This window comes from Ananas comosus, linkage group 17 (assembly GCF_001540865.1).
Source record: "Ananas comosus cultivar F153 linkage group 17, ASM154086v1, whole genome shotgun sequence".
In the NCBI taxonomy this organism is placed as follows: domain Eukaryota; kingdom Viridiplantae; phylum Streptophyta; class Magnoliopsida; order Poales; family Bromeliaceae; genus Ananas; species Ananas comosus.
In genome coordinates this window covers 4,256,711-4,315,985 of record NC_033637.1, presented here as the reverse complement: position 1 = coordinate 4,315,985, position 59,275 = coordinate 4,256,711, and the positions used below count along the sequence as shown (strand labels likewise).

The 59,275-nt window shown below is 36.5% G+C and overlaps 6 protein-coding genes and 1 pseudogene across 9 annotated transcripts; 2 read left to right on the top strand and 5 right to left on the bottom strand.

The window, feature by feature from the left end:
- LOC109722799 (ARMADILLO BTB ARABIDOPSIS PROTEIN 1) lies at nucleotides 3,120-5,200 on the bottom strand. The gene has a single exon (XM_020250946.1). The coding sequence runs from the start codon at nucleotides 5,095-5,097 to the stop codon at nucleotides 3,397-3,399; it is 1,701 nt and encodes a 566-aa protein (XP_020106535.1). The 5' UTR covers nucleotides 5,098-5,200; the 3' UTR covers nucleotides 3,120-3,396.
- On the top strand, nucleotides 17,634-20,733 carry LOC109723582 (translocon-associated protein subunit beta). The gene is made up of 6 exons (XM_020252016.1): nucleotides 17,634-17,914; nucleotides 18,905-19,003; nucleotides 19,098-19,206; nucleotides 19,955-20,026; nucleotides 20,182-20,187; nucleotides 20,281-20,733. The coding sequence occupies exons 1-6, from the start codon at nucleotides 17,709-17,711 to the stop codon at nucleotides 20,398-20,400; spliced, it is 612 nt and encodes a 203-aa protein (XP_020107605.1). The 5' UTR covers nucleotides 17,634-17,708; the 3' UTR covers nucleotides 20,401-20,733.
- Nucleotides 21,923-29,187, top strand: LOC109723100 (DNA excision repair protein CSB). 3 transcript variants are annotated; one of them, XM_020251314.1, is made up of 7 exons: nucleotides 21,923-22,011; nucleotides 22,692-22,853; nucleotides 23,313-23,870; nucleotides 24,108-24,513; nucleotides 24,986-26,469; nucleotides 27,384-27,842; nucleotides 28,222-29,187. In XM_020251314.1, exons 2-7 carry the CDS (start codon nucleotides 22,761-22,763, stop codon nucleotides 28,897-28,899), a joined length of 3,678 nt encoding a protein of 1,225 aa, XP_020106903.1. In that variant the 5' UTR covers nucleotides 21,923-22,011; nucleotides 22,692-22,760; the 3' UTR covers nucleotides 28,900-29,187. The 3 variants fall into 3 exon arrangements, with proteins under 3 accessions (XP_020106903.1, XP_020106905.1, XP_020106904.1); XM_020251316.1 differs by lacking the exon at nucleotides 21,923-22,011 and adding an exon at nucleotides 22,020-22,183; XM_020251315.1 differs by lacking the exon at nucleotides 21,923-22,011 and having other exon boundaries at nucleotides 22,193-22,853.
- On the bottom strand, nucleotides 29,513-32,294 carry LOC109723609 (annotated as a pseudogene).
- LOC109722694 lies at nucleotides 39,024-43,409 on the bottom strand. 2 transcript variants are annotated; one of them, XM_020250805.1, is made up of 8 exons: nucleotides 42,589-43,409; nucleotides 41,021-41,086; nucleotides 40,846-40,929; nucleotides 40,640-40,762; nucleotides 40,451-40,500; nucleotides 40,337-40,386; nucleotides 40,174-40,256; nucleotides 39,024-39,458 (listed from the first exon to the last, which is right to left on the bottom strand). In XM_020250805.1, the coding sequence occupies exons 1-8, from the start codon at nucleotides 43,207-43,209 to the stop codon at nucleotides 39,234-39,236; spliced, it is 1,302 nt and encodes a 433-aa protein (XP_020106394.1). In that variant the 5' UTR covers nucleotides 43,210-43,409; the 3' UTR covers nucleotides 39,024-39,233. The 2 variants fall into 2 exon arrangements, with proteins under 2 accessions (XP_020106394.1, XP_020106395.1); XM_020250806.1 differs by lacking the exon at nucleotides 40,846-40,929.
- LOC109722695 (GEM-like protein 5) lies at nucleotides 43,536-48,930 on the bottom strand. The gene is made up of 3 exons (XM_020250807.1): nucleotides 48,487-48,930; nucleotides 45,030-45,304; nucleotides 43,536-43,998 (listed from the first exon to the last, which is right to left on the bottom strand). The coding sequence occupies exons 1-3, from the start codon at nucleotides 48,830-48,832 to the stop codon at nucleotides 43,780-43,782; spliced, it is 840 nt and encodes a 279-aa protein (XP_020106396.1). The 5' UTR covers nucleotides 48,833-48,930; the 3' UTR covers nucleotides 43,536-43,779.
- On the bottom strand, nucleotides 53,190-56,629 carry LOC109722968 (transport inhibitor response 1-like protein Os04g0395600). Its single transcript, XM_020251143.1, has 4 exons — nucleotides 56,506-56,629; nucleotides 55,487-55,947; nucleotides 54,484-54,979; nucleotides 53,190-54,214 (listed from the first exon to the last, which is right to left on the bottom strand). The coding sequence occupies exons 2-4, from the start codon at nucleotides 55,936-55,938 to the stop codon at nucleotides 53,435-53,437; spliced, it is 1,728 nt and encodes a 575-aa protein (XP_020106732.1). The 5' UTR covers nucleotides 55,939-55,947; nucleotides 56,506-56,629; the 3' UTR covers nucleotides 53,190-53,434.

Below are 59,275 nucleotides of genomic sequence, written 5' to 3'. Positions count from 1 at the left end.
TATATATATATATATATATATAGTTTCTACACAAATATTTAAGCAGGCTTACATTATTATAAGAGTATAATACAACATTTTAAATATTTATTATTTTAAATATTTATGAGTAGGTTTACCGTGACTGTTCGATGACTCGCGCCCATCAAAATCAACTTTGGAGAAGAGAAGATCCACCCACTGGTCCGCGTAGACCTAAAGGGGTTTATTAGATTTCGTTTGGAATTACGGAAAGATTGCGTTACGTGCGGTGAGAAAGTACATTAAAAAAATATTTTGTTTGTTTCCGTATCTAATATTGCGTTCCGTATATCGCGATGAGTCGGTTACAATATATTCTCCATTCTATCTGATAGCGTTAGATAGGTCTCAATGTCAAACTAAGCCTTAGAGTTTATTTGGTTCTACTGTAGAGTGTATATTTTAAGTATTTTACTAAAAATTGTTCAGTAGATATTAAAAGAAGCACTATAGTGAAAACTCCTCAGCGACTATCAGGATCTTAACGAGGAGAACCAAATTAGAAGTTCTATAATTGAACTTAGATATTCTTGTTCATATCAAGAGTTATATGTAAACATTTGACCACTAAACCACCATCCATCCATAAACTATCATACACCATTTGAGGTAGATTTTAAGCTGCATCATCTACATCAACTACTTTTTATAATTGGAACCTAAACTTTTAGCCCACATAATTACCACCACATAAACAATATCAACCTCTCATGCATCTAGAAGAGCACAAAAGATAATTAAATGGCAAGTCACTTAGATATTTCTCTCAATTTTAAGGAATAAAATTTAACAGGACTAAAATTGCAAGAGTCACTACCATCTGGGTATTAAAACTTTTTATTGGGTCATTTGGAGGATAATATGCAAGTTATAAGTGCATGATTGCTGAGCAATTAAAAATACAACTGGGCATATGTTTACAAGACATAGAAGAGTACAAAACAAGATTGGGAATCAACAAGTAGACTACAAGTTCTAGTCAAAACTAAAAACTTCAGGTTAAGAAAATCCAAAATGACTAGAATGCAACTCTTCACCTACCTAGAAGTTGTAGGACAGAAAGGCATCAGTTATGAAGATTGAAAATTGTTATCCAACTTTGAAGTGTTTCGAGGAATCTCCTCGTATTAGCAAAGCAAACGACAATTATGCTTTTGTTTTCTGGAGTATAATGTTCAGTATCCTATAATATTTGACAGCAAAGTTTTGTGCAGTTTCTATTTGGAATCATGTAGTTCGTGAATTGATAAGTGGTAACATCCATTAGGTGGTCCACAAACCGTTGACAAATTATAATTTAGGCTCTTAGAAGATGGAGATTTTAAACAATGAATGCAGACAACATGACACTGCAAGATATTAAGCAACTACTCGTACATTATACAAACATATTGAAAAAAATCCACCAATAGTAAAACTTCTGTGGTGCTTCACACATGCCATAGTTATTACACAACATCACAGATCCAATGAGAAGGGAATATAACAAATGCTTAGTACTCCACACCAACCAGAGTGCACAATGCAGTTTCCAAATAATGTAAAGGTTTTTAAAATACAATCAATGATTCAGATTCATCATATCAAATGCTCTTAAGATGTACAGTTTGAAGTAACTTTTTAGACGCAGTCAACTCAAGAGGAGAAAGAGATCAACAAGCAGTACAAGAACAGCACATCCTTCCAATTAATGGGTACAGCAAAGCAACCCACATGCTAAGCTTAATAAAAGTACAAAAGTTTATTATATAATTCATGGAGAGAGAGAGAGAGAGAGAGAGAGAGATGTTGCTATCATATAAAGAGTGCACGTGCAACAGAAATGGTATATATCGCAAAGATCAATACGCATCTACATAAATTTCAGCTATAACATCAAGTTATCATGAAGTCAATTATGCATCAGAAACCTATTTCCTTAACACATACAAGGTCCAATGATTTAGTGACATAATTGCAATTAAGCTATATGCCAAGTTTATTGAGACTAGAAACATCGGCTCTATGGTTGATCTCAACACGTAGCTCTGGGCTACATTAGGATCTTTTCACTGAATAAAAATGATGGTCCACTCGAAGCTGCTTTTAAGGTGTTTAGCCACAGCTACGCTGCGGATCTCTTCGGCATCACTGTAACCAGCGGTTAAATTAATGTTTCTGCTCTCACTGATCTTGACTTACGGTCAAATTCCCATTTACGTAATTACAAATGCCCCTTTAGTTGTTTTAAGGAAATCACAGCATGTGTTTTGGTTATCGATTGGACCTCACCTAATGCTAAAAAATAGGCTATAATCAGCATTGCTCTACTAAAAGCCAACTTTGACAAGGACAGCAAAATTTGAAATATCAGATAATAATAGGACTTAAAAGAAGACTACAAATGTGGAACTATTGGTGCTACTAACTTTGTTAAAAGGTCTTTCGATGCCTTGTTGACTCTTTCCTGGTCCCAGATAGGGCAAGCGAAGAGATTCCGCACATTTATACTTTCGATCACAAAATAATATTGGATTGAATTCTCTGTTTAGAACTGGAGAATATTGCCAGGAACTACATAAATAATTAACACAAAAAGAAGATAAAACCACTAAATTTTTCACATGAAGTATGTTCTGTGGGGGAATAGAAGTTGAATAATAGCAGTTCAGAAGGTGCAAGATAAGTTCCCTTTTTTTGGTGAAGGCATACCTACCAAACCTACTACTTCATTATAATTAATAATTAATAAACTCATATCCCCACACCCCAAAAGAAAAGAAAAGAAAAAGAAAAAGAAACACCCTTTTTCTTCCTTTTCCCAAGTAACCACCTGTAGATAAAATTCACTGTTTGATAGCTAGCAGTGAGCCCATCAAATTTGCAGGAGGTGGTTGTTCTAGAGAACCAAATTTACAACCAGTAGATAGATATCTAAGAATTTACCATTTCACTAATAATGACACCTAAAGAAGAACAAGAACAAATAAAGGGTAATGGCCAATAATCAGTCAATCACTCAAAATTCCTGTAGTGCTATCATGAGAGCATAGATTATTAAAAAAAGCTAACAAAATATATAGGAGAATTATATGTAGCAATCAACACCAAAAACTGTATATATGAAAGACAATTCAGAAGCTCACTCATTTTATTGTGTGTCAATAAAGTGGGAAAAAAAAACATCTCATACACAGCTTCTCCCTCATCTCTCTACATACACACACACACACACACACACACACACAATCTAAGCATTTTAGCTTAAGAAAACATGAAAAATCACAGCATTTACATGCACCAATCTAGATATTATTACTAATAATGTAGTAGGGGGTGGTTAAAATACATACAGATCAAGAAGAAACCCCATCTGATTCCAAAATTCTCTATTATTCAAGCTCTCGGAAACACCCCCAGGATCTTCCCCCTCCCCAAAATCTCTATAAGCTTCTTTGCCCCCTCCACCTCCGTCGCTAGAAGCCCTCGCAGGAACCCGCAAGCCCCCAAAGCCACCATTTGCTTCCTCGCCTTCCTCGACTGTGAAACCGATAGCAACACGGAAATGGCGTGCTTCTTCTCCACATTCGTCACCAAAGGATCGAGCAACTGAACCACATTCACAATCCCCTTCTCATCCTTCTTAAATAGCCTCCGATAAGCCGTGAATGCAATGAGAGAGCCCAAAGCCTTCAAAGCTGCCTCCTTTTCTTCTCCTCCTCCCTTGGATTCCAACATTCTAATTAGCAGAGGCACGGCCTCAATCATCTCCTTCCTCGCCCTCTCAACGGCACATAATTCGGCGATTGCTTTTGCCGACTCCCCTCTTACACTGGATTTGGCACTATCTAATGATGATACAATGTATGGAATGAATCCGGCGGAAGAGATGATCTCCGCGATGTACCTGAAAGACGCCAGATTCCGCAGCAATCCGATTGCCGATTCGAGGTTCTGATCAAGTCCTCTGTCGTTTTCGAGATAGTTCCTGAGGCACTCTAAAGCGCCTTCTTTGAAAACGGTGATCTTTAGGCTCTGTTCTTCGTCTCCGGCGGTTAAATTATGGAGGCAAGCGACGGCATTCTCTTGCGCGAGAGGCGTCCCGGAGGAGAAAACTCTAATGAGTACGGGGATGCTGTTTTCTTCTAGAAAGTTCTGGTGGAGTTCAGGGATCACGGAGAGGTTGAGGAGGACCCCGGCGGCGGCGGCCTGCGCGGAGGGGGTCCCGGCGCCGCAGATCTCGAGGAGGGCGGCGATCCCGCCTCGGGAGCCGATCGCCATGGCGCCGTCGCGGGCTAGGGTTAGGGTTTGCAGGGCGATGCAGGCCCCCTCCCTGGCGGCGCCGCCGCCGCCGTCGGACTCGAGGACGCGGACGAGGTGCGCGAGGAGGGCGGGGGCCTCCGCCGCCAGGGCGTGGCGGCAGCTCTCCACGGCAGAAACCCTAGCGATCGCCGCCGCGGCCCGCTCCCGCGCCTCGGCGCCCCCGGCGCCGGAGTCGAGGAGGCGGACCAGCGCGGCCACGGCCCCCTCCGCTACGGCGATCGCCACGTTCCTCTCGTCCTCGGCTAGGAGCGCGGCGAGGGAGCCCAGCGCAGCGATCCGCGCCGCGGAGCTCCCGATCTGCAGGCGGGTGACGAGGCCCCTCACCTCCACCCGCACGGGCTCGCCGAGGGAGGAGGCCCCCGCCGCCGCCTCGGCCGGCGCGGCGAGGGCGCCGGAGCTGAGGAGGAGGTCGGCGTCGGCGGCGAGCTGCTTGAGGGCGTCGGAGGCGGCGGCCAGGTCGCTCTGCGTGCGGAGCTTCCCCGCGGGGGGGTCGGGGGAGCGGCACTGCTCCGCGATGGCCAGGGCTAGGGCCAGGGTTTCCCGGAGGGACCGGAGGAGCTCGGAGGCGAGGGGGTTCGCGGCGAGGTTGGAGAGGTCGCCGACGGCGGAGGAGAGGCGGGAGGCGGCTGCGGCGACGGCGCACCACCGGCCTCGGAAGCATCGCGCGGCGGCGGCGGCGGAAGATACGGCGGAGAGGAGGCGGCGGAGCTCCTCGTCGTCGCCGTCGTCGGCGGCGGCGGCGAGGTCGGGGTCGGGTTCGCCGGGTAATTTCATGGCGCGACGAGGGGCAAAATGGGAAAAGTAAGAATCGCGGGGAACGGGGAACGTTGTAATTAAGAGAGAGAGAGAGAGAGAGAGAGAGAGCTTCTCTTGTACACTGGAGGGAACCGCGCGGGGTATTAAAAGAGCGAGGGAAAATGGCCTGGCTTTACACGCACCCCAAAATGTGACTCGATAAACGGACTCCGCGAGGAAACAGGTGAGTCCCACTGAACCGTTGACTCCCAACAGTTGATTTTGAGTCAAATTTGTGCGTGTAGTTATTTATGACAGGTTGGTGGTATGAAAGTGGAAATATTAAAGAGACGACCACGAAAAGGAGGAAAAGGATGGCGATTGTTATTTTTTTTATTCCTTTTCCCAAATATAATAAATAAATAAATGAGTCAACAGATCTTAATTTTCTAATATTTTTTTTGGCTAAATTATATAAAATAATCTTGTCAAATCTCGATTTTTCACTTTCTCTTCGTGTCATTTAAAAATTTATACTTTTTTTTCTTGTAAAATGAAAAATGTCCACTGCAGTTAATAATCCGTTCGTCCCCTGCCGTTAATAATCCGTTAGGGATCCGTTTATAAAATATTATTATATATTTTTTATGCTAAAAATGTCATCAGTCTTTTCTCTTGTGAACGCAAAATGGTGAGGAACAAAATGGTCATTTTATCATCACAATTCATACCGTACCCTCTCGTGAACATTTTTTATTTTATAAGAAGGCAAAGTGTAGGTTTTTAAATAACAGAGGAAAAAAAAAATGGATTTTGATAGAAAATTTTCTGTAATTTAGTTTTTTTTTTTTTCTTGCTTCCTTAAAAATATAAAAAGATTGTGAACGATTTTTTTTTTTTGTAGAACGGATGTGATTGTGTTTTCAAAATAATAAACATAGCATGATATTTATTTCATTTATTTTAAAAAATATAAAATAATTAAATTTTAAATTTTGAAATCTTAGATACTTGTTGCTATCAGATATTCCTGTAAGTTAAACCAATAATATTGAAATCTAGTTAATTTTGATGTCTTTATTATCTCACAAAATTTAAAGCAAAAATTTAAATTATCAAAGTAATTATTAATGGCAGAATGCAAAAATTCTGAGTTTCCACACAAAAACTACTTGATGCTATTAGGGATGTCAATAGATTAAGATATTCGAAATTTTATCATAATCTGAGTCTGAATAGAGCGGATTTATTCGATGTTAGATGGATATAATTTCGTGAAAAATAAAAACTCGACGGATATGAATTCAGATATGGATTTTGACTGTACGCGATCTGAACCTGAACGGCTGAATCCGATCCAAACCCGAATTTATTTTATATTACATATAATATGTATATAAAAGTTGATGTTGTATTTCAATTTGTATTTTATAAATTTAGATTTATTGTAATATATTTTGAAATATTGAAAAGAGAAATAGTTGTTTTCGTGTTCGGATTCCGATTCAGGTTTCGGATTTTTTGTTGGATTCACGTTCGGATATTGATTTTTAAAATCTGTCGAGTTCGGGTTCGATTTTGAGTTCGAATTTTTTGTTGGATTCATGTTTGGATATTGATTTTTAAAATCTGTCGGGTTCGGGTTCGGTTTTGAGTTCGGATTTTGAATTTGGAGTTGGGTTCGGGTTCAAATTTTTTAAAATTCGCTCCGAATCCGGCCCGATCTTGACAGTGTATGTAATATATCAATTTGTTTTAGTGATTTAATTTGTTCTTAATCCTAGATTTCAAATTTATTTGAATCCTCGGCAAAATACAGATGACTAATCAAGGCATTTTTATATAGGAGGATAAATAAGACATGAGCTAAAGTGGAATAAAAATTTATAGAGGATTAATTTTATACAGCTCCCTGTAAACATATTAAATAGCAAATATATTCCTACAAAGTTTAACTTTCATATTTATCCTTAGAAAAATCCAATGATATTTATATTTGACTCTATTTATTTCTTAATAGAAGATAAGTGAATGATATTTTTACTATTACAAATATGTTCATTCAAAAGTCCCAAATGTTAAAATTATGCAAAAATATTCTTTTAAAAATTTTCAATATTCATCTTCTTCCTTTCTACCGTTACAAATAACATAAAAGAAATAAAAAAATCAATTTACCTTATTCACTAATCAGGGCTAAATATTTTACCTATGGTTAAGTATATATTTCTAACGATTTCTAACAATATGGGTAAATTTAAAAATGTTATGACTTTTACAGAAATAAATATAAAAAGTTGAACTTTGTAGGAATATATATCTATTATTCGATATGTTTACAGGGACTGTATGCAATTAATCTAAATTTATAATTGAACTACATTCTAATGAAGTATTTGTTAATAATATTTAAAATAGCCTGTAGAAGCTGTGACCACGCAATAATACACTTTATTAAGTAACATTTAATTTAAAGTACTTATTTAATCCTTTCTCATGGACACAAGTGTACAAATGGTGACAAGAGCATGGGGCCATGAATAAAGATAAATCACATACAAATTTCCATAATTAAGTGTACTTTTTTAATCTTTGATTAGCTAACGATGCATGAATATATGCAAAATTAATGCAAATGCATGATCACGCATGTCCCACATGTTATCAAAGTTTTGATTGATGAGATTGTTTCTTTCGATGTATCACTGGAGTAAATTGTCATTAACTTCTTATTAAAAAGATTTTTGGAGTACCAGAGATTAGAAAAGAAAGAAAAGGTTATAACTTGTTTGTAAATAATTCTAAGAGCTTTCGATAGCAACTTGTCGCAAAAGTATTGTAACTTATTTGGCTGAAGCTTTCGTAAAACTAGTATTTAGCTCGATTACAGCAAAAATATTTAAGGCTTATTATTCTGAATTTTAGCCTTAATAAAAAAATAGCTAAATTACATAAAATTTTTCTATCAAAATTTGATTTTTCATTTTTTCCTCGTGTCATTTAAAAACCTACACTTTGCTCCATTGTGAAATAAAAAATATTCACAGAGGGTGCGGTGTGAAATGTGATGACAAAATAACTATTTTGTCCCTCACTATTTTCGTGTTCTCCTTCATCTTGCTCATCCGCCGTCTCGATCGGCTGCGGTTTGCGCCTCGATTGACCGCGATTCCTCTCCATTTTCTTCTCCACCTGCTTCCCTTCTCCTCCTGCACCATCGTCGCCCCTCCATTTCGGCGACAGTAGAGAGGAAATCGAGGTGGGCGCGGATGGAAAGGTGGGCAAGGGCAACGAGGGCGGAGGCGAGGCGGCGGAGGAGGGCGAGAGGGTGTTTGTGGACGCGGACGGGGATGTGGGCGAGGGCAAGGGCGAGGGCGAGACAGTAAAGGAAGGCGAAGCACAGTAGAGAGGACGGAGGATATTTTTGGCATAAAAAATATTTTATAACGGAATCCTAACGAATCACTAACGTTAGGAGATGAAGTGAATATTTTTCATTTACAATGAGGCAAAGTGTAGGTTTTTAAATAGCTGGGAGGGAAAGTAAAAAAATCGAGTTTTGATAGAAAGAATTTTTGTAATTTAGCATAAAAAAATTAACATTTTGTATAGTAATAACTTAACAGATAATTCTTCGAATAACAAAACAACTAGAAAAGCTATAACGTTAATTACTTTTCAGATCCAGAAGCTCATTTTGACTAATTGCTCCACCTAGAGATAAAACTAGTGACTAAAAGTGAAACCAAGTGTTGTTTAATTTGTTTCGCATTATTGGATAAACTAATATGAACAATTGAAAGCAACCACTTAACTGACCCTGTCCATTTCACATTTATTTATCTATCAATGAACAATGGTCCTATTTAGCCAAGGTACTTATATGATGGTACAATTAAATTTGGCCAAATTGGCTCAAGAGGTCCCCTACATAATTGGTGATGTGTATCTTCTTAATTTGACTTGTCGCGCATTGTCACTAAAGAGTGCTGCTACAAAAACCCCCAAGTGTATCCTCGAATATTGTTGATGATGACATGACAATATTATTATTACACTTTAATTATTAATTGCTAAACTGTAAATACTATTATTAAACTCTACACACCATTATTACACCCTAAATTTTAGGCTTCGTTTGGGATTGCGGAGAGATTGCATTATGTACGGTGAGAAAGTACGATGAGAAAATATCATATTTGTTTCCATACGTAATATTACGTTCGATTAGTCGGTTACGATATATTTTTGTGGCTCCAACATATTCCTACATGCTTTTAATCCAACTCCATTTTATCTAATAGCAGTAGATAGGCCTCAATACCAAACTAAGCATTAAACCCTAGCCCCTCCATGTGGACATTTAATAGGGGCAATTGCTTATATACCCCTAAAAAATTTCCGACTTTCTGATCTACCTCTCTTAGAAGGCTAATATTGAAAATACCCTTTTTACGTTTCAACCTATTTCTAATATGACCCTAAGGGCGCGTTTGGTTCACGCTATTTTTTAAAGATTCCTAGTAATCCAATGGGAATAAAAAAATATGACAGTGTTTGGCTAAATGCACTAAGTAATCTAGTTGGTAATATTGGATTCACTTGGGAATATGATTCATCCCAAAGTACTAATCTCATTCTCTTGAGGGAGGGTAGGTATCCTCATATTAATGGATTGAAATAATCATAATATATCTAATCTTTTTTTTTCTTCCTATCCGCCGGCTAATTGATATTATTTTTCTTTACACTCTAACCTTATATCTCTCTCTAAATTTATTTTTCTCTCTAAAATTCAACTTTTTTTTCTCTCTCTAAACTAAGCTTTCTCTCTCTCTCTCTTTCTAAAATTTCAACTCTCTCACTCCCTCTAATTTCGACTATATTTTTCTTTCTATTTTTTTAATTATGCTCATTCTCTCTAACTTATATTCTCTCTCCCTTTTTTCTAAAAAGATGTTGAAACTTTTGGTAACATTATCTAAAATTAATTAAATAAATAAATTAATGAATTGTATATTTTTTGCAATATTAAATTACATGGCTAATTAATATTACCGTGCGAACCAAACACAGGAATTCTATATTCTTAGTAATAGGATGAATAGGAATAAGATTCTCGGATATTTTTTATTCCTAGTAATCTTTCATAATGTGAACCAAACGCACCCTAAAGTTAAAATCTTTTAATTAATTCTGTTATCTCTGTAAAATTACTATTTTGTCTTTTCAAATATACCCTTCCACCATCACTGACTTTCTTATTTGCTCTTAAAGTTAGGGGCACAAAAAAATATTTTGACTTTTGATCTTTTCCAACATACCTCTCTACCGTCACCAACATTTCTTATTTGTCCTTAAATTAAGGGCAAAATTGGTATTTTAATTTTTTTTTAACTGTGGTAGATGTTTAACTCACGTTTAACTCAAATTAACTTAATAGGAGATAACTGCGGGGTATTTTGATTTTTGCAATAACGGTGGAATATATGAGGGATATTTTAGAAAGAAAAAAAAAGTATAGGTAAATCGAATATTTTCAAACGTATGAGGAGTATATATGCAATTATCCCTATTTAATACATCAACAATATCCAAAAGTGGGATATCCCATGTATTTCTCGTCGTAGAAAGATACACTTTTGATAGATGTTTTACCAACTAGTTTAGTGTGTATAATTAGATGGTGATAAGTCTCCAGCTACACATTTTGATACACAATAATTAAAAAATAAATATATTTATCTTTGCAGGAATAGAGGAAAATAATGGCTTTTTGGTTTTGATATGTCTTTATTATTTTTAGTGCTTATATGTAATAAGTTTAAGCAAAAAAAAAAAAGAAGTTAATTTGTATTATTACATTTTAATATTTAATAAATCTCTAACTAATATAATCATGATTTTAAATTAGTTATAGGATAGTAACAGAACATATAAAAAACGGAATGGATGATAAAAATGAAACCTTTACAAATTAAACAGTTTATTAGTGTACCTGTTGAATATCAAATATTAAAAATATTATTCTTTCACACTATCTTTTAGTTTATGCATTTTTTCTTTTCTTTTCATTTTTTTTTGTTGAGAGATAGGTAGCAAACTACCCGCTTCGTCTATTTCATTTAGAAATAAACTTAGCTGGAAATGTGAATCAACTAGGATTCGAACTTGAGACCTCGAATACCAACCACCAAGTTCTTTGCCACTTGCTCTAGGGACAGTCGGTGTTTATACATTTTTTCAACATCTTAAAAGGCAACTTGTAGTATCTTCTAGCTTTGTTCTCTCCCAACAGGGTTCTTGAGCTATAAATCAAAGAGTACCCTTTCCTTTTCACTAAAAAGAGGGTGTTTAGTTTTTCATAAAAGTGTAAAAAAATATTTTCTATAAATTTTATTTTTGAATAAAAATAGACTTTTCAATACAAGTAGAAAAATAATTTTTTAGAAAACTATATTTTTTGGAAACCAAACAGATAAAATTTTTGCAGTCAGAAAATTATTTTCTAAAATTTTTTTATTTTTTATTTTTTTTGAAAAACCAAACACCCCATAATGCACCACTCATCAATTATTCAATAATTATCACAACCAATTAGATGTGGCCAGATATATAATCATACATAGTAGAATTTCTGTGACAGATACATCAGCCTAATTATTATGTTCTTTGCAAAAAGTCAGTAGCAACATTATTTTTTTTGTACCTCAATATTGAGCATATGATCATATGAGCATTGAGAGTTGTCTTTTCCCTGGTTGATTCTATTATTAGGAAAAATATTATGTTAAAATATTATTTTTTATATTTATGTTTTTTTTTTTAGGAATTAGGAGTATCATATTTGCTTTCCATTTTTTAAAATAAAATTTTGTACATCAAAAGATGTAGGAATAGACAGCGGATTAGAAGCATTTATTATATGACAGCAAAAAAATAAAAATTAGAAAATAAATTTTTAGTTCTGCTTCCAATTTTTTAAAAAAATAAATTATCATCTATCATTTAGCCGGATGTATTATTATAAGCTAACCAACTATTACAATAAAAAAGAGCCTATCTTCTAACACATTAAAATATATAGAATTAGTGTTTAAAAAATGGCAGTTATAGCAAACGAGGCCTTAGTTTGAAATTTTTAACATTTTAATTATTCTGTAGTAAAATTAGAATAATCAAATTAAAACTTTCGCTTTTAAGCACAGAACTATAGCCTCGTTTGGTATTATTATCTTTTTTATTTATTCAACACTAATAAAACTTAATATACCAGTGATAGGATTTATCTTTATTGTGATGATTGATTAGTTTGCGAGTCATCTAAAGTGATAGATAAAATAAAAAGGAAAGAAAACTCGGAAGCAAAAAATACTGCTTTCAAATATTTATTTTCTATTGCCAAATAAATACGTAGAATGTAATTCATCATTTCCTGCTATATTATTTCATTTAGAAATTCAATTAATTAAGAAAACAAAAAACAACAATGAGGCATACATATATATATATATATATATATATATATATAACGCTCTTTTTGTTATCAAGTTTTTAACCCTTAGATGAAAAATTGTAGGTCATAATGATATTAGTCGGTTAGAGTTGAGTGGTCCCTCTAGGGTTGAGTGGTCCCCACTGGGTTATAGTATTTAATCCAATGGTTAGAAATAATGAAAAGAGTTGATCCAAAGACTAAAAAACTGGTAGCAACAATAGAATTTTGCTACTAATAGTAGCCTAGTCCAACTCTCTCTCTCTCTCTCTCTCTCTCATATATAATATATATATATATATATATATATATATATATATATATATATATTAGAGCTAAGCTGGTATACTATCAGTAGCACGGAGGCCTCCGTGCTACCAAGTTGTTTTCAATGATGCGACTTCCAAATCGACGATCGACTCCGTTAAACTTAATCTACACTATTAAAAGTATTTGAAAACTAAATTTCATAATTTTTCGTATTATTTACCTATCAAACGAGTAGTGTAAAAATGAACGGCTGAAAATAAAAATCTCATAAAAAATGATGATAAAGACTTGAATTTAAGATCAGAGGTACTGATCTTACTCTAAATAGTGAAAAGAATTTTCTATAAAAATTTCATCAGATTTGGATTGATTTACACCGTTAAATTTACAAACGCATCACATCTACTATTAAAATTGTCAATTTTGAGACCTTTTGATCACTAGCCAAATGATGTCGAAAAATTATGAAATTTAATTTCAAATACTTTTAATAGTGTAGATCAAGTCTAATGAACTGATCGTCGATTTGAAGCCGCATCATTGAAAACAACTTGGTAGCACGGAGGCCTCCGTGCTACCGAGATATGTATACCAGCCTAGCTCATCTCTCTCTCTCGTCTCTCTCTCTCTCTCTCTCTCTCTCTCTCTCTCTATATATAATATATATATATATATATATATAGTTGAACTGGGCTACTATTAGTAGCAAAATCTCATTGTTGCTACCAGTTTTTTAGCCTTTGGATCAACTCTTTTCATTATTTCTAACTATTGGATTAAATACTATAACCCAGTGGGGACCACTCAACCCTAGTGGGACCACTCAACTCTAACCGACTAACATCATCCTGACCCTACAATTTTTCATCCAAGGGTTAAAAACTTGATAGCAAAAAGAGCGTTTTACTATTAATAGTATTCCAGCCGAATTCTATATATATATATATAGGCTGGTATACTATTGGTAGCACGGAAACCTCCGTGCTACTAAGTTATTTTCAATGATGTAGCTTCCAAATCGACGATCGACTTTGTTAGAGTTGATCTACACTATTGAAAGTATTTGGAAACTAAATTTTATAATGTTTCAACGTCATTTACCTATCAAACGAGTAGTCTAAAAATGAACGGCTAAAAATAAAAATATCATAAAAAATGATGATACAAGACTTGAATTTAAGATTAGAGGTACTGATCTTACTCTTAGTAAAAAAAATTTTCTATAAAAATTTCATCAGATTTAGATTAGTTTACACTGTTAAATTCACAAACGCATCATAGCGATCATTAAAATTGTCAATTTTGAGACCTTTTGATCACTAGCCAAATGATGTCGAAAAATTATGAAATTTAGTTTCCAAATACTTTTAGTAATATATTTGAGCTAGAATATTGTCGATAGCAAATGGGCCCCATTGTCACCTATTTGTTTTCGATGATAGAGCCTCCAAATCGACGAATGGTATCATTGAGCAAGATCTATACCACTTGAAGTGCTTAGAAATTAAATTTCAAATCTTTTCAACATCATTTGCCTAATAATCAAAGGGTTCTAAAATTTATAATTTTAATGGTCAATATAAGGCGTTTTCTCGTTTAATGGCGTAAAAATATCCAAATCAATTGAATTTTTGTTAAAAATTCTTTAAACTATTTAAAACAAGATCTATACTTTTGATCTTGATTACAAGACTCCTATCATCATTTTTTAAAGAATATTCATTTTCAGCCGTTTATTTTTGTGTCTACTAGATGGATAAGAGAACAATATCGAAATGTATGAAATTTGATTTCTAAACATTTCAAGTGGTATAGATCATATTCAACGGTACTGATTGTCAATTTGAAGGCTCCATCATCGAAAGCAAATGGGTGGCAATGGAGCCCATTTGCTATCGATAGTATTCTAGCTCATCTCTCTCTATATATATATATTTGCTTTAATGTACATCTCTCTCTCTCTATATATATATATATTTGCTTCAACTACATTAGAAGCTTTTGTTTATTTATTTATTTGGTCAAACACTCAATCTACTAAACACTCAATCATCCAGTACTAAAGATTGCTGTTATTGAAAGCCAAATAGAAGCTGGATCAAATATGCCTAAAATGCTAATAACAGGAAAGAAAAAATATGGGTGATAGACTCACATGAAACAGCTCATCTATGCCCTTTTTTCATAATGTCCAGAGGAAGATGATTAATATTCAACTGCCAGATCTGCTACTCAATCAAGTGTGTTGGCCTTTTTAGGGCAGGGGGAAGTATATAGAGAAATGCTTTAATTAAGGTTCCTCACTTAGGCACGTTTGGTTAGATGTAATTACAAATATAGTATAGTTGAAAATATAGCAGTTGTAATTACATGCATTCTATTTAGTTGGATGTAGTAGAAAGCGTTGCGATTATAAATAATTTGTTTAGTTGCATGCAGTTGAGAAATAATTTTTAAAAGTTTATCATTTTATATGTATAATGATGAGATTATCTCTAATGCAAGAAAGAAAAATATTTTTTATTTAAAAAGTAATTAAGGAGATAAGCATATTTTTTGTTTAAAGTTATTTTCTTCAACTGCTGCAGTGAAAACTGCGGCCAATTTAGGCGTAGTTTCAACTGCTATAGTTGGACCTCCTTTTGCAGTTTCTATTACAACACTTGAAGTTAAATACGTCAAACCAAACATTGAATTTGTATTTACATGCAGTTATAACTGCAGTGCAGTTGTAACTACATGTAACCAAACGGCCCTTACATGCATCCAAAAATATGATTAATGTGTTGACACCCTACATTTACAGGGTTTAAGGTTTATAATGTAGTATTTAATCATGATATTTAGAATTTTATCATAGCATTTAAAATTTAATAGGCTTTTCTTGCATTTAGACCCTCCATGTTTTATTTTTTATTTTTATAAAGTGCCATAACAAATTTATATTTGTATATATAGCTTTTTTCTTACCATGTGAGTGTCTAAGTGGTATTTTTAAGTTAAAACTCGGTGATTCAATCACTATGTTTAAATACTATAATTAAATCATCATGTTTCTTTATATATATATATAGAGTGAGGCTACTATGCTTCTGGAAGCACGGAGCCTTCTGTGCTTCCAGGTCGTTTCCCATGTTGCGACTTTCGAATCGTCGATCGACTCCGTTAAACTTGATCTAGAGTATTTGAAGTATCTAAAAAATAAATTTTGCAACTTTATATAGTATAAAAAATTTTCTATCAAAATTTCACGTGATTTGGATTTTTCTACACCGTTAAACTTGCAAACGGCTCACCACGGCCATTAAAATTATTAATTTTGAGTCCCTTCGATCACTAGGCAAATGATATCAAAAAATTATAAAATTTATTTTCCAAGTACTTCAAATACTCTAGATCAATTTAACGGAGTCGATCGACGATTCGAAAGTTGCAACATCGAAAACGACCTGGAAGCACGGAAGACTCCGTGCTTCCAGAAGCGTAGTAGCCTTCCTCTATATATATATATATACTTTTATAAGTATTGGCTCCCTTATACTCATAAGTTTTCGGCCCTTAGATTTATTCTATTGATCATTTTCTCCCGTTAGATCATACTATTTAACCAACTACCCACTCAACTCTAGAAGACCACTATCATTCTAAGTGGAGACCATCATCATCCTAACCACACATCCCATCAATCAATGATTAAAAATTTATAAGTATAAGTGGGTCTATACTCATAAGAGTATAGTAGCCCCAGCTTATATATATATATATATATATATTTTTAAGTTAAAAAAAGAAAATAGAGTGTGGATATAAAAACGTGATCGTTGGGGTTTTATATTCAATAGATTCAAAGGAATAATGGTCTCCGTATATCGTCCTATCACATGGAGATTTCCTATGTCAATATTTGTCCTTTATGTGAAACACACGTACACACACAGGGACGTAAACCAGAACGTGGATTTGAGGTGGGCCAAAAATACATAATATGTTTATTTTTAAAAAATTATTATAAAGTTTTGTAAGAAAAAATTTGGAAAGAAAAAATTTTTCGTAGGCCACAAATTTTGTTAGGAAAAAAAAACTTAATTTGGCCACTCTAAAAGCTAAAATTTTCAATGTTTTAATCTTCATGGGATAATTTTTAAAATGTTAATAGGTTCAAGGATACATGACAAATTTATCTTAAAAAAGATCATTATAAAGTTTTGTAAGGAAATTTTTTCGTAGGCCACAAATTTTGTAAGTTAAAATTTTAATTTGGCCCTTCTAAAGACTAAAATTTGTAATATTTTAATTTCAATGGGCCTAATTAATTTGAGACCTATATGTAATTTTTAAAATTTTAGAAGGTTCAAGAATTAACACATAATATATTTATCTTAAAAAAAATATAATTTGCGTAAAATTTTACACCGGAAGAATTATTAAATAATTTAGATCAAACAAACCGAAAGATATGTACAAAAATTAAAATTTTGAAAAATTGAATGGTTTATAGCAGTCAAAATGGTATATAATTCAAATACGTTCTATACATTTTCATGTGGGCTTAAATAAATACCACAATATTATTAGGCCCAAATAGATGTTAAAGCCCAAAGATATTGTGTCCAGGCCCACTTATATGGGCTTTTAAATACCTTTTCTCCAAGAGCAAGCCCATTAGCAGCCCAAAACCACGTTCGTCATGGTTTTTCCCTGCGCCGAGTTTACCACATCATTTATAGACCATCCAATCGTATGCCGCATAGACGTGGTGGACCGCGTCCACGCGAAGTTTCTTCTCGAAACACATGGTCCACTTCTTTTCTTGTACCCTTCGCTCACGGGGTCGACGCGATCCAGAGAGAGAGAGAGAGAGAGAGCTCCTCTGAAACCCTAATCCATGGCGATCCGCGGATCCCGATCCCGATCCCTCATCTCCCTCCCCCTCCTCCTCCTCGTCGTCCTCAACCTTATCTTCGGCTCCCCCGCGATCGCGAGCTCCGACGCGCCCTTCGTGGTGGCGCACAAGAAGGTCAGCCTCACCCGCCTCAAGTCCGGGGCCGAGCGCGTCTCCGTCTCGATCGATCTCTACAACCAGGGATCTGCGTACGCTTCTTAACCTAATCGCAGCCCTAGTATTTTGTTTGCTTTCTCGATTCGATCGATCGATACATCCGGTTATGATCTGTTCCATTTCTGAATCTGATCGGCCTCTGTACATGTGCTATATGTGAGAATTGTGATTTACTCTGTGTTGGGGAACACCTCGTTTTTTTTTTTGAATTCGATTTGTTCCATTTTGCCTTTGTATAAATTGTAAAAGCACGAGTTTTTAGATGCCCTTTTTTTGGGGTGTATATTTTGGAGTTTGCTTATGATGCTCATATAGTCTTTATGTCATTTGATTTGATTTGATTTGTTCTATGGATCTTTTGTTAATCGCAAGCTGAAAGGATTTCAATTTGTGAATCGTTTCTTAAGATAACGGGTGCAATACCTATAGAATATAATTTCTGGCTATGATGCACTGATACTTGATTTTATTTGTTGTGTTTGTATCAGATTAGTATGAGATATCATTACGCCCTATGCATGTTGAATGCTTCATAGGAGTATCTGACATTTTGAAATTTAGATAAGAAACATGGATACTCAAGGGATATTTAAAGGATCTGCAAAGGCTATATGATTCGGGTTGGGCTTAATTTTTAAGTGTTCAGTTCCAAAAACTTGTTGAATACTCATTTATGCATTTGGACGACACTTGCATCATGGATTCATGATTGATAAGTTACAATAATTTTCAAACTTTTACAGGTTAGTGATTCTATTGCTTTAGGTTTTATACTCTTTTGTGTAAATTGATATTTATTTACAAATAATATGTTGTAATGCATTTGTACCTCATATACTTCTCATAAGATAGGGCAATATTATTACTGTAGCTGACTTTGCTTGGCACTGATTGATAGGCGTTATCTGCTTTTTGTCAAGTAAACTATTTATTAGGGACATTTTCATTGAGTTTTCCCTTTAAAAATAAATCGTAGTGGTTTCTTTGTAATTGCTTATTTACGAAATTTGCAACAATTCCAGGACTGCTTATGATGTGAGCCTGAATGATGATAGTTGGTCTAACGATGTATTTGATCTTGTCACTGGTACTACCTCAAAAACTTGGGAAAAGCTTGATGCGTGAGTCCGTTGCATGTCTTATCATCTCGTGCTTTTATTCAATTGGTTTCCTGTCATATAATCTGTTGACAAATTTACTTTTTGTTACCCCTAGTGGTGCAACTGCTTCTCACTCCTTTGTGTTAGAGTCCAAGGTGAAGGGTGTCTTCCATGGTGCCCCTGCTGTCATCAAGTTCCGTATTCCGACAAAAGCTGCACTACAGGTTTACCTTTTCACTCTCTCTTTGTTTGTAAATAGAAAACAGATATCCAATGTGACAGTGTAGAGTTGGGGCTTAAATTTAGGGATACTTGCTGGAATTTAGCATATTAGGAATTTCTCACTGACAGAGTAGACCCTAATTAGCATATTAAGAATTTCTCACTAACAGAGTAGACCCTAATCTTACCTAATTTTTGCAATTTCTTCCCTAAACTCATCTATTGTTCATAATCCTGGTGTCTTTTAGGGATTGTGCATTTCTCTCGCTCATCATTATGTTAATTACCTATTTTATACTGTCTTAAGTTTAGACTCTATTGCCTTTTAAATGATTGGTGAAGCATCACTTTAATTAGATTTGACCATGTGGAGAGCACATCCTAAAAAAGGCGAGAATTTGAGAAACCTAGTGAGGATGCTGCAAAAATTTGTTAGCGTTGAGCATTTGGTTAAGTCAAAAAAAGTTTCCAGGATGAAATCACAATTTGTCTAAATTTAGGCACTACCCATGCGTCTGTTGCCAAATCTTAGTTTAGCACTAAAAGTCATATATTAGTAATTTTGGCCTGTAATGAATAGATCAAGACTACATGTTTGATGTAAAGCGTGAAACTAGTTTCCTGAGGCTCTTTTCCCACGGACTGGGACATTCCTTTCTAATTTTCTACTTTTTATTTTACCTTTATCATGGAAGCTAAGTTATTCTGAAAGCTACGTTCTGTTTAACATTACTTATTTTTCTGATGTAGGAGGCCTACTCTAGTCCTATTCTTCCTTTGGATATTCTTGCAGAGAGGCCCCCTGAGAAGAAGTTTGAATGGGTGAGACACTTTGACACTACCTTTTTTGTTTATTTATTATTACATTTTAGTACTAAAAATTTATGTTTCTCATGTGGATTCTAATGTTTGTGGTTCTAATTTCTGAAACATTCACCTTCTGGATTACTCGTGCTTCGCGTCCAAAACTTCTACAGGCTAAGGTAAAGTCTTTAACTAACATACCGATTTCACATGTTGAAGTCATGTAATCTGATCCGATCAAGCTAACAAAAATAGTGTGAATCACCTTGCAGAGGCTACTAGCAAAGTACGGATCATTGGTCTCTGTTCTCTCGTTGGTCGCACTCTTCATCTACGTGCTCGTGAGCCCGTCCAAATCGAGTGCTGCAAAAGGAAGCAAGAAGAGACGTTGATTCAAAATCGCCCGGGCTTTTTTTTTCTTCTAATTACTTCTCTCCCTTCGATTAGTTTTCGTTGGACTGATCTTCTAGAACTCATAGTCAGAGGTTTTAATTTGCTTCAGCATAGTTATCCGAGAGCAGAGAGGAACTTTAATCTCTAAAATTGAGCTTGTTTCTCATGAAGTTGATACAATTCTGTTTGTTGAGCTACATCACTGTTAGAATTTTGTTTAGTTGGTATATGTTTCTATTCCCTGCTACTTAGGGAGAAATGTAGATGCTGATCGGATATATTTGTACTTTATCTCTCTCTATTGGATGGCAACTTTTGCGATTTTCAATTTATCGGAGGGGTTATATGTAGGTCTTGATTTGTTTGTCTGGGGGCAAATACAATTTTCGAAATATCCAGGGGATTTTCTGTAATGTTGTACTTCTTTAAATAGGAATCAAATATGCTCAATTTAGAAGGTCATTAGCTCCTTAGTTTTTGCAAAAATGAGAATCTTTTGTATGATGCTCTACTCATCAAACATGTTTCTTTAACATTAGGAATTTTAAGATTATCTTTTTTTGAAAAATATCATTGTATTATGAAGTTATCATCTTATGGTTGATTAAATTCTTTACTATCTGGGCAAGATGTAATAAAATTAATTTAGAATGGCATAATTGTTGCAAAAATGTCTTTTTCTTTTTTAAATAGAAGCCTAAATATAAATAATTTTGAGTGCAAACAACAGATGGTGTAATTGGTGTTTGGTATTTGGAGCCATTAAAATTTAAGGAAAAATTTCAAATATCACCCGTACGGGTTTCGCACTTTTTTATTTTAGTATCTTATAATTTAAAGTATATTATTTTTGTACTCTTTGATTTTATTTTATTTTTTTTATTATTCGCTCCACTAATTTTTTTTCTGAAATCATTGCCAAAGATAAAATTAAAAAATATTAAAGTAAATATTCGATAAATTATAGATAGGATATTAAAATTTTTGTATATAATTTAACAAAAAATTAACAGAGAGATGATGAAAAAAAAAATTATAGAAAACTAAATTAATATATTTTAAATCACAAGACCCTAAAATAAAAAATATATATATATTTTAGATCACAAGACACTAAAATAAAAGAACACGGAATCATGTGATGGTATTTAAAGTCCACCTAAACTTTGCTCGTGCTGAGGACGCACCTTAACTACCCTAACGATGCGAGGGTGCGATTCGCATCTCTCGAAACATGGATGATGACGTGTCGCGTTATAAGCCGCACATCACGATCGGAAGCTCTACTGGTTTGATTTAGGTGAAGTTTCTATGGACGTGATGCACCACGTCACGTCAACTGCTTTTAAATTTAAAATTATTTTTAAGAGGGGCGCAGGGTGGAATGAGAGTAGATTACTGGGTGGTTTACGACTGATTTGGTGCACCCGGTTCAATAAAAATGAGACCCGGTCCTTGACCGGTTCACCAAACCCATCCTCCCTTTTAATATAGACCGACTCTGAGTCGACCGGGGGGAGAGAGAGAGAGAGGGACAGAGGCGGGAGGGGACGATGCCCCTTCTTCGTGGCGCGAGGGTTTCCCGCACGATTCACTCCCCTCTTCCTCTGGTTCGATCTCTCACCAATCCCTTTCCAATTTCTTTCCACCCTAATTCTCCATTATCCCTTTTCTTGGTGATCGAAACCCGTATCTAAAACGATGAGCTCTTCAATCCGCTTGTAGTTTCTCCCGCAATCGTCTGGTTATTGCGCTAATTTTGTAAAGGATTGCATAATGGCGGTGATTATAGCTTTTAATTTGGTTTTTTGTTGGTATTGTGTGAAATCGATTATGCGATTTTACCTAATTGTGATTTGGTGGCAATGCAATGTGATTGCATGTTTGAGTTGATAGATGCAGTCGTTTTGGTAGTAGTAAGAATCAGTAGCATCCAAATTTTTTCTAGAATAAGCAGAGTGTAATTTACAGAGGAAAGGAATCAAAGATGAAATTATGATGTTTGTGTATCAAAGTATAGTAGAATTAATGGTGAGATTTAATTTTCATCAACTGTAAGGTTAGTATTACAGCGGACGAAGGACAAGTTTAAGTAAAGTTGGATACAGACTAGAATAGTCGCCAATGATGATGAAGAAGAATTAGGAACTGAATTCTTCCGAAAGAACTTTCCTGGGAACCAAATTTTGTTTGTGTGTAACACTTGCTCATCGTGCTAAGACACTCTTAACTTGTATTTTAAATGATGCTTTTTTACTGCTTATTGGGTTTATGTGTATTTCTTCATCAGTGTAAATGACGGCCTCTTCTGGTTGCTGCTCGGGCTAACGTGAGATAATTTATTTCTAACGTGGGCACGATGGAGGAAGACGATGAAGACCGCCTTTTTTTAAGTAGTCTCGGAATAACATCTGCGAATCCAGAAGACATTGAACGAAAAATATTGTCAGAGGTAGCATTCTTATCCTTGTTTACAGATGAATTTTTTTTTGTTCTTTCTTTCTCTATTTTGGCCAATGGCCTTGTATTCTTATGATAGTAGTTTTTGTCAGGAATACTCTGTGTTGTACTTAAGTTTTTTCTTTTAATGCAACAGAGGGGGAGATATGGGTTTGATTACATCTGTTATCAATAACAACTCCATTCTGAATGTACAAGATTGACATGAAAAGACTCTGTACTATATGTTTACTTGACAATTTTCAGTGCAAGTCTCCGGGAGAAATGTAGATCTCTTTCTTCCCCTCAATATCAATTAAATGTAATCTACTCAAAAGATTTAAGCCGTGAGAATTGACTTATGTTGTTACCTTCTGATTTTAGCAATTTGTCATCAGTATTTAAATATTGCTGAAGTTTTGGCAATTTACGTACAACATTTCTTGAACAAAAAATCTTTGGTGTCATGCAGGCAAAAAGTGACACTAAATATGCGAGTGATTCTGGAGGGAGCTCAAAGGAACAAGAACAAGATGCAAGAAAAGAAGTGGATGAATCATCTACAGCCCAAATCAAACTGTATAACAAATTAAGGGCTGTGGAGCTTGAAATTGATGCTGTAGCTTCTACTGTTGAAAAAGCTAAATTTGTTGTGGACAAAGGAAATGAGGATAATGATTGTGCTGATACAGGGGTTGACTCAAAGAGGAAAAATATTGATAATTCTGCTCAAGTTACCAACGGTGGATTAACTCTTCAGGAGGCACTTGCAGCTGATCGTTTAAAAAGCCTTAAGAGAACAAAGGCTCAGATTCAAAGAGAAATTGGTGAGGATGTTTTGGCCTGTGGCATTGGGCACGACGAATTACTTGCAAAATTGGTTGAAGAGAAACCAAAGCAAAAGAAGAAATCAAAAGTACCGGAGAGCTCTGATAAGAATCCGAAACGGCGGTTCAAAACTGTTGCATATGATGAAGATTCTGATTTTGATGCAACGTTGGATGCTGCCTCTTTTGGGTTTATTGAAACAGTGAGTAATGTGCTAAGGAGCTTCTCTGTCTTTTACTAGTTTGTCTTCATCTCAGCATATCTTTTATCTTTGGGCCTGTTAGGCATTGTTGGTGCTTTTGCCGACAGGCCATAGTGGCACTTTGTTCTTTTCTTTTACCCAGAAATTCCAACAGTATGAAGTTATATCTTTATTTGCATGATATCAAAATATAAATAAGTATAGCCTCTGTACTGATCTTCCAATATCATTTTGCAGAAGAGGGATGAAATGATTAGGAAGGGTATATTAACACCATTTCATAAGCTTAAAGGCTTTGAGCGTCGTGTTCAACAACCTGGAACGTCAAATCAGCAAAATGCTCGTGAGGAAGACCCATCGGAAACCCTAGCATCAGCCAGCATTGCAAAAGTTGCACAATTGATGTCACAAATTGCACAAGCTCGTCCTACGACCAAATTGCTCGACCCAGAGGCTCTACCCAGACTTGATGCACCGACTCATCCTTTTCAGAGGCTTAAAGAACCTCTCAAACGGCCAGTTTCTCCAGGTTCGAAGGAATCAGAGAAGAAAAAACGAAAGCTTCGACGGACAAAGAGGCCCTTGCCCGACAAGAAATGGAGGAAAGCTGGTTTGAGAAAGGAAAAAGTCTCGGATGGGAGCGGTAAGCTTCCTTTGGTGCAATTGAGATATTATTACATGTATCTAGTCACACCATTCAACGACCATCCCCTATAGTTCAATTATCGAGGACCCTCAATCTAAACTGTTGGATGTGATTTACAGCTTTCAGAAGGCCTAGATGTAACAAGTCATAAATTGTTGAAACATAGTATTTAAGCATTAAATAATCTAAAAAATCAATGGTGTAGAAAGAGCCATTGCTCGTTAGAAAAAAACAGATCTTCAGAGATTATGCTTTTTGATATATAAAGGACTCTCCTACGTTGTAGAACACATCAATGGGTTACATTTAGATTTTGAGGTCTCCAAAATTGAGATTTTGTGTCCAGTCCATGTCGGAGTTGGTCCAGACAATAATTTCTTCCTGCATCTGTACAAACCTCGTAGGTGACCGGTCAGCATTTTGCCATACTAAAGAAGGTGCTTATTACATTTGTTTTCTTCTTTTCCAGATGGGGATTTGGGCGAAGATACAGTTGCTTCAGATCATGAGGAAGAAACTCGAGAAATATCAGAGAATACAGAAAATGAAGGCCCAACTTGCGTGACCCTTGAGGGAGGTCTGAAAATTCCCGAAGTTATTTACTCAAAACTCTTTGATTATCAAAAAGTGGGAGTACAGTGGCTTTGGGAATTACACTGCCAAAGGGCTGGTGGGATTATTGGAGACGAAATGGGTCTGGGTAAGACCGTACAGGTGCTTTCTTTTCTTGGCGCTCTACACTTCAGTAAAATGTACAAACCTAGTATTGTAGTTTGCCCTGTTACCCTTCTTCGGCAGTGGCAAAGAGAAGCCCAAAAATGGTATCCAGACTTTGATGTTGAAATACTGCATGACTCTGCAAATGGTGTACGTAAACAAAAAGTAGCAAAATCCGATGAAAGTGGTTCTGATAGTGAAGCTTTTGTCAACAGTGATACAGAACAACCGCGCTCTTTGAAATCGAGAAAAAAATGGGATGATTTAATAGCCCATGTTGTGGATTCAGATTCAGGGCTGCTCCTTACCACTTACGAGCAACTTCGCTTGTTAGGGGAGAAGTTACTTGATATGGAATGGGGATATGCTATCTTAGATGAGGGTCACAGGATAAGAAACCCTAATGCAGAGGTAACCCTAGTGTGCAAACAGTTACAGACCGTCCATCGAATTATCATGACGGGGGCGCCAATTCAGAATAAACTGAGCGAGCTATGGTCTCTCTTTGATTTTGTTTTTCCTGGAAAATTAGGAGTTTTACCGATTTTTGAGGCGGAATTCGCTGTTCCTATTACAGTTGGTGGCTATGCAAATGCAACACCTTTGCAAGTCTCCACAGCTTATAGATGTGCAGTTGTGTTAAGAGATTTGATCATGCCATACCTTTTAAGGCGAATGAAAGCAGACGTTAATGCACAACTTCCCAAGAAAACAGAGCACGTGCTTTTCTGTAGCCTGACTTCAGAGCAACGGTCGGTTTACAGGGCTTTTCTCGCTAGTTCTGAGGTGGAACAGATATTCGATGGGAATAGAAATTCTCTTTACGGGATTGATGTACTCAGAAAAATTTGTAATCACCCTGATTTATTAGAGAGGGAGCATTCAAATCAGCATCCTGATTATGGGAATATTGCAAGGAGTGGGAAGATGAAAGTTGTGGACCAAGTTCTTAGGGTTTGGAAGGAGCAAGGGCATCGCGTACTACTTTTTGCCCAGACCCAACAAATGCTTGATATAATTGAAAACTTCTTGATTGCTAATGAGTACAGTTATCGGAGAATGGATGGGCTTACACCAGCAAAGCAGCGCATGGCGCTTATTGATGAGTTCAATAACTCGGAAGAAGTTTTTATTTTTATTTTGACTACTAAAGTTGGTGGATTGGGTACGAACTTGACTGGAGCTAACAGGGTTATTATTTATGATCCCGACTGGAACCCTTCAACTGACATGCAGGTTATAATACTTGCTTCGGTCTTATTTTGCCTATTGATAATGCCTACTGTGTAAACTAAAGTGTATCTAGCCTTTGTTTTTATGTTTCTTTGGAGTTTCTTAGTTTCTTGCTTATATGCTGTCTGCCGCTATCTATAACGGATAATCAGGTGTAGTCAGTCCTAGGAGGCATTCCTCATTATATATTTTCCCGATGGTTTGACAGAGTGTAGAAGCAACAAGCTGTGGTTTAACCTTGTTTAGAATGATAAATAAACTAGGATTGGCTAGTTCACATTTTTGAAGACTTGCCTCACAATAAGTTAGTTGTGGGTGAGTTGTATTAGGTGTTGTTTTGGTAATTATTCTAGGGATGTGCATCTTTGAACTGACTTTATATTTTTCAAATTTGCAACAACTGGTAAGTGCGGTTCTTTTCGTTTTCTAGCTGTATATGATCCAGACTAGGGATGCTGACTAGATGAATTTTGTTTCCATGCTTGCAAAAAAGTTAAATGGCAACTGGTACAGTCAAGAAAAAAATTTGGGTACTCAGCCCATTGATATTGTTGTTCAAGAAAATCTCCACTCTTTTCTAGCCATTTTATTCAGCATGCCAAAACCGTAAAGCCTTCTCGACTCCTAAACTCTAGGTGAATCTTTTCCTTTTTTTTACTTTCAATGAGTTATTTTTGTCTAAGAAGTTACTGATTTCTTCGTTGAACTGCATCATGTTTACCTTCTTGGTGGATTTATGTGATTTTCACTTTCAGAGTGCTCAATTTTAGGTTCTTCAGTTTTTTATTGCTTTAACACCTGACTTCCACCTATGTTGTTTCCACATTCATCAATTTGTAGTCATCAATTTTTGAAGTCTGTAAAATGCATTCATCTATATTTCTATGTCACACCTGATTAAGATGTGTGTGGAACAGGCAAGAGAGCGAGCATGGCGGATTGGGCAGACGCGAGATGTAACAGTTTACCGACTGATAACTCGCGGAACAATAGAGGAGAAAGTCTACCATCGGCAAATATACAAGCATTTCCTCACGAACAAGATATTGAAGAATCCTCAACAGAGAAGGTTCTTTAAAGCCAGAGACATGCGCAATCTCTTCACCTTCCGGGAGGATAACGAGGGCTGTTCTACTGAGACATCAAATATTTTTAGCCAGTTGGCTGAAGAGGTCGACGTTGGGCTTTCCCACGAGAAGAAACAGAAAGAAAGCTCTTCACCTTTAGATCGCCGAGCAGCTAAAGAAACAACAAGCGAGGTTGGAAGAGCTTCTACATCCGGTAATAAAGGGAAAGTGCCGGTGGATCAGAACAGTAATGGGATAAATGAAGAAACAGATATATTGAAGAGCCTTTTTGATGCACAAGGGATTCATGTAAGTGTTAATGTGGTTGAGACCTTTTCCAATGCACTTGTTCTTTTTTCTTTTTCGGGAGAAATTTAAATACTTGTGGTATTAGCATGATTTCACTTTAATATCTTGTGATTCAGAGCATCACACTTAACCGTCAGTCGGTTGCTCTTCTGGTTGCATATTACAGATTGCCGTATAATACCATATAAATTGAGCATGTTCAATCAAATATTTATTTACCGTGAAGTTTCGGAGACCAACCAGAACAGCAACCTCAGAGTCGTAAGGTGTTATACGGTCTGAACTAAAGTGGAATCAAACTATATACCACATGATGTTTCTATAAAAATTGCCCCCTTTACACAATTGTCATATTTTTTCTTGCTCATTCTTTTCTCAGAGCGCGATGAACCACGACGCAATAATGAACGCGAATGACGACGACAAGATGCGGCTAGAAGAGCAGGCGTCTCAAGTCGCACGGAGGGCGGCAGAAGCATTGCGCGAGTCGCGGATGCTCAGAAGCCGCGAGAGCTTTGCCGTCCCGACGTGGACTGGAAGATCCGGTGCGGCGGGGGCACCATCCTCCGTACAGCGGAAATTTGGCTCCTCCTTGAATTCCAATCTGCTTAATTCATCAAAGTCGTCCGAAAGCTCATCAAGCAGGGCTCCTAATTTTCATGCTGGTGCTTCCACCGGAAAGGCAATGTCTTCTGCCGAACTCTTGGCGAGAATTCGAGGGACTCAAGAAAGAGCAATTAGCGACGCAATCGAACAAGACCTGGACTTGGGTTCAGGTTCGAACAGAAGAGAGAGAATAGTCGAGAGGAACAGCAGATCGAGGGTTTCCAATGGCCGGTCTGTCGTTGTGCAACCTGAAGTATTGATTCGCCAACTGTGTACATTTCTGCAACAAAGAGGTGGGTCGACCGACTCGGGGAGCATAACACAGCATTTTAAGGATAGGATACGGTCGGAGGATTTGCCGCTATTTAAGAGTCTTCTGAAGGAAATAGCAACATTGCAGAGAGATGCTCATGGGTCTAGATGGGTTCTGAGGCCAGAGTATCAGCAATAGCGATTTTTGTCACAGAATACGCCTTTTTTTTTTTATCATGGGATATATTTATATATATCAGCATACAGCTGCAGCTGGTAGGGGATAAGTTGTTGCGAGTTGCAGGAAGAATGCAAGGTATTTGGCTGAGGTTTATTGATCTGAAATTCTGCTGTTATAAATCCTGTGCTGGAGTTTTTCTCTCCGCTTTTTGTACACGAGAGGGAACAATTTTTGTGGCATTTTGTTGTACATAGTATGATAGAAATTCTTTTAATCGGGAATAGAAGTTTGCCATTTTTTGGGTTCTGACACGATTCTTGATGAATGCCACGAATATTGCATGGCTTATTATTGCATATGACTGTTTGATTAAGGTGGAATTAGATTATATTGACATCTTAAACTGTTGCTAAAGAGAACGTGGAGAGTCAAAAAGTTGCATCTGATAAGGCAAAGCTCAAACACTCCCAAATTCCAGTAAATTCACGGGAAAAAAAAAATACTGATTTGGTGAAATACAAAACACTACAAAATATGTAAATCTAAAACTTACTGTGTTATTTTGCTTGCTCCTATCATTCTCAAGAGTTTAAAAACTCAAAAGATAAGATCACAGTTCCTTGCAAAGTTCTCCAACTCAAAGTTTGTGAGCTAAATCCGACTTTATAACTATTATGATGATACAGTTGAAGATCAAGATCAATTGCTAATCCAACATCTTATGACAAATAGGCAGGAGGGTTAAGTAAGTAAATTTGAAAACAGTAATAAAGCTTCAGCTTGTGTGAAACAATGCATTTACAGGTGAAGTACAACTCAAACTTTGAAAAAAAAGAAAGGGCAAAGCAATTTGATGGAAAAGAATCATGACACATTTTGAGCTATGCAGGAAGTGCAAAACTCTCCTCGCTCCAGCGGGTCGGGTCCATCACGAGACAGGGATCCGATTTCTCAAACTCCGCAACCTGGAAGTACACACAGTAATTGCAGCTCTATATTTAAAAGGGACTCAAAATAGAAAAAACAAAAGGATTAAAGATAAAAAAAAGAAAAAAAAAATTTACCTTTTCTCCGCAGCTAGGGCAATAGTGGTACTTATGCCAAAGGCAGTCCATGGAGGGGTAAAGAAAGCAAACCCCCATCATAAATGGCATCATGCACGCGACAACAGCTGCCAGACTTGGTTTGGACCTATGCAGAAGTTAAACCGAACATCATTCTTTCTATATTTTCGATTACTAGCAGCAAGAATTAATGAACAAAATGACAGATAAAACAAATATCAAAGCTATCTCGTCAGTTCAAAGAACTGCAGTGAGATATCCAATCGAAGAACTGAAATTACAAGATCGATGCTAGTGTGATGCTGAAAACTCCAACCAATGTGACAACCACCAAAAGGAGAAAAGAATAACACCTCAAAGAAATTCCTAAAGCAAAAGATTCAGGCTTGTGACAGAAACTACTAATCAGGAATCCAAAGGTCAATTGCATCCAAATGAGATACAACCAGTTTAGTAATACCATGCTAATGATTGTTACTATTGCCCATAAATTACTTATCTGCATCTACCAAGTTTTCTGAACCTCCACTTTTAAGTTAGATAATCAACATTATATTAATCATTTACATTAATGTACTTGATACCCCAAACAAAATGAATTATATGACATGTTCCAACAAAATATCAATTTTATCATTACAGTATAATTTAAAAACAAATTATTATATTTCTACATTACTTCTAACACAAAAGGAGAAAAGCAATCACGAATGAAATATCAAAGCCAAATCGAGATATAACCACTGCAGTTGAAATCATGTTTACCCAACAAGAAATCATCAAATCACCATATATGTCTATAATAGTCTACCACAAATTGTTAAGATGATAGAGATAACCCCAAAATGACCATTAGAACTTAGAAGCTTCGCAAATGTGCGATTTCTACTTATTTCTTATTGGCAAGTAGAGTGTTTCCAAAATGTTGTTCGTTTAGTGCATATGCGCCACATACGAACTACCGGTTCCTTGACCATACTGCATAGAATCTAAACACATGCCGTTTTGTAGTTGAGACTCGCAATAAGAATCCGGCACACAAGTCGCTTTCCTATGACTTGTCGCTTTATAGAAAAGTTCGAACAAATTAAGCAAGGTGTTAACAATTTAACACAACCTAAGCACTTGTGACAGTTGCTTCGTTGCTGCAATTAAATTAATCTAATCTAGCATAATATAATCCAAACAAAGGATCTTGAAACCCTAAAGTGAAATAAAGCACATGAGATCGATTCAACGTACTAACTCTCTACAAAATAGAAAGGGCAAGATTACTGGACATTACATTCTCAGATAAGTTAAAAATGTATAAAACTTACTTGAAGTATAAAGCATTTCGATTCGACTATCCGACCTTTTAAAGTTCTGATTTTAGTACCCAATCTTTCAATTTGTTTAATTTAGATAATTTAATGGCTCTTTGGACACAAAGCTCTTCGGTCACAAAATTTAAGCTAATTGCTTACTTTAATAAATGAATAATTATGTGAATTGCATAAAATATATTAACTATGTGAATTGCACAAAAGATAAACAACGCGATCAAATTTTAGAACTTAAAGTATCACTAGCGGGCTCAAATCAAATAAATTAAAAAAATTAGTTAGTAAACTCAAAATTTTTAGAGGTGAGATAATTAAATCAAAATGGGTGATAGTTGAGGTAAGTTTTATATCCTAAAAGATAATTGCTCATTAAATATAACGATAAACTTTATTGAACATTTCATCCATTTGGAAATTATCTCATGACACAAAGAAACCCTAAATCCTATTGTTCAATCCTTCTTTCCTTCGTAAATCCCTAACAATTTAATAGATTAGAAACGATTCCGATTGTCGCGTGATCAGAAAAGCGCCGATCAAACAAAACTGAGAAAGAGTCGATCGAATCGGCAACAAAATCAAAACCCTAGGATTCATGAAATAAGGAATCAAAACCAAGGAGAAGGAGAAGCGATCGACGGGGAAGAGAGAGAAAGAGAGGGACCTGACGCGGGAGAGGGCGGAGGCGCCACAGTGGATGCAGTTGAAGGGGGCGGGGTTGTCGCGGAACATCGTCTGGTGGAGGGGGATCGCCTCCGCGTCCCCGAAAACGGCGTTCGGGGGGATCATACCGGATTGATAGGGGCTCTCGCCCACGTAGAAGATCGGCTGCGGCTGCGGCTACGGGGACGTAGCCGTAGTAGGGAACCCCCCACGCGGGCTCCTCTCCCTTTCCTCCTCCTCCTCCTCCCACTCCCTTCGTCGCCATTGCGGTTGCTAGAGATCTCGTCGTCCTCTTCGTCGTCGTCGTCTTCGTCGTGTAGTTTTGCGAGAGGAAGCTGCTATTATTATTATTAATAATTAATAATAATTATTATTACTGCTATTAAATGGCGTTTCCAAGGACGCCTAGTTGGAGGGTTAGAGGCATCTAGGCCCAATGGGCTTTTTTCGCCTAAAGAACAAGTAGGTTTTTTGGGCCTTTAATTTGTAATAAAGTTAGATTGACTTATTTACTTTTATATATTTAGGCTTCGTTTGAGTTTGCGGGAAGATTGCGGTGAGAAAGTACGTTGAAAAAATACCCTATTTATTTCCGCACATAATATTGTGTTCCGCATATCACAATAAGTCGGTTACCATATATTTTCTGCGGTCTCACCGGAGAACGTAGAAGCAAACTAAGCCTTAATTTTGTACGTAGATTATAATTCAAATTCGGAACATAATACCGAAGGATACCATGGCTTGGTAGTGCATTTCACAAGCGGTGTGTGTATATATATATATATATAGAGTCCGGCTACCATACTATTATGAGTACGATCGCCCTCGTACTTATAAGTTGTTTTTGATGATAGAGCTTTCGAATCGACGATCCATACCGTTAAACATTATTTACAGCATTTAAAACTTCTAGAAATCAAATTTTATAATTTTTCGACATCATTTGCCTTACGATCAAAATGTCATAAAATTGACAATTTTTAACGGCCGGTATGAAATATTTGCTAGTTTAACGGTGTAAAAGAATCAGAATTTATTGAATTTTTGATAGAAAATTCTATTCACTACCTAGATAAAGATCAATAACTCCGATCTTAAATTGAAGGATCCGATGATCCATTTTTAAGACATCATTCGATTTTGACTGTTCATGTTATGCCAGCTTGATGAACTTTATTATGATTTCGAAAAATTACGAAATTTATTTTCTAGAAATTTCAAATACTCTAGATCATATTTAACGGAGTGGATCGTCGATTCAGAAGCTCCATCATCGAAAACAACTTATGAGTACGAAGGGCCTAATACTCATAATAGTACAGTAGCTCAATTGTATCGAAAAATTATAAAATTTGATTTCTAAATGTTTCAAATGCTTTAGACAATGTTTAACGGTGTGGATCGTCAATTCAGAAGCTCTATTATCGAAAACAACTTATGAGTATGAGAGCGATCGTACTTATAATAGTACAGTAGCCGGACTCTCATTATTAAAACACAATTGGGTTTTGTGAACTCTTGGATGGTGGAGGTGCAAGATTTACACTTATAGACAAGTGTCGAAATACTTTTTTTTTTTTTTTTTTTTATGAGAGTGAAATGTACGTATAATCTCTGCACTGTCCTAGTATTGCACTTTGGTTCCTGTACCTTTCATGTAATACTTAGTCTACTTCAAATGTGATTAAATGTTATTTTAAACTAAATAATATGTTTTGATGTTATGATTCGGGACTGAAGTGCAATAAATNATTAAATGTTATTTTAAACTAAATAATATGTTTTGATGTTATGATTCGGGACTGAAGTGCAATACTAGGACAGTGCAGAGATTATACGTACATTTAAGAACGGTAAGAAGGGAAAAAAAAAATACCACCTCCAGCTGTTCTCTTTTGTTGCCATATGGTTTGTCCACATTGGCGGGTTATGATTAAACCCGATTCACATAAGATGTGGATCATGATTTATCCTAATAAGTTTAGGATAAATATAAATTTTATATATATATATATATATATATATATATATATATATATATATACAGCACATGTATATATAAAAATAAATAAATAAATAAATGCACGAAGCATGAAAAAAAAAGGACCTTGATCAATTTGAAATAAAATTAAAACTAATTTAATTTTAATTTTATTATTATTATTAAACGGTTTCACATAGAAACCATCCAAAAGGGAATTTGTAAAACCGATCTACAAAAAAATTGATCAAGGAAACAAGCAATTCCAAAAAAAACACATCGCAGGCATGATCACAAGGCGAAAACAATCACACATGCTCTGATACCAATTGTTGGAAATAATAGGCAGCGGAGTGAAGGTCATCTGGATCGCTCTAGAAGTTTTCTTGGTTTGTCTCAAAAATTTTATATTAAAAAGATTCTAGAGCGTTTTAGGATGCATAACTGTTGACACTCCAGTGGAGAAGAATCACACTCTGAGTCTTGATCAGTGCCCTAAAACGGATAAAGAAAAGGAGCAAATGAGTAGGGTTCCTTATGCGAGTGCAATTGGCAGTTTGATGTACGCTATGATTTGTACTCGACCTGACATTTGTTTTGCTATTAGTTTGGTAAGTAGTTACCAGAGCAACCCATGACCTATTCATTGGCAAGCGGTTAAGAGAATCCTTCGATATTTAAAAGAAACCAGTGATCTCGTCCTATTCTTTCAAGATGGGGGCTTGATTGAAAGGATATAGCGATACTAGTTATGGCGATGAGTGCAGGTCCACCTCAGGCTATGTGTTTGGAGGCGGCGCAATTTCCTAGTATAGTAAGAAGCAAGGCTGCGTTGCCTTGTCTACTATGGAAGCGAAGTATGTTGCTTGATCAGCAGTCGTTTTAGGAGGCTGTTTGGCTGAGGAGATTTCTCCAGCGACTCGACTTTGTGATTCGAGTCGATGAACCTGTTGAGATGTTCTCTGACAGCATGACTGCCTTGGAGTATGTAAAAGATCCAAAATATCATGGCAGGACCAAACATATTGATATCCGTTTTCACTACATTCGAGAAATGATTAGGCTAAGCGAGGTCATTCTCAGACATATCTCTACCACTAGGATGGTGGCTGATCCGTTGACCAAGCCAATAGCTAGGGATATGTTCCAGACCCACGTTAGGAGTTTGGATCTTCGTAGGTTTTGATATGGACATTATTTTGTATCTTACACTTTATTAATGAAAATATGTTTTTCCTTTTAATGTGATTGCGTAATTGATAGGCACATATTCGTTAAGTCACCACGCTCAGATCAGCCCACTCACACGGGTGATCGCCCTGGCACCTAAGTGGTGAGCAGGATGAGACTAGATAATCATATTAAACTTGAGTAGTTGTAATATGATTACTTTGTTCATATATGTTATGAATGAAGTGTTGATTTAAAGTCGCCTTAATTAGTTTAAGATGAGACTTTAAAGAGTTGGATATGAAAATTTTCTCTGTGAAATTTCATATCGAGTCTGTATAGTAGCCGGACCTAAGTGCTCAGGTTAGAGAGATGACTTGAGTTGTGGTGGTTAGATACCTTAGTGGTACTTAGGCCAAGGTTCGTATGGCGTTTTCTTTAGAGCGTGACAAGACCTATTGAGTGGGAGCTCCGCCATAGCATACACATCATACTGTATGTGCTTGTCGACCAGTTAGTAGAGTGACATAAGTTCTTCTCTCGATGTCACTGTGTGAGCACTAACCCTTTTGTGCCCTCAACTTAGAATTACGATATGAAGTGGAGGTCCAAAGTAACTAACTTAGCGTGTGTCTCAGGGTCATGAGAAAATACGATCTCGCGGAGCATGTCTAATAAAGTGCTTGGACCAATACAGATTAACGTGAGGGGTTGAGAAAGATGTTTCGATAACACACCACGTAAGTCTTGTGACTCATTGCCTGGGCGATTATCTCGGTTATGTTACTTGAGATAATCATGAGTACGAGAAATAACGGTGGGGTCGAGCCCTGTCATTACAGGAGAGGGACTTTGTGATGCTTGATCCGATGTATGTTGGAACGTCTAGGGCATAGACGAATTAAGTCAGTGATGTGCTATATTAGTTGGGTGGTGACTTAATTTAGCACTCCTGCATGTGGTTCTTTCGTCAGGTCGCACGCTCTATTACCCGTATGAAGAGACGAATGAGTGAGAGAGAGTTGGCCAATGTGGCCAAGTGGGAGATTGTTGCCATATGGTTTGTCCACATTGGCGGGTTATGATTAAACCCGATCCACATAAGATGTGGATCATGATTTATCCTAATAAGTTTAGGATAAGTATAAATTATATGTTTCTTATCAGTTAAAAAACATATCTTATAATGAATATTTATTATATGTTAATAAATATCCCAATCCTAATCCTAATGAGATTCAGGATATTTAGGGGTTCCGTTATTCTATATATACGCCCCCGTTTTCTCCCGTAGAAACGACGAAAAAGAATACGATCTAATTCGAGAATCCACAAAATCTTCCTTCTTCTCTCTCTTCTTCCTCTCTGGGATTTCCACCCAGGACGCTATGATGTGTACTCGGTCTGACATTTGCTTCGCTGTTAGCTTGGCAAGTCGTTACCAGAGCAACCCAGGACCTATTCATTAGCAAGAGGTCAAGAGAATCCTTCGATATTTAAAAGGAACCAATGATCTCGTTCTCTGTTTTCAAGGTGGGGACTTGAGATTGAAAGGATATAGTGATGCTGATTGGGGCGGTGATAGAGATGAGCGCAGGTCCACCTCAGGCTATGTGTTTATGCTTGGAGATGGGGCAATTTCCTAGTGCAGTAAGAAACAGAGCTGCATTACCTTGTCAACCATGGAAGCGGAATACGTTGCTTGTTCAGCGGCCGTACAGGAGGCAGTTTGGCTGAGGAGATTTCTCCAGCACCTCGACATCGTGACTCGAGCAAATGAACCTGTTGAGATGTTCTCTGACAGTATGGCTGCCCTGGCATATGTGAAGGATCCCAAGTATCATGGCAGGACCAAGCATATTGATATCTGATTTCACTACATTCGAGACATGATTAAGCTCGGCGAGGTCGTTCTTAAACATATCTCCACCACTAGGATAGTGGCTGATCCGTTGACCAAGCCGATAGCTAGAGATATGTTCCAGACCCACGTTAGGAGTTTGGGTCTTCGTAGGTTTTGATTTATGGACATTATTTTGTATTTTACGCTTTATTAATGAAAATGTGTTTTTCTTTTAATGTGATTGCGTAATTGATACTAGTAGGCACATATTCGTTAAGTCACCGGGTTCAGATCAGCCCACTCACACGGGTGATCGCTCTGGCACCTAGGTGGTGAGCAGGATGAGACTAAATAATCATATTGAACTTGAATAGTTTTAATATGATTGTTTTGTTCATATACGTTATGAATAAAGTGTTAACGTAATTTAAAAGTCGCCTTAATTAGTTTAAGATGAGACTCTCAAGAGTCAGATATGAATTTTTGTGAAATTTCATATCGAGCCTGTATAGTAGGCGAACCTAAGTGCTCATGTTAGAGAGATGATTTGAGTTGTGGTGGTTAGATACCTTAGTGGTACCTAGACCAAGGTTCGTATGGCGTTCTTTCAGAGCGTGACATGTCCCATTGAGTGGGAGCTCCGCCATAGCATACATATCATACTGTATGTGCTTGTCGACCAGTTAGTAGAGTGACATAAACTCTTCCCTCCATGTCACTGTGTGAGCACTAACCCTTTTGTGCCCTCGACTTAGAACTACGTTATGAAGTGGAGGTCAAAAGTAACTAACTTAGCGTGTATCTCAGGGTCATGAGAAAATACGATCTCGCGGAGCACGTCTAGTAAAGTGCTTGGACCAATATGGATTAACGTGAGGGGCTGAGGAAGATGTTTCGATAACACACCACGTAAGTCTTGTGACTCATTGCCCGGGCGGTTATCTCGGTTGTGTTACTTGAGATAATCATGAGTACGAGAAATAACGGTGGGGTCGAGCCCTGTCATTACAGGAGAGGGACTTTGTGATGCTTGATCCGGTGTGTGTTGAAACGTCTAGGGCATAGACGAATTAAGTCAGTGATGTGCTATATTAGTTGGGTGGTGACTTAATTTAGCACTCCTGCATGTGGTTCTTTTCGTCAGGTCGCACGCTCTATTACCCGTATGAAGAGACGAATGAGTGAGAGAGAGTTGGCCAATGTGGCCAAGTGGGAGATTGTTGCCATATGGTGTGTCCACATTGGCGGGTTATGATTTGACCCGATCCACATAAGTTATGGATCATGATTCATCCTAACAAGTTTAGGATAAGTATGAATTATATGTTTCTTATCAGTTAAGAAACATATCTTATAATGGATATTTATTATATGTTAATAAATATCCCAATCCTTATCCTAATCTATAGGAGATTCAGGATATTTAGGGGTTCCGTTATTTTATATATACGCCCCCGTTTTCTCCCGTAGAAGAGACGATTGAATACGATCTAATTCGAGAATCCACAAAATCTTCCTTCTTCTCTCTCCTCTTCCTCTCTGGGATTTCCACCTACGTTCCCGGGGTTTTAGGGTGTGGACATAGGAGAGGACTCTGGTAGCCCTCTCCGATTGGCATCCGTGACGTAAGGCGATCCGTTCCGTGACGTAAGGCGTACGCGTGGAAGAAGACGAGAAACGTGGGAGATCCAGAAGCATCGAGACAAGGACGATCCAAGAAGGCTTGTAAAACGAGCAACCCGATCCGATTCCGGTTCCCGAATACGTTGGCTATCCGGTTTGTAAGTTTCCGCTGCCTATTATTTCCAACATCTTTCATCAACCTAAAGAGGATTATAGATTACAACAACTAAAAGGTACATGAATGTTTTAATTTATTTTTTTTTAAAAAAAAACCTCCTTTGTAGGGTTTATCTTTTTTTGCACATTTCAATATTAAGAAAATCTAAGAAGTGATAAAACAAGCAGAGAAGTTTTATCTATGTTTTAAGCAAAGTATGCCTCTGCACTGTGTAGAACTCTCTCTCTCTGAACAGTATATTCCTTCCCACTGCAAGTCTACTACAATCTTTACAAAACTCTCCCTCTCTCTATTAAAGAACAATATGCTTGGTTTCACAGTAAGTGCGAATACTATATCATCATTGTGTCCACTACAAAATCTACAATTCTCTCTACTCTTCTCTATGAACAGTATGCTTTTCAACTGAAGCCTATAACAATCCTATGCTTGGAAGAAAATTATGAACCAAATGTTATGAATCAGTAAGACACTAGTCCTTGTGTGTGTTAAGTGGTTTGTACTAGGAGTAGAGAACTTCGCAACAGCCGGCCCTTACCATGAAGGTCAAGAATGGCCGAGGAGGGCCGAGAGACGGGGAGAGGTAGTCCTGGGGATCTTGGCGCAGCAATCGTGTATTCGTCAGCGTGAACACGCGTACCGGCACCCGAAATGCACTCACCACGAGGCTGATGATTTTTCCATCCACTCCTTCACAGTTTGTCGGGACAATTTCCTTGAGGCAGAACTGTTGCACACCAGCAAACTGAATAGTTGACAGAGAGAAAAAGAGAGAGAGAGAGAAAGAACCAAAGAATGGTTCATTTAAACATAGTTACATGTTTAGATTTTTTTTTTTTTTTTTTTTGAAAAAATACATAACGACATAACTCTTGAATTTTCTACTGGAAAGAAGTGCTTGTTCCCCAATTTTTCCCGAAATCATGAGAACTGATGAATAATCAACACATTGTTATGAAATTATCAGAGAAACTTGTGCACTGCTTATAACCAAAGTGAGTTGTTTGTTATGATTTTAACTGTTTGTACTCTGAGAATGTGAGGAGTAAAACTATTTAAGATACAGGAATAACTTTTGGTGTTAAATATGCATGTAGTCTAAACTGAACTAGGTCCTTAATGTTTTTTCCAAATTCACTGAAGTTATGCCTAATTCCTAGCTTTTAATCCAATCTTTTCCTCAGTGTGGCCCCAACTTGATGATTATAACAGTAAAGCAATGAGTAATGCTTCTCATTGAATGTCTGGAAGGCAAGCTAGAAATTCAATGAGATTCAAGGATTAGTGTAGAACATCTTATATACACATAAACATAGAGTATTTGAATGACATGGTGAATCACTGAATGAACACTAAAACACGGTTGTAATAAAATTGACGTCATGTCAGTTCAAATGGCAGAAGCAGATATCTCAAAAATACAAAATGAAAGCAGTACTAACCGCTGCAGCGTTTTGATATCCACACGCTGCTGCCCACGTTTCACAAGCCACAGCACAAGCAGCTAATTTTAAGAAAACTATAACTGAATAACCAAAGATTACATTAGGCACAGAAATCGTTGCTCATATAAAGAGAAACATATAAAGAGTTAAATGTTCTCACTGCTGCGTGAAGTATGTTCGTCGTGGCATTTCTCCATGAGCTCCTTGTGACTGATAAAAATATAAGTTAAACCGAGTTGCAATATAATATTGGCTTCGAAATACGAGCACTTACCTTATACGATTTTTTTTTCTTGAAACACTGGACAGCAGTTGAGAGAATTCCTAAAACATGTATAAAAGGTCATTAATGCTGAAAGGTTGAAAGGTGTAGCACAATGAGTAGGAAAGCAATTCTAAGTCTTCACATTAAAATTGTATAATCACAAACAAATAGGAATATATAACACCAATGTAAACTTACTCTAGCAAAATCGTCAAACTCGGACTTAGAGCCTCCAAGGTTCATATGCCTGTACTTGCAATCTTCAATACATTGGAGCATATAAGAAGCCTCTTGGTAGTCTTCTGCTATCAGAATTTGCTCCTATACCCCAAATCACTTCATGAGTATGTACATGAACACATTGAACTAAGATGAGAAAAATTTGGAAAAGGTTAATTAGAAACCAGGTAAGCAATCATGAAGCACCGAAACAACGAGCTGCCAACCAGATATGTTCGTCTAAAAAATGGATAGGCTTTACCAAGCTTCTGAAATAACATGATTTTTACTAGGTAAATAAAAAACAACATGATTGCTGAAGGGAAAAAAAGAGGACAACAGTTGCTTGGTTAAATAAACCTCCATATGTTCCTTAATGATGACGTCGCATGATGGATACTTGGCAGCGAATTCCCGCAACGATTCCTGCAATAGTGAAATTCTCTCACTTACCATATTATGTGAATAAAAAAACTAAGCTGTAAATGGGCAACACAAACATGCGAGTAAAGGATGTAATTTAGTTGCTGGTTAAGAAACTATTATAGAATTTCACATTAGGAAAAATCGAAAGACAGAAAAGAATGCTTATGCAATTTAAACAAATAAGCAATGCCGTAGTAAAGCCAGCTGGAAGAATTTCAAACATTCTATTCCATTGGTTGGCCATCACAAGTACCAATTTGTAAGTAAAGAAGAAACCATCTGCTCGGTGATGTTAAACCAGCATTCTGAAACTGACCAGTTACATTGATAATTCCAGAATAATAGTGAAGGGGGTTGGTAAAAGGTCTAATTTCATTCAGAGATAGAAAGATTTCATTGCAAATCTATGCCCTTGACAATGACCGTAAACATATAATCTTTTTAATCTTTAAAAACTGTAGTCAATGAGCATCAAGAATCCTCCTTTGATTGCAAGTAATATATCAAAGTACAGGAAGCGCAAAAATAAATGATGAGACACCTTCCAGCTTCCAAGACACCAGAAATTACAAAAGCAATAAAGAACCTGCTTTCATGCATTACAACACAACAAAGGAAAATATATTTATAAAGCGTGAAGGTACAACCAATATCCACCAAACATTTTTGCATCACGTAATTATTTGATATTATTCTTAGTCCTTACCACCAGAATACTAATGGTTGGATTAACAACGTTTTTTTTTCCCTTACATCATGGAGTTTTATTTAGTAAACAAAACAGATCATTATGAAATAATGAATCTTTCTTGCTTAATTACAATTCCTAATGCTGAATTCATCTTAAAGACGAACTAAAGCTCCAAATGCTCGACATTTCTTGCAGAGGTAACATCAAAGATTTGAATAACTAACAACATGTCTTTGACCTATCTCTTGTTTGATATAGCTGTAATCCTAAGAAACAAGTTCTTTCAAATACATACTCACAGATATGCAACAAATCCAAGAAATTGGAAAAACAAAAAAAAAAAGGGTTGGTGTTAGAGAAGCATAATATATCATCAAATTAGCAAACAAACACCAAAAGAGCAAGGTTCCTCTTCAATCAATTCAATAGCAACTCAAACAATTAGAATGCATGTCTTAAGTTACACCAAGAGTTCCCCAACCTTCTAGGCAATTTTCAATGTTGTCTTCAACTGTTCAATTTGTACAATTAGGCCCTTAACCTCACAAAAGCAGATTAAATTTCAGTCTCTAACCTCTATAGAGAAAGATAGCAGTAAAAGATCTCTTAAAGGATTTGCTCAACATGACATAAGGAAATAAAATTACGAACATCGCAGAGCAATTCTATAAATTGGAAAAAAAAAGAGAAGAAAATAGCAAGAAGAGTGATCTATCAATCAGTCTACAATTCCTGGCCACAAAACCGTGAGTAGATTAGTATATACTAGGAACAGATCAAGAACCCTAGCGGAAGCTTCTAGAAGAGCTACCTTATCTCCGAAGCCGGGAACCATAGACTTGTGGATGCCAACAGTGGGGACGGTGGGGGAGATCGATCTCAACATTTCGACGACATCTTTGTATGAAGGCAGGGGGTCCGGCAGAAGAGGAGGCTGAGGAGGTGGCGCCGCCGCCACCGGCGCTGCGGCCAAGGTATCGAGCCCTCTTCCCTTCTTGTCTCTGTCGGTGATCGCCGCCGCTGCCGCTGCCCCAAAAGCATTGAGACATATGCCTTTATTGTGTCTATCAGAGATCGGCGACACCGTCGGCGCCGCCAAAGCATTGAGCCCTCCATACTTCTTGCCTCCGCCTGCCATTGGCGCCGTTTCCATCTCCGCCGAAGCATCGAGCTCTCCGCCCTTCTCCTCTACTCCGGCGATCGTCGTCGCCGCCGCAGCATCGAGCTCTCCGCCCTTATCGTCTCCTCCAGCCATCTGATTCGCCGCCACAGCCGCAGAAGCATCGATCTCTCCGTCCTTCTCATCTCCCTCGGCGATCGACGCCTCCGCCAACGCCATCTCTTCTTCTCCAGTGATCTCGGCCGCTTCAGCTTGAGGATCTCCGGCGACCTCGTCTTCTCCGGCGATCGGTTCCATTTCTTTGGGTGGCATAGTTGAATCGTCTTGATTTGGGAGGGAAAAAAGGTGCTTTACGAAAAACGATCGGGATATTTATAGTAAGCGGAACGTCCTGTATCGAGAAATGGGCCTGTTTGGATCGGGCTAGCAAAGATCCGAACCCGAAGTCGGCCCAAACATTTAAAAAATATAATAAAAAATTAGCTGTTATAATTTATTTTTTTTTTACCTTTTTATGTACTAAAAAGAAATTTGAGTAAAAAATTTTTGTATTATCTGAAGAAGCATCAAAATTTCCAAAGTTTATACATTCTTCTTGAGATTTACTTCACCGCATAGTTTCAAAAACACCAACCAACTAATCAAAATAATCAAATTACGTAAATCCCAATTACAAGTAGACCATGTAAACTATAAGAGCTAACTCAATGAAAATTATAACTAACACCAAAGGTCCAAAATTCACAACAAAAACACACACCACATTAGTGTATAACAAAGCCAAGCTAAGAAACACTATACAATAGTAAACAGTATATATAACAGTCCAAATCTCACACATCTACACAACTGCATCTATATATAGAACTGCACTTGTAGGCATTAGTGAACTGCAGGCTGAGGAGAACTCCTCTGTGCCGCCGCGGCCGCAGAGCCTGAGGCGGCGTCGAGCAGGTGCTTCACGGCCTTCTCGTAGCTGATGAACCCCATGAACCAGAACTCGTGGCCGTCCACCGTCACCACCTGCACGTACCTCTCTGGCGGGTTCTCCTTCAGCGTCACCGGATTCACCTTCGCGATCTTCGACAGCGGGATCAGAACCTGGAGATAACATAATATGAGACTCATCTCAATCATATATCGAACATTTGATGCGCATTTTTTGACGCATTTTTTGAAAAGAAAAAAACTGTTAATACTTTGCCATTCTGTGATTCATAGACGCAGCTTGTTGCCTCTTTAGTTTTTTTCATAAATATATATGAAATTTATAAGTACACAAGGTAATAAATGTAATATTTTAATACACAAAATGAAAAGTGGACATAGCACCAATTTTCTAAATCTTACCTTCTTTTCGGTCTCTCAAAAAACTGTGAAAAATATATTCAAAAAAAAAATTCTATGAAAAACTTCTTTTTCAATTTGTATCTAAAAAAAATAATTTTTTTTTAATTTTCTTCTTTCGGATTTTATAAAAAATTAGTATTTTCCTTTTTCTAAAAAATCTGAAAAACCAAAAACTCATTTTTCATAAAATTTAGAAAAAAAAAACTTTCCAAAAAAACTAATCTTTTAAACCAAAGGGATGAAAAAATAGAAAAAAATTTCCATAATATATTTTTTCTTGGAATTCTTTTTTCATATTTTTTTAAGGAACCAAACAGCCTCTTAATTGAACACAATATCGCAAAATGCAATGAGGGCCCCCTCAATTATAGGACATTTTTAATGATCCTCTCAATTTTAACATTTTCTTTTGCCATCCCTCCTTTCACTTTCAATTTTTTTAAAAAAATAAGCGACATTAGTCAATTGAATTAATTTTTTTTTATCAAATTTATTATTTAATTTTATCTAACAAACAAATTCAATTATATATATATAGCAAATAAAACCAAAACAATTAACAGCTAACCAAGATAGAGTCATTGAATTTTGTACAATTTCTACTAAATTAACAAGAATAATTTAACTTGTAGCGTTTACCGGTCTACAAACATTTTGATGAAAATAATTTAACTTGTAGAGTTTGCCGGTCAACATACATTTTAAACCATTGGATAGTAAAGTGAACTCGGGTTATAATATAAAGAATCTTTTCGAAATTTTCCCGGCAAAAGAAAGATTACCTTGTAGTAGCTCCAGGCAAGCTGGCCGGAGGGGGCGGTGAAGGAGAGAGGGCGATCGCTGCAAAATGCGAGGTTGTGAGTGGAGAGGTAGAGGGTGCCCGCGACCGGGCCAGTCGTCGTCGAGAGGTAGCAGGCGAATGTCTTCTTCAGCCGCTCCGACGGGTCGGCCGGGAACGTCTGCTTGTACAGCGACTCGAACCCGCCCTCCGTCAGGGCCTTCGCCGTCAGGCTCAGCTTCCCGAGCGCCGCCTCCGATTTGGATGGCGCAGTTTTCACTGCAGCATTTTCACAAACACCAATGCATTTGAGTGAAATAACGTTCATTCATACGTACCTCCATAAAGTTTCAAAATTATATGTTTTTTTTGGCCAGAGTATAAAATTATAGATATATATATCCTTTGAAATTGTCCACTCGAAAATTTTTCCTTTTTATGGTAACAAATCATTTTGCCCTTTAAATCTTACAGAGTGTTATCTAATCTCTCAATAAGGGAGTGTTTGGCCTAACTTTTAAAAAGCGCTTTTAGGTTGAAAAGTGATTTTCGGCTCAATAGAGCGTTTGGCAACTTACTTTTAAAATCTGATTCTGTTTTTTAGAATCAGAAAACTGATTTTGAAAGCCTCAGAATCAGAAGCAGAAAAAAGCTGCTTCTTGAAAATTGATTCTGATTTGGATTTAAACTTCAAAATTTTATTTTTATTTTAGTTTAAATATTTAAATTTAATTTAAATTTTAAATTTTAAATTTTAATTTTCAGATTCATTTTAAAATTTTAAAATTTTAAAATTTAAAATTTAAAATTTGAAATATAGATTTTAAATTTTAAATTTTAATTTTAAATTTCAAATCTCAAATTTTAGATTTTAAAATTTCAAATTTTATTTCATATTTCAAATTTCAAAATTCAAATTTCAAAATTCAAATTTCAGATTTTAAAATTTCAAATTTCANTATTATTACTAGTGTCTAAGTCTCTTATAAATCCAATGACAACCCCATTTCTATCCGATGTGGGACTATTGGAGTGTCACAAATTTCTTTTAGATTTTAAAATTTAAAATTTTTAAATTTTAAATTATAATTTTTAATCTACAAATTATAAATTTCAAATTTTTAAAATTAAAAATTAATAAATTTTAATCTTCAAATTATAAATTTAAAATTTTATAATTTAAAATTTAAAATTTTAATTTTTAAATTTTAAATATTCAAAATTTTAATTTTAAATTTTAAATATTCAAATTTTATATTTTATATTTAAAATATTCAAATTTTAAATTTTAAATTTTATATTTCATAATTATTTTAAATTTTAAATTTTAAATTTAAATTGTAAATTTTAAAGTTTAAAATTTAAATATATTTTTAAAATTAAATTGCTTTTCAAACAGCTTTTCAAAATTTTTAATTTGCTAAACAGCTTTTTAAAATCACTTTAGAAAAAATTACTTTTATCTAAACTCCGCCAAATGCTCTATAACTTTTAAGCAATATCACTTCTTCAAACCAAAATTATTTTTTCAGAAATTATTTTTTTAGAAGCTAGGCCAAACAGGCCCTAAATCCACAATCTCAAATGCTGCTTCTATGCATTATGCAGCCAATCCAAAAGATGTGAGAAAATCCGACGGGTCAGCGCAACACGACACGACTAGCCCAGCCCGAATCACACGAGCCGAACTTGGGACTGGAAAACAGAGCCTTAGAATAATGTGGCGACACTCGGATTCGGGTGCGGTATCTCTGTAGCTCTTATGCGGCGGAATCATTTCGTGTGCAGGACTATCACTCAAACTTTTGTTTCTAGTTTTATTATTATTATTATTATTATTATTATTTGAGAGATAGGTAGTACGTTACCCGCTTCGTTTATTTTATTTAGAAATAAACTTAGCTGGGAATGTGAATTAACTAGGATTTGAACTTCGGTCTCGGATACCGACCACCAAGCCCTTTGCCACTTGCTTTAGAGACAGTCGGTTCTTTTTATTATTATTGACTTGACTTCGACTGTATTTCTATTGTTTCATTTTATCATCTCGAGGCTAGTACGCTTAATTTTGGACCGTTCTAGCAATATGAATTTTGTGTCCGCCAAATCTAGCGCAAATTTCCTACAATTAAATTTTCAAAAATGAAAAACTTCGAAACTTTGGATGGACAAAAATGAACAATATAGAAGATTTTTCAGGGGTCAATAATTAATTTAATTTATCCTTAATCTATGGATTTAAATATAATTTATCCACCAAGAAAAGATAATTGTTACTATACGTACATCCTATATTAGAGTGTACATCGATCATACCCCCAAGGATCCAAGGGTGATGTAACCTTCTTAAATTAATTCTAATAAAAATTGATAAGACAAGTGGGTTAATATAAACCACAAAGGCCTACGGATGATTAGCATTGCTTTTTCTTTTCTTTTTTTTAATTAAAGGTTAATTTTTTCTATACCCTCTCAAAAAAGTTCTAATTTTTTAGATGCTTTTGTGAATTGAGAAATATTATGAAATATAATATGAGCGTCTTAAGGTTTAGAAGTATTGGTGATAGTTTTAAATATTTAGACACTACAATAAAAACGGTCTATAGCGACACTTTTAAATGTCGGTATAGGTCAAAAAAAATACTGCTGGCTAAATTACCGACACTTTTAAAATGTGCTGTTATATGTGGGGTCGCTAGGTATATATAGCAACAGTTAAAGAGTGTCGTTATAACCTAAAAAAGTATTGCTAATTTAGCAACACTTATTTAAGCATCTAGCAAGAACTCTATCTCGTTGGCTGCGGTGGCAAAGGAGGACGAGAGAGAAGAGCCCTTCGTCTAGGATTTCAGTAGATTGAGTGAGGGGAGAAAGGGAGATGGCAATCGATGTTTTCTTTTTTTTTTTTGTCTTTATGTTTAGAATCGGGCCAAATTGGCTGAGTTGGATGGGTTGAGTATAGTAACATTTTATTTTTCATTGGATTCTGCTTTATATTTAGGGATTAGTAGATGTTTTTTAAAATTTTGACATAAGTGAGATACTTAGACAAAAGTGTCCCCAACATCTGTTCCTATAATCTAATTTTGTTGCAGCGAGAATGATATTGATGATTAAGTTGTATGTTTAGAGGGCTAATGACAATACTTGGAACTTTTGGGGAGGAACATCTATGTTGTTTTACAGTTTTAGAAGGGTAGGTTTAAAACCGCCCCTTTTTATTACTCGATTAGGTAATAAAAAGAATTCTATCAAATTTAATAATTCTTTCTAATTTTATTTTTTTTATTTAAAACTAGTTCTCTAGCTGTTATAGTTATTCAATTATAATAAGTAAGTCGAGCAACGGATTTGAATACGCATGCAGTTATAATTACAGTACAGTACGTAGAAGAGAACGCATGCATGCAGTTATAACTACAGTAGAGTACAGTAGGTAGAAGGGAAGGAGAAGCGGTTACAGTTGAGCCAGATGCTGGAGGCGAGCTCCTCGGCCTTGGTGGTCCAGGAGTTGAAGAAGTCGAGGATGTGCTCCATGGGGCTGGCGTTGGGCTTGTGCGCCACCGGCTGCCGCTCCAGCACGTAGGGCGGCGCCTCCTCGTCCGCCGCCCGCGGCCGCCACTGCCCCGCCGCCGCCTCCTGGTTCCCCGGGTGCGCCGTCGGCGCCGCCGGCTGCCCCATCTGCCGCGTCCCCCACATCGCCGACGGCACCGTCGTCTCACCGCCACCGCCACCGCTTGTCGCGGGCGGTGGCGGCGACGGTGTAGGAGCTGCTCCTCCTGTGGTGGCGGTGTTCTTCGGATCCATGTGATGGTTGCTACAAAAGAGTGTTTGTTGTTGTTGTTGTTGTTGTTGTTGTTGTTCTCCTTCTAATACTGGATTAGTTGGAAATTAAGAGCAAGAGAGGTAGAGGTCAATTTATAGGTGGTGTCGTGGGAACGAATTTGAAACGAATTAAATTTTTTTTATATTTATTTTTATTAATTATTTTATTTAGAGTAGATTGAATTTGAATAGTATTTATATCGGATCAGAATGTTGTACTTTTCATTTATTTTTTTTAGCGGGTCCAAATAAATTCACAACAAATTACTTCATTTATCATGATTGATGTATAAAATTTTAGTTTATTATAATTGAATAATTAGTGTTTTGTGATCATCTTTTCACCCATAATTCTTTTTTTTTTTTTCGGTTTGGGTTTGTGGATATATTATATATATATATATATATATATATATATATATATATATATATATATATATATTTTATAGACCAATTTGCATGAAAAAATTTATTAAATTTATATTTTTATAAAAATAGACCTCTTTTTCTCATTAGGTCTAAATTTTTAATGAATTAANTTTGACTTCTTGTCCAGAAGCTTCCACGAGCTACTACATTTTTCTGCAAATAAACGGATAATGATGCTTCAGCATGATTGAATCGTAGCCGTAGGATTCGCACAACACATGTCAAATAAGAAGTTTCCAGATGATGTGCTGGCATTGTAGCTTTATATGGCTTGAGCTGATTAATGCATTTATTATTATTATTATTATTATTATTTCATTTTTTGCAAAGAGAGTTTAATTGGTGGATTAGAAGTTAAAACAAGGAATGAGGATACAAGAACATGTTCAAAACAGCCCAGTTCTTGAGAAACTAGAGTTTCATTCAGGGTCAGTTTGTTTGTTTTGTTTTGATTGAAATAAATACGCAAATGAATTAAAATTCAGATAAATTTTTTTTTTATTTATATAGCTGGAAAATTAGAGTTGTTCTAGTTTTACGGTTCTTTGGTAGAAATAAAATAAAAGCTTAAGATATGAGGAAAGAATGAATATTTTATTATTTTAATTACACTATTTTAGAAAGTTTGAATTTTAACGAAAGGCGAAGTTATGAATTTTAACGGAAGACGAAGTTACGATGAACCGACAACAGAAATAAACATTACGGTAAAAATCGCTCCACTCTTCTCCATTTTTTGTAAAACAAACATCCTTAAGTGGCCAAGCTAGCAATGGTCAAAATATTTAAAATAGATTGTATATTCGGCTTTTAAATAATTTTATTCAAAACAAAATCTTTCATCCTATAAGAGAAATATACATTTGAATGTCAGGATCTTTTAGAAAATAAAAGTTAAACTCATACTTTTTAATTATCTTAAAATACTTTTATACTGAATAAGTTATCATAAATTATCTGACAATCTAAGTAACACAATAGAATTATAGAGTCAAAATGCAAAATAAAAATAAGGCAAAATTACATAAAATCTTTCTGTTAAAACTTGATTTTTTATTTTTCTCCATATCATTTAAAAATCTACACTTTATCCTATTGTAAAATAAAAAATGATCACAAGAGGTACGATGTAAATAGTAATGACAAAATGACCATTTTGCCGCTCACTATTTTTGGCAACAAAAAAAAAGACTGAGAATATTTTTGGCATAAAAAAATATATAATAATATTTTATAAAAGGAATCTTAACGGATCACTAACGGTAGGGAATGAAGTGAATATTTTTCATTTTATAGGGGGGCAAAGTGTAGATTTTTAAACGACAGAACAGAAAAGTGAAAAATTAAGATTTGATAAGAGGATTTTCTATAATTTAGCCTATAACTAAGAAGAGAGTACATAATTAATTATTACTCAAAGACAAAAAGAAAAGGGCAAACTTCAAAAATCTCCCCTATGGTTTCACTTTTTTTCACTTTAGTACCCTGTGGTTTAAAATGTATCAAATCAGTCTCTGTAGTTTTTTCTCAATTTATCACTTTAGTACCATGTGGTTTAAAATGTATCAAGTTAGTACCCTGTGGTTTTGCATTTTATCACTTTAGTACCCTGTGTTTTTTTTTTTTTCAAGTTAGTACCCTGTGATTTATATAAACCATAGGGTACTAAAGTGATAAAATGTAAAACCATAGGGTACTAAAGTGATAAAGTGAGAAACCACAGGGTACTAAAGTGAAAAAAAGTGAAACCACAGGGTACTAACTTGATACATTTCAAACCACAGGGTACTAAAATGAAAAAGTAAAAAACCACAGGGGAGGTATTTGAAGTTTTCCCAAAAGAAAAAGAAAGATAAGAGAGTGTACATACAAAATATTTATGGAGCATAACCGACTAAAATGTTGCTACAAAACACCATCTTCTCTCTCTCACTCTCTCTCTCTCTCTCTCTCACTCACGAGTCACGAACTTAACATGATATATAGAAAACTGGTGTTCCTTCACCACCACCACCACTGCTCTCTCTCACTTTCTCCTCAAAAAGCATCAACAAAATTAAAGAATTAATGAGTTACACTCAATCCTCTCCTGATTCCTACCCTCCACAAGGCACGAGTCCTAACCCCTCAATCTCTTCTTACTCATTCTTTCTCTGCATGTATCTGTTTGTTTCAAGGATCTGATCGGCTTAGCTTCTGTTTTTACTTTTCATAATAATAAATTTTAATAAAACGCCTGGTAAAATAATAATAGAAAAAAGAATTGAAGCTTCTACTGAAGTTTCGAGTTTTAAAATTAAGTAAAAGCTTTATTTTCGTATTTTAATTCTCTCGTTAAAAAAAATTTTAAAAAAAACCATTCAGGATGTCCAGATATAGCTTTTTTAAAAATGGCATTACTAAGGAAGTGTTTGATTTCTCGAAAATTCATGGCAAACTAATTATTCTCTAGAAAAAAAGTTTGTATGAAAAGCACGTTTTTCATAATTTTTATTTTTCAAATAATAAAATCTGAAAAATAAAAAGGGACTAGTATGCTGTACTGTGGTAAGAGGTCGGGTTGGACCTGAGTCACAAATCGAGATCCGTTGGCATTTTATCTATACGCTTTAAATGAATAATTATATTTTTCTACCAGCTCGAGCTTTCGGGATTAATGATTAGCGCCAACGAAACAATCCGACACCTCTAAAGGAGCACCTTAACAATTACTTTTGTTGTTAATGTTTGTGTTCTTGTTGTTAATGTTTGTGTTTTCCTTTCTCTTAATTTTGTTGCTTTCCTTTTTTGAAATAGATTATCCGATAATAACTTATGCGATATTCATGTATCCTTTTATTATACCTCTCAATTACTTTGCTTTTCTAAACAGGTTTATTTAAACAGGATATCAAACGAGTTCTTAGCTTTCAAAAAGAGGAAAAATTGAATTCACTTTTTGTTGCCACCATATTTGATTGTTACTTTTGTTTTTTTTTTTTTTTCTCTTTTTGTCTAAGTTGATTGATAATTTAATTTAATGAATGGCTAACTCTAAATCTCGTGAGGTCTATGCTCAGCATAGCTGGTCTCTGCTGCTGCTGCTTGTTGGAGGAGCGCTGCTTCTAACAAAACATTTCTTTTGCTAAATATTTTACCTTAAACTTACAATGGAAACACCATGGACACCACTGTAAAAATCTTAACATATACTTATCTATAAGCCTTTTCTAATCTTTTTAGTCTTTTGAACATGAAGATAAGTACATGTACGTACATGGCTTTCTTTGAGGCTTCACTTATGACTCGCAGAGCTTACTAGTTTAAGCTACACAGTAGCCAAAAGAGAAGAAAAGGTTAAAAGAACTGTCACCATAAGCAAAAGAGATCTTTGTGAAGTGCAAAAACAAATCTCGGTAAAAGCTGTTATATTCCTCACGCACCTTGTCGAACGAATGCTGACGAGTAAAGCTGGTGATGAATGAGTACACAGAAGCTTCAATTGGGTAGATTCAGTAAATGCCGAAGTCGAAATGTTAATGTGAAAGCCCTGCTGCTGCTGCTGCTGCTGTAAAAAGTGGTGTAGCATCTGAAGAAGCAAATCGAAACAAGGGGGAGTTGAAAGCAGCAAACAACATAAATGTGGGGATGCAATGAGTCTCCACTTTGAGCAGGCAATGTTAGAAAAGAGAGAAGGGAACAAAACAAAAAAAATGCAAGAGCTGAGAGTCATGGCTCTATGCTGAAATCCCCTTAGACGAAACAGAAGCGCCACCTAATTTGTGTCTTGAACTGAAGAGGTGACATGATATGAAGTTAGGGAAAGAGACCAAAGAAACCGAAGATCAACTAGTTACAAACATAGAGTAACTCAAAAATGGACACAACATGAGATGAAATGACACAAATCAAGCAGAACATCTAACGTAGGTTTAGATGAACACAATCCGTGGTAAACAAAAGCTAAATAAGCAATATCAAGTGAGACGATTACGAATGCAAGTCTTTCACATGAGAAGAGAAGATACAAATACGCCCCTAAGGTTCATCCTCCTCAGCTAACTTACATTTCTAAATACCAATTTAAGCAACATCATCCTACTAGTCTACCGCTAAAGAGCAATAAAAATAATCAATAGAGCAGCACGGTCACACAAAAGATATTATCTTTACTCTCTATAAGGTCCACACGAAATCCGGTGCATCATCCCTTGGGCCCGCAAGTGTTCGATACACGTACATCTTCTCCACCTTATCGCGATCGCTAGTGTTTTCCTGCGTCTTCCCACTACCTTCGTCCTCATGCATAACCTCTACGTTCAGCCCTGGCATTTTTTGAGCTAAGGACTTGCAACCCCCGAGAGTTACATCACAGGAAGACATCCAAAGGGATCGCATTGTCTCGTACTTTTTCACGTCCTGCAACAGCGCCCCATCCCCGAACGGGCAATCCCTAATCTCCAGCTTCCTCAAATTCTTGCATCCGTTTAGGACGTACACCATTCCCTTATCGCTGTCCCCCGCAAATGCAATAGAGAGCATTTCAAGACGCTCTGCGTACATTCCGATGTACAAGAATACTTGGTCGGTGAGAAGGCCCGACATCGAGAGCCGCCTTAGGTTTTTACAAGACTGCACAATTGCCCCAAAGCCTTCGTCCAATGGTTGGCCAGTGATTGGGTCAGGCTTTTTTGGGTCGAGAATGCATAATCTGAACCGCGTGAAGTTAGGGCAGTTCTTCGCGATGGTTATTAAAGCGGCATTCGTCATTTGATGGCAGAAATACAGTAAGGAGTGCAATTTGGGGCAACCTGAAGATACGGCAACAAGCCCTTCTTCTGTCACGAAAGGGCTTCCCGCACCGTAAATGTCCACAGGAAACACCCTCAGCTCCTGCAGATCCTTACAGCTTTCAGCCACGACCGCCAAGCCTCTGTCCCCGATACTGTCCAAAATCTACAATAGAATTCAAATATTTGCAAGGAAACCATAGAAAAGCCAATATTAAAGGCGGTAAGATCACAGAGACCTGGCCAGTTCTATAGCACATCTTATAATGGGCACCTGAAGCTTCAAAAATATTGATACTAGTACCTTTTACATTTTGAGTACCAAAAGTTATCCTTTGCGATTCAGATATTCATTATAAACTGCACTATCATTTTTAAAATGCCTGTATGTTTTATACCGAAAGAAAACGAGAGTTAAAGAAAATCTAATCTCACCCAAAGGCGCCGAAGCTTCCAGCAATGCCGAATCAGAAAGGTGAGCTCAGAGCACTGGATAAGTGGACCATAGCTTAAATTTAAACCAGTAAGATTCGCACAAATGGGATAAATAACAGTACGGCATTGCGAACGAGCATCCCAGAACCCTGATAAGCTCCTTATTGATTTGCATTTTCGGAGGGCATTCATCAGTTTGTGGCATGCTTCAGATCGAAGGTCGACTGCGAAAGAACCGGTCCCCAAATCCCTCAGTTGCGGGGCCCGCTCAACAATCTTGGCCAAAGATTCGACGGTTACTGAACGGTTGAGCCTTATGGTTTGGAGATTAGGGCATCTTGCGACGAGCCTTTCCAATGTGGCAGGGTTGACCTCGCCTTTCAGGCAGGCAAAGTTTAGGGAGATTAGAGAAGTACAGGAATCAGGGAAGCAGCTGAGCCACTGGGGCCCACGATCCTCCACCTCATTTTCCTGTAAGTCCAGCTCCCTAAGATACCTAACAACCAGAACAAGGAACCAAAAAAAAGAAAAAAGAAAAATGAGTGAGATTCATTCAAACAGAAAGTCCGTAGTTTGATTCGTATGTACAACGAGTTAATCGGTGACAGGATCCAGAGAATATGAAGTAAAATCAACTAATTAGCCTACTCGAGAGAAAGGAAAAACAAACAAACAAACAAACAAGCGACACTCAAGATTTTTAAACTCCGGCCCAACATTGTCTCTGTAGATTGCGAATGAAATTAGTACAATCTAAGAGGTGCCAAAATGATTGTCTCTACAAATCAAGAACATGTGAAGTGTACTACATGCCGCGTTTCGAGATCTTCTTAATTTATGAATTCCATGTGTGGGTTAAGGATTGCACAAGTGGAGGATATATAAAATACACTCTGCTTCGAGAAATTAACACAAATTCACCACAAATTTACAAAGGAAAGGGTAAGAAAAATCAAATTTTGAGCTCAAAATTTAATGTTGAGTCAGCAGAAAGCTGGGTCACCTGCAATGGGTGGCAATTGCGGCGAGGCCGTTGGTGCTGAAGCCCTCACAGCTGATGAGAACCAGGGATTGGAAATTGGGGAAGGATCGGGCGAGGAGCTCGAGGCTCTCGTCGGTGACGACCATCCGCTTGAGCCGGAGCTCGAGGAGGGCCGGGCAGCTGCGGGCAGCTTCCTCGATCCACGGGGCGGCATTGCCGCCCCAGTCGGGCGGGACGAGGTTGAAGTCGGCGAAGTGCGGCTTCCCCTTCACCCTGAGCGACGTGAGGCGCGGGAACCGCGCCGCCACGCGCTCCGGGCGCACCGCGTAGCAGTTCCCGACGAACACGCTGCGGCGGCTCAGCCTCTCCACGCGGTACCAGGCCTTGCACACCAGCGACACGGCGTTCCGGTCGCGGTGCGAGGTGAGGAAGCCGAAGATGTGCTCCACCACCTCCTCCGGGAAGTACCTCATCTCTCACCTCTAGAATTAGGGTTAGCGTTAGGGTTAGGGTTTGAAGCCGCAACTAGAAGAAGAAGATGAGGAGGAGGATGAGGACGAGGACAAGTATCTCAGATCTGAAGCCAAATTCTCCCAGAAACTACTAAAAATAGCAAAGAGAAGTATAAAGCTCCGATATTTCACCTAATATCACTCTCCTACTTCAGATTCATACCAGGTAAACCGGATCTGCTCTCTACCCACCATTTAAACTCCAAAAACAACATAAAATTCCCGATTTTACGGGTAAATCCATGGGGGATCATCTTCCAAAAACATTAGTACAAGACAAAACACAATTTTTTTTTTTTTTTTTACCTCAGATCACATCCTAACATAGCAGTAGCCAAAATTTGGGGCGAAATCCCCAAAATCACATCGAAAATTTCCCCAAAAAATCAGCGAAAATACACAAAAATCACCCCAGATTCAAATCAGATTCCAAAAATAAAGCAAAGTTACTAAATAGATTAGAGATTATAAATTATGGAAAGGATCTAAGGCCAAGAGAGAGAAGACGAAGAAGAAGATGAAGATCACCTCTCTCTTCTCTCCCCGTCTCCTTTTCCGCTTCGCCCTAATTCTCTATTTCTCTCTCTTCAACGCTTCATATTTTAAACCAGGGTTAGTTGCGTTAACTCAGGTTCAAGCTCTCAACGGCCCGATTTTATCGAGCGGTTCGGTTCGACGAATCTAAACCGTTGGATCCTCCCCTCGCGGGTGTCATCCCGCGCCCCACGTGTCCTTTTCATCTGGTCGCGGATAAGGGGTGGGTGAGCTTGACTAAAAGCCCTCCGTTTTCCCCAAAATTTCGTCGCGTGCCATCGCGTATATACGTCTCTTCTTTTTTTTTTCATTAGTAACGGAATCATGAGTTTTTAATGATTAGGTGCGACGGGAAATATAAAATGATTATTTTTTTATTTAATTAAATGTTTTATACGAGAGGAATATATCGGGAGATGCGCCGATGAAATGGACGGCTCTGATGGGGGGTGGTTTTGAGGTGGGGCCCACGTGGCTGTGTGTGGGGCCAGTGGGACCAGAGGCACACTGAACCAACTGTGAAGGTGCTGACGTAAGACGGTGTGGGGCCGCTGAGAGAGATAGGTAAATATGCACTGAGACCCCTCGATTATGATATAATATTTAGTCGCCCCTCAACTTTATACCAAAAATTTCTGCAAATTTAATAATTTCGTTAGTTATTAGATATTAATCATGCTAATTTTATTTTATTAAAAAGTGATTAAAATTCTGAATTTGGCAAAATTTCTGACGAATTTAATAAGATTTCAAATTTATTTTATTAGAAATTAATTATTTATTTGCGGACAAAATTAATTGAACGTTTCAAAATTAACAAAGTTACCGATAAGTTTGGCCAGATTATTAATTTGATTGGATAAAATTATTCAAGTGAAAAAGATAAAATTAGGTGAAAATAATATAATTTTGAATTAGCTATTCAATCTTTTAAAATTTTAATTTCACTATTTATATTTAAATTTATTTAATTTGAGTTAATCAACGGTATTTTGACTTTAAAATTTAAGCTAAACTTATAAAAATTATATAAAATATATTAACTATATTTATAAAAAAATTATTCAAATTTTAAAATTTAAATATTATTGATGGATTCAAATCAAATGAATTTAAAAAAAAGTAAATTTTAATTTTTAAAATAAATTAGATAATCCGATTTAAAATGTTCCTATTGTGTACATTTTTACCAATTAAAACTCCTATTAAGTCAAAAAAAACAAAGTTGAGCGGCAAAGGTCGAAATATCTACGGTTCAGGAGGCTTCGGTACATTTTTAACGTATGCAGAAGTGCAATGATTTGACTGTATCTGTACACGAGGCAGATCGGACGGTCAGCGTTGTCGGCGCTGAAAAGTGTGAGGCGATACATGGAAAGGTAGGTGGGGTGGCGTGGAATGGACGGCTCAAGATGGATTGATGAAGAGCTCAGCGGGATTTGAGGGGTCGGTGGGGGCCCCGGTTTTTGTCGTGTAGTGTGTATGAGCCTATGAGGTGGCTTGGACTCGTTTATATATATATATATATATATATATATATATATATATATAGAGAGAGAGAGAGAGAGAGAGTAGGGCTAGAATACTTGTAAAAGTATCATGGGGGTGATACTTGTGTATTTTTAGTCTTTGGATGGAGAGATGTGAGGTTGAGATGATGGTGGTAGGTGGTGATAGGTGGTGGTAGGTGGAATAGTGTTTAATTCAAGGGCCATTAATAATCAAAAAGTAGATCCAATGGCTTAAAACCTAATAGCACCATGATGGTGATACTTGTAAAAGTATATATAGAGTTGAGCTATGATACTTGTAAAAGTATATATAGAGTTGAGTAGCTCAACTCTATATATACTTTTACAAGTATCACCATCATGGTGCTATTAGGTTTTAAGCCATTGGATCTACTTTTTGATTATTAATGGCCCTTGAATTAAACACTATTCCACCTACCACCACCTATCACCACCTACCACCATCATCTCAACCTCACATCTCTCCATCCAAAGACTAAAAATACACAAGTATCACCCCCATGATACTTTTACAAGTATTCTAGCCCTACTCTCTCTCTCTCTCTCTCTCTATATATATATATATATATATATATATATATATATATATAAACGAGTCCAAGCCACCTCATAGGCTCATACACACTACACGACAAAAACCGGGGCCCCCACCGACCCCTCAAATCCCGCTGAGCTCTTCATCAATCCATCTTGAGCCGTCCATTCCACGCCACCCCACCTACCTTTCCATGTATCGCCTCACACTTTTCAGCGCCGACAACGCTGACCGTCCGATCTGCCTCGTGTACAGATACAGTCAAATCATTGCACTTCTGCATACGTTAAAAATGTACCGAAGCCTCCTGAACCGTAGATATTTCGACCTTTGCCGCTCAACTTTGTTTTTTTTGACTTAATAGGAGTTTTAATTGGTAAAAATGTACACAATAGGAACATTTTAAATCGGATTATCTAATTTATTTTAAAAATTAAAATTTACTTTTTTTTAAATTCATTTGATTTGAATCCATCAATAATATTTAAATTTTAAAATTTGAATAATTTTTTTATAAATATAGTTAATATATTTTATATAATTTTTATAAGTTTAGCTTAAATTTTAAAGTCAAAATACCGTTGATTAACTCAAATTAAATAAATTTAAATATAAATAGTGAAATTAAAATTTTAAAAGATTGAATAGCTAATTCAAAATTATATTATTTTCACCTAATTTTATCTTTTTCACTTGA

Bases quoted from the DNA above. Each gene is read 5' to 3' on its own strand.
- LOC109723582 (XM_020252016.1), top strand. From the start codon at position 17,709: ATGGCGATCCGCGGATCCCGATCCCGATCCCTCATCTCCCTCCCCCTC. The intron at 17,915-18,904 runs GTACGCTTCTTA...CAACAATTCCAG, and splicing joins CTCTACAACCAGGGATCTGC to GACTGCTTATGATGTGAGCC. The intron at 19,207-19,954 runs GTTTACCTTTTC...TTTCTGATGTAG, and splicing joins CGACAAAAGCTGCACTACAG to GAGGCCTACTCTAGTCCTAT.
- LOC109723100 (XM_020251314.1), top strand. From the start codon at position 22,761: ATGGAGGAAGACGATGAAGACCGCCTTTTTTTAAGTAGTCTCGGAATA. The intron at 23,871-24,107 runs GTGAGTAATGTG...ATCATTTTGCAG, and splicing joins CTTTTGGGTTTATTGAAACA to AAGAGGGATGAAATGATTAG. The intron at 26,470-27,383 runs GTTATAATACTT...TGTGTGGAACAG, and splicing joins ACCCTTCAACTGACATGCAG to GCAAGAGAGCGAGCATGGCG.
- LOC109722694 (XM_020250805.1), bottom strand. From the start codon at position 43,209: ATGCCACCCAAAGAAATGGAACCGATCGCCGGAGAAGACGAGGTCGCC. The intron at 41,087-42,588 runs GTAGCTCTTCTA...TCACTATTGCAG, and splicing joins TTCCCGGCTTCGGAGATAAG to GAATCGTTGCGGGAATTCGC. The intron at 40,930-41,020 runs GTTTATTTAACC...ATGTTATTTCAG, and splicing joins TCATTAAGGAACATATGGAG to AAGCTTGGTAAAGCCTATCC.
- LOC109722799 (XM_020250946.1), bottom strand. From the start codon at position 5,097: ATGAAATTACCCGGCGAACCCGACCCCGACCTCGCCGCCGCCGCCGAC.
- LOC109722695 (XM_020250807.1), bottom strand. From the start codon at position 48,832: ATGGATCCGAAGAACACCGCCACCACAGGAGGAGCAGCTCCTACACCG. The intron at 45,305-48,486 runs GTAACCGCTTCT...AAAATGCTGCAG, and splicing joins CTCCAGCATCTGGCTCAACT to TGAAAACTGCGCCATCCAAA. The intron at 43,999-45,029 runs GTAATCTTTCTT...TGTTATCTCCAG, and splicing joins TTGCCTGGAGCTACTACAAG to GTTCTGATCCCGCTGTCGAA.
- LOC109722968 (XM_020251143.1), bottom strand. From the start codon at position 55,938: ATGAGGTACTTCCCGGAGGAGGTGGTGGAGCACATCTTCGGCTTCCTC. The intron at 54,980-55,486 runs GTGACCCAGCTT...TCTGGTTGTTAG, and splicing joins GCAATTGCCACCCATTGCAG to GTATCTTAGGGAGCTGGACT. The intron at 54,215-54,483 runs GTGAGATTAGAT...ATTCTATTGTAG, and splicing joins GGAAGCTTCGGCGCCTTTGG to ATTTTGGACAGTATCGGGGA.